General features: G+C 35.3%; 5 protein-coding genes and 1 long non-coding RNA gene across 7 annotated transcripts; 1 reads left to right on the plus strand and 5 right to left on the minus strand.

Moving 5' to 3' along the window:
* Positions 1-5,607: 5,607 nt before the first annotated feature.
* On the minus strand, positions 5,608-7,023 carry LOC121799042 (transcription factor ORG2-like). Its single transcript, XM_042198364.1, has 3 exons — positions 6,632-7,023; positions 5,969-6,304; positions 5,608-5,886 (listed from the first exon to the last, which is right to left on the minus strand). Exons 1-3 carry the CDS (start codon positions 6,893-6,895, stop codon positions 5,824-5,826), a joined length of 663 nt encoding a protein of 220 aa, XP_042054298.1. The 5' UTR covers positions 6,896-7,023; the 3' UTR covers positions 5,608-5,823.
* Positions 7,024-9,104: 2,081 nt separating this feature from the next.
* Positions 9,105-20,074, minus strand: LOC121799483 (kinesin-like protein KIN-7O). 2 transcript variants are annotated; one of them, XM_042198870.1, is made up of 31 exons: positions 19,838-20,073; positions 19,653-19,742; positions 19,338-19,456; positions 19,064-19,177; positions 18,883-18,964; positions 18,400-18,467; positions 18,246-18,320; positions 17,315-17,460; positions 17,140-17,242; positions 16,615-16,695; positions 16,426-16,494; positions 16,253-16,312; positions 16,013-16,174; positions 15,410-15,466; positions 14,685-14,921; positions 14,550-14,615; positions 14,289-14,474; positions 14,092-14,196; positions 12,853-12,930; positions 12,038-12,184; positions 11,696-11,809; positions 11,568-11,609; positions 11,288-11,491; positions 11,033-11,209; positions 10,739-10,942; positions 10,540-10,629; positions 10,315-10,455; positions 10,123-10,245; positions 9,854-9,988; positions 9,687-9,758; positions 9,105-9,553 (listed from the first exon to the last, which is right to left on the minus strand). In XM_042198870.1, the coding sequence occupies exons 1-31, from the start codon at positions 19,962-19,964 to the stop codon at positions 9,326-9,328; spliced, it is 3,702 nt and encodes a 1,233-aa protein (XP_042054804.1). In that variant the 5' UTR covers positions 19,965-20,073; the 3' UTR covers positions 9,105-9,325. The 2 variants fall into 2 exon arrangements, with proteins under 2 accessions (XP_042054804.1, XP_042054805.1); XM_042198871.1 differs by lacking the exon at positions 9,687-9,758 and having other exon boundaries at positions 19,838-20,074.
* An 8,566-nt stretch (positions 20,075-28,640) lies between these two features.
* Positions 28,641-30,114, minus strand: LOC121800975. The gene is made up of 3 exons (XM_042200457.1): positions 29,610-30,114; positions 29,315-29,496; positions 28,641-29,168 (listed from the first exon to the last, which is right to left on the minus strand). Exons 1-3 carry the CDS (start codon positions 30,112-30,114, stop codon positions 28,641-28,643), a joined length of 1,215 nt encoding a protein of 404 aa, XP_042056391.1.
* Positions 30,115-30,743: 629 nt separating this feature from the next.
* On the plus strand, positions 30,744-32,735 carry LOC121798801. Its single transcript, XR_006050095.1, has 3 exons — positions 30,744-31,028; positions 31,363-31,433; positions 32,352-32,735. It is a non-coding gene; the product is annotated as an uncharacterized LOC121798801 (long non-coding RNA).
* A 12,619-nt stretch (positions 32,736-45,354) lies between these two features.
* On the minus strand, positions 45,355-46,641 carry LOC121800976 (protein FAR1-RELATED SEQUENCE 5-like). The gene has a single exon (XM_042200458.1). It carries the CDS (start codon positions 46,639-46,641, stop codon positions 45,355-45,357), a length of 1,287 nt encoding a protein of 428 aa, XP_042056392.1.
* Positions 46,642-46,665: 24 nt separating this feature from the next.
* On the minus strand, positions 46,666-48,924 carry LOC121800978 (protein FAR1-RELATED SEQUENCE 5-like). The gene is made up of 3 exons (XM_042200459.1): positions 48,843-48,924; positions 47,316-48,048; positions 46,666-46,771 (listed from the first exon to the last, which is right to left on the minus strand). Exons 1-3 carry the CDS (start codon positions 48,922-48,924, stop codon positions 46,666-46,668), a joined length of 921 nt encoding a protein of 306 aa, XP_042056393.1.
* Positions 48,925-72,089: the final 23,165 nt, after the last annotated feature.

Raw genomic sequence — 72,089 nt, forward strand, 5'->3', positions numbered from 1 at the left:
CGGTTTGCAAGGGATTTCGTTAAGTAGAGATCCTCGAGCTTCGATAGGACATCAGCGGCCGTCTTTTCTTTTGCGACCTCACGTAGCACTTTATCACCGAGGCTAAGCACAATCGCACTATGTGCTTTAGCCTCAATCTCAGCCTTCTTGGCGGTCGCCTTTTCATCTAAGACTTCCTTTCCTTTCCCATCCCTTTCTTCGACCGTGAGTGCCGACGCCAGGCCTTGTTGAATCAACATCGCCCTCATCTTCATCCTCCAGAGGGCGAAGTCATTCTTGCCTGTAAATTTTTCTGCTTCGAATCTGGAAGCCATGCTTCTTCGCTGATCCGTTTCCTTGAAATCAATTCAACTCGATGACGATGAGAAATCTTCCCACAGACAGCGCCAATTTGTTAGGATGAAGGCGTGTGTATGTGCGTGAGCTTGAATTGAGCTAACAAGACGAATCGGAAGAAGAAATATTATTGAATCGAAAGGGAAATCAGCTAAAACGAAAGAGAATCGAAAACTGAAGCTAACTACCTCTAACTACTATTTAAAGCTAAGATCCAACGGCTAGTTAGATCGGACGGCTACGACTTAATCTCCTCATCTGCGATAAATCGGACGGCTCCTGAACGTCTAAGCTTGAGATCAGCTTCAGCGCATTCCTTCTTCATTTTAGCTTCCAAATCATGTATTGGATAATCAGTGTAGTTGAGTTATCACACTCACAAAAAATAAATAAAAAAAAACAATTAAAATTGTGGTGTTAATTAGAAGTAATTGAATCTCGAATCGATATCTACCAAAACATTTTTCCTAATTAATCCGCATAATTAATTAACATTTCTTGAAATTTGAAAACATATTTAATCAAAAGATTATTAACTTAAGTCTACTCGGCTATACGTACGGATCACAAGGCTGCTGCTGCTGCTGCGGCGGCGAGAAAGACGAGCACCGCCATGATTGCGACGGGGATGAGGAGGAGCATCAGCGCCACCATCCGCAGGCTGTACATCAACGACGGCGGTTTCCGCCTTGGATTCAGCTCGCCGTTCTTCAATTCTACTATAGTATAAACCATCCGTGCTACTCCCTTCTAGAAGTACCATACATAACTGCTGCATATTTATACGTATAATTATGCACAGATCAATGTGTTTGATCAGCTGCGTGATTGAATTTGACGCGACGCGGGGAATTACAATCTGAGACTTTAAAGGAGAGCGTAAGGCCTATTTTCGACTTTTCATATGAATTCTACCCTTGAAAGGAGTATATTATTAACTCACAATTCAAAATTTTCCTAACTATAAGTTATGTGGATATCTATTCTAAAAGAGGGTTTGAATAGATCTTTTAAGGATCCACGGGCAAACATGATATGTAGGAAAAGATTTTTATGTTTGATTAAATATACCAGCATTTGTTAGTATATTATTATTATTATTATTATTATTATTATAGGAGTAGAAAAATAACATTTTGATGGTTTAATCCATTAATTTATGGAAAGAAATAACTCATGTGGCTTTTTAAAATTAATATAAATCGCATGATTCAGATATATGTAAATTGTAATTATATTTTTAATTTCATTAAGTACTCTAAATTTTGACTTATTGATATCCTCATTGTAATGCAGCCCATATAATCGATTATTTCGTTATAAATTCCGATATTCCTAAAACACTTTTAAATATCCATTTTTTTAAAGATAATATATGCATCAATCAAATCCCTAATTTATTAGTATAGTACTATTAATTAGAAAACGACAATTAATAATATAATTAATATTTATACTATATGCTTAGACATAAAGGATAAAATGGTTTTTTTAATAAAAAAATATCAAATGTTCGTAACTCTATCGAGACAGATCTCAACATATATAGCAAATTCCCTATTACTTCATTAATATTTATGAATTAACTCTATCATAGTAATTCAAAATATAATTTTCCATTATGAGAAAAATTGAGGTATTTATAGATAGATTAATTTATTAGAATTAAATAAAAACAAAATAATGAATTAAGAAATCTATTTCAGCTGAAAATGTGACTCTTACTGTGGGACGAATGAAGTATATATCTCATCATTTTTGTTTTATAAACCTCCATCCCCAGAGAATATGCACTTTGGGGTAGGTACGAGTTTTAATATAAAATAAGTGAAATAAGAGAGAGGTAAAGAGTTTTAGTAAATAAAGTATTATTAGTAGAGAATGAGTCCCAACTCATTATAGAGAAAAGAATTTCTAAAATTTGAAAGTGCATATTTTTGTGGGACGGACTAAAAAGGAAATAGTCCATATTCTTGAGGGACGTAGGACAATGACAGAAGCAGAAATTAAAACTCATGGGGTCGAATATAATTAATAATTAATATAATATATTTATATGTGTAATATTTAATTTATTATTTAAAAAATATGACTCTTCACTCTTAATTTGAAATCTTTTATTTTTCAGCTACAATTGTATGATACGTCAGTTGAAAAAATAACAGAATCTAATTCCCATTTTAAAATAATAGACTATTATTTAATAGTGTATTTCCACGTTCTAAAAGAGAAAAATTAGAAAGTTTCTATTTTTAAGGGACGACCTAAAATGAAAATATTTTTATTTTTTAGGGACAGAGATAGTAAAACTTAATATTTACATTACTTTGATCAACCACTAATTGGAATCATAAAATTTTATTACTCCCTTCATCCCACATCTCACAGGAGTATGCACTCTTTCCTTTTTAGTTCGTTCCACAAGAGCACGTACTTTTTAATTTTGGAAAAAAAATTCTCTTTAATAGGGTAAGAGTGTGGGACTCATTCTCCATTAGTTACTTTTTCTTTTCATCTCTCTTATTTTACCACTAGTATATTAAAACTCGTGAATTTGTAGAGTTTAGAATGTTGAGATAGAGAGATATAGTAGTACCACCGTAGGATCCAAATCCTGCAATTTGAGGAAGACGAATTTGGGGGCTAGGGCCTAGGAGTATACTATTTAAATTATTTTTCTTTTTGTATAATGTGTTTGATAGGGAGTATGTACGTGTGTTGGGATGGAAGTATATTGTGTGTTGGGATGGAAGTATATTATGAGTCTATGACACTGTTTCATTTCTTTTTCTTTTAGCTTTTGGGCCTCTTTTAGTTTTAGTTTAATAAATGTGTGTTACGTTAATTAATTGTTGGGGTTTAAGTAATAAATGTTGAACAGTTTTCTTGGTGACGATTTAAATCAGAAAAATACGAGGACTATATATACTCCCCCCGTCTCGCTTTAGCAGTCCCAGTTACTTTTGAGAACTCATTTTATAAAAATGATAATAAATATTCCCTCCGTCCAGGCTAAGATGACACATTCCTTGGCCGGCACGGGATTTTAGGAATTATTGATTAATGTGTTTAATTGGAGAGAGAAAAGATGAGTGTAAGTATTAAAATAGAGAGAGAAATAGCGATGAATATTTTAATAGGAGTGGAAAAATGTGGTTGGGTGTATTAATTGGAGAGAGAAAGTTTTCAAAAAAGGAAATGTGTCATCTTAGTTGAGACAAACTAAAAAGGAAAACGTGTCATCTTAAGTTGGACGGATGGAGTAATTAAAGTGGAGAAATGATAAAGTAAAAGAGAGGATAATGTAGAAAAGACTCTTCTCTACATTATCCTCTCTCTTACTCTACCATTTATCCACTTTAACTATTTATTATTATTTTTACAAAACGAGTGCTCAAAAGTAACCGGAACTGCTAAAGCGGGACGGAGAGAGTATATGTTTTCTCTATGAAAGAACGAAGGATAATTTGAGCACACACGTAGGATGCATGCATTTCTTTTAAGTATTCATTTTGCAAAGTTTAATTTTAGCATATCATGCTATTTCAAAAATGGTGAACTTTTATACATCGTTTGTGGTTTGAGTAGAAAGTTGATTGAGAAGTTAAGCGAACGAGGTAGGCTTTCTTTTTAAATAAGGACTATATCCTAAATATATTTTGATGTGAAAAGGAGGTGAAAATGTTTGTCTTGCCATGCTTTTATGTTTTAAAAACCTACCTGAAGTGGCTTTGTCATGTATGTTTAATCGAATTTGAGTCTCAGTAGGGCCACAAATCCTGCTCGGACTAGTGTACACCCTATAGATCGTGCGCCATCTTTTTCGAGTTGGCCGGTCTAGTGAACTGGTTCGTGGCCACGTTCCTTATCATGTATTTCAGATATGGTGATGGTGGATGTGGATGGAAAATGGTTACGCAATCGAACTTTACGTGAAATATATTTTAGTGTACTTAGATTTCTTTTAAAATTAAAACACCCAAGGTCACTCGATTATGGCTTGACAAATTATATTTTGGCATGTGTACTCAGTCCTGCATATTGTTTTTAATGTGCAGATTGAGCGTGACAGTCAGACGTACAGCCATTGACACTTTAAAATTTTTATTTATTTATTTATTTATTTATTTATTTCGATCTAGAGACATAAAACTAGATCCTATTTAAAGGTGTAATAGAATGTAAATGCTATTTATTTATTTAAAATGTAATAGAATATAAATTCTATTTTTATATACTCCCCTTCGTCCCAAGGAAGGAGGTCCCTGTCTTGGGTGGCAAGGGATTTATGCAGTTTTATTTTATATGTAAAGTGGAAAGAGTAAAATAAAAGAGATAGAGAATAAAGTAGAGATAAAAGGTGTTTTTATTTTTAGCAATAAATTATTTGTATTAGAATAAATTAAAAAAGAAAGTATATCATTTTCAATGGAATCACATTTAAAAATATTAAAAATAAAAGGTGATAAATTTTTAGAAACGAATAAAAATGAAAATTGGTACCCACAAAATGGAGTATTTGAAATGATATGCCACGGATCTAATAATTGTTTATTTCAGTAGCGCGCGAAGTAATTAAGTTTTACACGAGCGTAACTCACATTGGCACAAGCACCCACGCTCCCTTCTAGAACGTTTTAGATTCCAACTCCATTTTTTATTTCGTTACTTTTATAAAAATACATTGTGCCATTGTGGAATAAAAAGTAGGTCAATATATTTATTTTTCTTTGACAATTTTTATTAATTGAATTTGACATTAATTATTTTCCACTCTTTTGACATCCATTGATTTTATCTTTGAGAGATATGGCCGAATAATTTGATATGAGTGTTCGTATGTTGCCTTTGTTCTCTATATATTTTATTCTAACCATAAATTTATATTCCATCCATTTCATATTAATTTTTGTCCTATAATAATAGATAAAAATAGATATGTTTATTTTTCATATAAACAAATTATTTCTAATGAAATGGACCTCATTCTCCACTATATAACAATATTTTAATAATTTAGGTTTTGTGTTTCTCTCCTATTTTACGCATTAACATCTATTTATATTTGTCGGATGAAGAAAAAAAATTGTTGTGATTAAGTAATAGGGAGCTTGTTGGAAAGGAGTGTGGGAGCCGTGTGAAGCCCGTATGGAATTATAGTAGTAGTAGTAGTAATCTTTTCTTATTGAAGATTAAATTATTAATATATTTAGTTAGTTGCAATGCCAGATCAGTCACAGCAAGAAATACATCCATAGTGATAGAATAATCTTGAAATCATTAAAAGCCTTAATTAGGTCAAATGACATTTGATGCTTCTTTTTTTTTACACAAAATCACCAATTCAAAATAGTGGGATTCCACAACACAACATCATGAAAGTTAGTACACTCTCCACCACTCCACCACCATGTTGTATTTCATTAATGTAATAACCCTACTTTACAAGAATGAAATAAAACATGAGATTAATTGATATTATCTTAGCTACATCAAAGGCCACACTTTCTCCTTCAACTCTTGAGCGTCTATCACTTGACCATTTTGCGCCTAATTACAAAAACCCAAAATCATAAGCAACAAAAAAAATTTATGAAAAAGGAAATGATTTTAAGCATGATAATAATTGCACCTGAAAATGAAGATTGTAGAAAAGCCTGCCTTGAAATGACTCAAAGCAAGAAGCATTGACCACCACACAACCTTGTTCCTCCAATCTCAAGATTGCTTCAGACAGTGAGCACATGTCTGATTTGGGCATCGATGTCTGAATCACGACTTCGGCGTCGGTGATTCGAGTTGCCGAAGCTGCCGCTGCTGAATTATGATTAGGGCTTCGTTTCTTGAATTCAAGAGATGAGCTTGAGATGAATCTCTCCTTCCTATCGCTCAGCCTCTCCACCTCTCTCTGCAGCTCAGGGATGTATTTCAGCACTCTCGAAATCGTCGCCGGAATGCTCAGCTTTTTCTGCATTTCAATTAATTAATTTATTATATTTAATTACGTGGTTAATAGCTTTTTAAATCATGAAGTTTGAAATTGAAATATTAAATCATGAGATTTCAATGTCAATTGTCTCATTAATTCATGTACAAACCAACAACTTCTGTTGATATTTTAACGAAGTTAAATAAGAAAATAAAGGATTATAAAAGAAAAATATTTATTTTAACGAAACTTGTCGTTTTGAATATCATTAAAGCATTAATGAGAGAGTTGAGAAAAATTGAAATTTCGTGATTTAATATTTCAAATTCAAACTTCATGGAATGGTGATGAAATAAATATGCTTACAGAGTGATCTTGATGAGGGAGGAGAGAGCGAAGGTTGGCATACAAAGTGTTCATCTTCTTGCGGCGATCACGCTCGCTTGCATTGTGGTTGAGTTTCTTCACCTTCTTGTCTCCATCTCCATCGCCATTTTTGAGTGAGGGAGATTGGAGATCATTTGAATTACCTCCTGAGGTCTCACTTCTCTCTCTGCAAAAATAGCTCAAATTTTCTTCATCATTCATAGCCCATCCATATGGGAAATATTGAGGAGAAATTGCCAACATTTTCAAGTGGAAGTTGAATTAGTATTCTCTTTGATATATTGTCTCTGTGATATGTTTTGTTACTATAGTTGATGAAGAATTGCTCTATTTATACATACTCGGATTCCACTAATAATCTAATTACCATTTCAACTCTACTACATCATCTTCATATTTTAATGTATGATTAAACTATTCATCCATATTATTATGGATTACTACTCATTAAAGCATTACACCCCCCAAAAAAGGAATCTTTTACCTAGAAAAATAAATGATCCATTTTCTTTTACTTAAAAAATAAATGATCCATAACGAATCAATGGATTCACACCTAAATTATAGATATATATCAACCGGATTGGCTAAGTGGATTTCAGGCCAGTCCATTTTGGGTGCGGGTTAATCGAGTTCATGTTAATATGGTTGTATTTTTATCTTGTTATAAGTATTCAATCATAATTCTAAAGGTCCGATTTTCGAGCTAGCCCAACGAGCTAATCGAACTGTTATCGATAAAATTAACATGTGATCAATTCAAAATATAATGATGAAAATTGGCCATATTATTTAATTATGATAGTTTTAAAATATTTAATTATGATAGTTTTGAGATATATGTTTAAACTCAAACATGATTAAATTAATTTAAGTTTTATATAAATAAAATAAAACATAAACATATTTTGAAAAAAATTAGAAATTTAAATATCTCTTATTGTAAATTTGATTTTTTTAATTAATTAATTTATTATATATATAAAAACTACGATACATGTATATTTAATACTATAAAATTTAATGATTTTTTTAGTTATTTGTATAGTAAAAATAATCAATGAGATGTCGAATTAGGTGTTAAAAGGCATAATAATAGTTAGTAGTTGTACATAGGTTCAATCTACCGAGCTAGCTCATCCGGTTCTGGGTCAATCCTACTCGAAGTGTAGATTAATCAGGAGCATGCTAATCCAATTGTAATTTTTAGAATTAGAAATTTCCAATCATAACCTTCTAAATTTAGCGGACTATTTGGATCGACCTACGAATTATATAGACTACACTACACTAAACATTTGTTGATCATATTACACCAATCACTTAATTTAAATACACATTGCATCCCACTAGACCACGTATTACATCCATTAGATATAATTTTTATAAACGATGTAAAATGATTTTTCCATTGATCTGATGTGATTGGTAGTATTACAGTATATTGCTAACTTGATCAAACACAAAGGATAAAAGTAAATGAAATATTAGTTGCTTTTCATTTATAAATATTACTCCCTCCTCTCATATATTTTATTACACTTAGACCGGGCACGAATTTTAAGAATTTATAATAAAAAGTGGATTTTAAAAATAGTGAAATATGAGTCCTACTTTTTACATAATAGTTTTATAATAAAATGTAAGTGAAAAAAAATTAATGGAATATGAGGTCTACTATAAAAAATTTTAAAAAAAAGTGAAATGTGACAAATTTATGGGACGAATGGAAATGGAAAAATGTGACATTGTATCGGGGACGAAGGGAGTATCTCATAACATAACAATAATAATAATAATAATATTATTATTATATTTATTTATGCATTATTATCATTTTCTTCACTTACAATATATTTATTAATCAATGCCGATATTTGTTGGATAAAAAGTTTGAAATTAAGTGAATAGATCCAACTTGTTTGGACTTAAAGTACAATTTATATTTAGATCCAACCCAATTTCTATTGTGAATAGGATTAGGATTAGAATTTATTGTTTTTGCATATATATTCATTTTGTCATTGTAAATTGTATCAAATGAAATTTTTAGTTTGATATCCCCCTCCAAATGTAGATAAGCATTCGAATTGAATAAAAATTTATGTGTTTATCTTTTTTATATTGATTGATCACCTGCTTATTTTGTTTCACCTCTAAATTGAGATTCTTTTTCTCGTTTTATATAACACTGTCACGTCACAGTAGACCTATTTTGAAGGGACAGAGAATGTCAAGGGCAAGGGAAACACACGCTGGCACGTGCCAAATAATTCTTATTAGAGTTGACACGAGATTTTGGAATGCAAACACGTGATAGTTGGAGACACGCACGTGATAGTTTGAGGTAGTGGCGAATTATAATTGTGGAACAGGGACATGAACTTGAGTATTAAATTAAGGGGCTGGGGGCATTAATAAATGCAATGAATAGCTGGTTCAACCAAGAACATTAAAAAAATAATAGGAATTGGATCTTATATTCCTAAATCGTTTATTGACATATATGAATAAAAAAACTTGGCTTACAGGTGAATATTACCTAATTTCACGTCTTTCAAAAATATTCCTCATTTCTAGCACTATATAGATTACAAAATGACACGACAAAGTTGGTTAAATTACTTCTCAGAATTTTCTTCATAGAATAAGAATCTTCAGTAATGAGTTTTATTACTGACCTTTGGTGAGTGCAAGCTGTTTCTTGACATACAAGAGTTCTTTACCATATTGAGATAATTGATTCTTCAGCTTTTTTGAAGCCTCTTCATATCTCTGGTTCATGAAGTCCATCTCACTTGTTAACTCCTGGTATCTGACACGAAGAGCATCCAGTTTCGCCTGAGTTCCTCGGAGTCTCATCCTCAGTTTAGCCCTCGCCAAGTCGTTGCCCACTCTATCCTGATGAAATCAAGCAGAAAACAAATCCGTGACAGTTTTAGATTTAAGCTAGCTTGGATTCTTACTAATTTGACTAGCATTGATGTTTTTTATGATCATATGTAAAGTATATGTAAGGTGTAAGGTGTCATACATTGTGCATCTGGTCTTCCATACTAGCAAGACTACTGCTCTGCTGCTCTAATTCATGTTTTAACTTTAATACCTGTACACACATTGTTCTATAGTTACTCTTATACAAATATAAGCCCAGTTACAAATTTCTCTAGTTATTGAGACTACTAATAACTATATACAAACCTGAGAATCATCAAAAGCAATAGGTTGCCTTGTTTCCAGTTCTTGGACTTGGGCCAGCAAAGATTGCCTTTCATCTCTGAGAACACTCAATTCCAGCTGTAAAATTTCCACCTTTTCATGTAACTCTTGGCTTTTCTGGAGATTAAAGGCCAGAGAAAGTAATCAGTACCCATATATGGAGACGACAGGATTAGCTCATTCTTCATAACGTAAAAAGCTTTCAGTACCCAATTACTCATATAGGAATTAAGCAGAGCATAATGACTTACCTCTGGAGATCCATTGCTCTGACTAACAGAAGCAATAGCTTGTTCTTCTTTTGTGCAGAGGTTCTCCCGTTTCACCTCGAGATCCTTGCAGTTTTGTCGACATATCTCCAGCTCATTCCTTACCTAATGATGACATATAGTCAAAGAGGGGAAACTTTCTCATATAATGCATCTCATGAACCAGATAACTACCTCTGCCAATTTCTCAGAAACTGAATCTATTTCTACCGTATATAGTTTTTCCTTTTCTTCAATGGATTCCATGGCAGCTCTCTCTTTGGACAGCCATATGGCTTTATCCTCCTCCATGGACAAGAGTGCTTCAGTGAGTTGCTGCAAGAAACAACAATAGTAGAATCTACCGTGAGCAATTAATGGCTAGAGGGGTTTGAAGATCATATCATTTTACTGTAATACCATTGACAACTCCTCCCTCTCTTCCGACAGAGATCCGATAGTAGTCTCCATTTCCCTTGCTTGAAATCTAGATTCTTCCAAACTTGTTCTCTGTAACATTATGATGGTAACTTTGAGCAAAATGCAAACTCTGCTATAACCCAAGAGCAGGGGCAACAACATTGTGGGGACATGCGGGTATTAAACCCAAAAAGCTTACAAGTTGTGAAACTTCTTCCTCTAGTTTTCCCAACTCTGAATTTGACAGCTGCAACTCATTGGACAACACCTCCAAATCAGAAGCCAAACTTTCAGCTCTGGAGGTGGTTATGTCCTTTTCCTCATTTGCAATAGCCAGTTGTTCATCTAAAGATGCAATTTGTGCCTCCATCTCAAAAGCAAGCACTTCCAGATTTTTGAATTGCTGAATAAAACAACACACAGAAACAGGACAAGGAACGATATAAATAAATTTATTTTTTGATAATTTGTTCCAACATATATTTGTAACCACCTCAAGGTCAGGCAAAGAACCCTTGGACCGTTTCTGATCAAAAACAGTTGAGCTTCTATCAATAGCTGAATCACGCCTTCTTCCAATATTAGATTCACGTTTGCTCATGTCACGTTCGAGCATAGCCTTCTGGCCTTGAAGTCTCTTCAGTTCTCTCTCTGCACATGACTTCTCGCCCTAGCATCAGCAAAGTATACACATGTGATGTCTAAACAAAAAAGCATAAAGAAAAGGAAAGAACAAATTGTATTAAACCTCAAGCTTTGTTTTCTCCTGTACAGCATTCTTCAGTTTGGACTCCACATCTTTTAACTTAGTTTTTGTTTTCTCCAATTCCTTTCTTAGACTTTCCTTTTCCTTTGCCATGGAACATGATGACAGAGATGAAATCTCCTTCTGAAGCAATTGAATTTGACAAAGAAGTTCCGAGTCCTCAGCTTCATGTTTTTCATGAAGTTCCTAAAGAAAAAGAAGACTGCGTAAAAATGTAGAATGAGAAATTAAGAGATATCTGAAATAAAATGAAGTAACTTACAATCCTACTAGCATGCTCTGAAGCCAGGTTGTGAAGGGCAAGCTAGATTTCAACAAGAAATACAAAAGAACCATCAGTGTTGGGATTTATCTCTCCACCACATATACACATGCTACATGCAGAAATACCTTCTCATCCTCAAGCTCCAGAATTTTGTTCCTCAAGCAGGACTCTACCTTCTCGTGGCTCCGAACTGTTGATTCAAGTTGAACTAAACTTTGGGAAACTGATGGTCTAAGATCCTGGCACACCAAAATATATTTTTTTGTAAGGCAACAGTAAAGTCTCGTAATACTAATTATGGCTTCATAAGATCATTTATAGTATTATTGTTCGTACATTGCAAAAATGCGTAATGTAATTGCAAGACAACATTAAATTCTTTTATATTCCTGTGGGGTGGGTGCACCCGTATCAGGTATATTTTAGTTAAATATAAAAGGGGGAAGTACACTAAAACAACTACTTACAGAAATCAGGTTTGGTATCTGAGTTGAAAGATTGAGAAGTTCATCTACAACTGAAGAAAGAGACTCTGTAAGATTTCTTGAATTCTCAAATTCCAGCTTTATTTCCTGTGCTTCTGTTAATAGGCTACTCAACCAATCAGATTCTTCCTGTAAGAAGTTAAGAAACGATAAGCTTTGCTACTCTACAGCTACTACTTACTAGGAAATGTGGAAAAAAAGAATGGGAATCATTTGATACGTAGGGTCTTGTTAGGTTGAGATTTTTTAGCTTAATTGAGAATTGAGATGCATTTTCAGCCACTCATCCACAATATTTTCGAAATATCAACTGCAAGTAGATTATGTCAACTCAGGGGTATTATCGTCAATAGCCTGCACATCAAATGTCAATAACCTGCACATCAAATGTCAACAACTTATAGTTGACATTATATGTGTATAGTTGACATGAATTGTATATGTAGTTGACATTATATGTGTGTAGTTGACATGAATTGTATATGTAGTTGACATTATATATGTGTAGGTGACATGAATTGTATATGTAGTTGACAAAAAAAATTCAAAAAAAATAATTAAAAAAAAAAATAAATAATTAAAAAGTAGTTATTGAATAAAATGTTCTATGAAATTACTATTCTGCCCTTTCATAATTAATTAATCTAAAAATATTTTCCATGTGGCAAATTCTGGACCACTCATTTAATAAAAATGAGTGGTTGATAATGCATCTCAATTCTTACTAAAAAATCTCAATTGATCACAACTCTCTCTCTATATGTGTATATATATATATATATCCACTAGAGTATTACCAGGCTAGACTCTGCTGAAGCAAGTTTGTCACGAGCTACAGTTGCTTCGTCGCGTGCAAGCATAAGTTCCTTCGTAGCCTGTATTACAGAGCATAATAACAAGAAGCTATGATTTTAACAGCACACAAGAGAGTTTCGAAAATAAAAGATGTCCGCAAGGAAAAACTCACGTCAACTATGTTGTAGAATAAGTACCCCACATCTGTTATGTATCTCAGTCAAACTTAGAGTCTTGTAATGTGTATAAGAGCTTTGTATACTGGTAATAATGACTACTTTTCTCTAATATTACTCTATCCTTTTCCACATGTGTTTATATTTTAATGTTCTACATGGTATTAGAGTGAATCCGAATCCGTTTCTAATTTAGACAGTAAAAAATAAAATTAAGGTTTCTGGTTCGGTCGCTGCTCTGCTCTATGTTGTTCTGTTGCTCTACTCTGCCCATTGTACGACTCCAATTGATCTGGTTAGGACTTCTCAATAGCCTGGAACCATCTCCGCCCTACCCTATTCTATTCTTCTGCTGCTGCTGCACTGTTCATAGCAGACTCTGCATGGTTTCTTACACAACTCGGAATTCCTGCTCGAATGTTTAATAGAGATCCTAAACCCACTTTTGAGACTTTGCCCCAACTGCTCCACCAACTTTGTTCGGTTCTTCCTGCCTCTGCCGCCAGTCTTGTTTTGATGCCACTGCTACCAACTACTCTACCGACTTTGCTCACTTTCCGCTACAACTTCTGATTAGGTTTTTGGTTTCTTCAAATCTTCTAAAATGTCAAATTTTGATTTCAAACCTAATCTAGAGGCCACTATCATAGTATCATATTGAATGTTTTTAACTAGTACTACTACTGCCACCTCCACTACAACTGCCACGCCACTACCACTACCACTACCACTACACTAAACTGTTTGGGAGGGGGACATTTCGCAGAACTTCGTATCAAGTTGGACATGATCCATATATATGCTCCAGCTTGAGGAGGAGTGTTATAGAATAAGTATCCCACATCAGTTACGTATTCTAGTTATGCTTAGTGTCTTGTAATATATAGGAGCTTTGTAAAGTATTAATAATGAATTACCTTTTTCTAATGTGTCTACGTTTTCCATTGTGCCTATACTTTAGTTTCTACAAACTATTTACAGCTACTCCTTGCATGTAGCGGAAATGATACCATTATAAATAAAATTGTTAAAAGTATTAACTTTAACTACCATGGCCAGACGTACCTTTTCATATTTCTCCTGCGCCGCTATAGTCTGCTCGGTTGCCAGGTCATATACATTATTAAAATTTTGCAGGCTTGAGGACTTTTCCATCTCTAATATAGTGATCTGCATATCAATTTTGATGATTCTACACATGAAAGGTGACTGGGAAGGCATTGGAAATATATTGAAAATAAGGGAAGTAGAAGGCAAGTAACCTTTTCCTGTAGCTTCTTTATCACTAGAATGGTATCCGAATCCTTCAAAGATTTATTACCATCTATATTAGATACAGAGCTGGTAATCTGAGCAGAGCAGTCCCTGCAATTCCCGCAAAGATTAGCCGAACCAACCTTAGCAAGCTTCGCCATCAAGCATTCTATCTGGATTGTACTCATTGTCCTCTGTCAAGTGCAAAAAGTAGTGTAAGAAACAGTAACACTGCCCATGTTATAAGCATAGAAGCAAGAGAAACTAACATGAGTTTCGAGTTCTAAGAACAATTTTTCATATTCTGTTTGCAGTTCAGCCAAGCCATTGCTCTCCTGCAACAAAATCAATTAATACCAGAGAAAATCATAAACGTAGGATATAAACAAATAACGAATATGAACCATAGGCAAACTTCTTTTTCTGGGTGGAACTTTTTTCCGACTGGTAACATGCAGCAGAGCTTGGGGTGCAGGAAGAAAGCAGTCTTCAGAAACAACCCTATTACATTCCTCATCTTGTAAACAGAAATCAGTAGTACTTGCTCCATCGACCAACTCGTCGAAAGGAAGAAGTGGTCCCGCAATCCGATCTTCTCTTCTTGACTTAACTTCAGAAGTTTTCTCTTTGACCAAGGACAACTACAGAACCATTCGAGAATGGTAACGCATACTTATGGATATATAAGTGTCACATTAAGAATGCTCAGGCAATAAGCACCAAAAGGAAAATGTGTGCGCTATGAAGTCAAGGCAGTCACTTACAAGAGAGAGAAAAATATACAGTATTGAAACTAAATCGTTAACAAGAGCAAGACTTTTGTCCATCGGAGTTTGTCATCTTCAGCATATGAAAATATATCAAATAAGCTAAAACTGTATCTCTGAACCACACGACAGCTAAAGTTATTTATACAAATTGGTTGTCCTAACATCAAAACATTTCCAGTGACAAAATACTACAAAACAAAACCATGCTCCCAGATAGTTCACTGGTATATAGGTTGACAAAAGGTATGCCTTTCTAATCCAGCCCAATTAAGAAGCATTATTTCCATTTCTATTCATAAGCAGAAAATTAGACAATGTGAAAGCTTGCCTTCCATAACATCATAACGATATAATTTTACCTTCTTTGGTTTCTCTTTACCAAGATTTCCAGGGCACCAGGTATCACGCCTTTTTACCTGTCACAAAGAACACATTTAAGTGCTGCACAGAGCTATCAAGAGATGAAATGCTTGCTAAGTGCACAATACATTGGAGTGGAAGCACAAAATTTCATGTAACCAGACAACTCAATAAGAAACAGTAATCTTGCATTTGTTTTGTGTATTCGATTCTCCAGTAAGTATACTGGAAACAAAGACATCAAATTGAAGCAGAAGTTCCCTGATTGAAATACAAAATCTTTTTAAGGCGTGAAGAACCAAGATATTGTACACCTTTTGATGTGTTCTATACAACTTTCCAGGAAGGCGGTTGGTTTTGTAGCGAACAGGCATATCTATGGTATTTCAGAAAGAAATTAACCATTGCTTGCTTTGATTTATCGGAGCATTTGGAAAAAGATATAGAAAGCTGATTAGTGTGCTATCAAACTAAGGAATAGAGATTAAATTATCAGCATTAAAAGATAATACATAATTGAAGTTTTTAGCAATAATTATAAGTAGTATTGCAGCACATCCTGTAAGCAACATAAAATGTAAAAATGGTAAAACACAAAATACCTTCTTGTAGAAATCACCAGCCTCTTCCCTATTAGCACAAAATACCATAGAACTTAAGTTTTCAATTTTCTTGGCTTGCTCTTGCAACCTCTTCTCTTGTTCAGCCTGAGCTCTCTTCTCTTCCTCCAGCTCTAAAGCCATTCTCTCTCTCTCCAATTCACTCTGCAGATAATACACGCTTTTAGATCATGCAAAACTGTATACATATGTTAATGTGAAAAGCTAACAATTAAAACAAACCTTTAGCAAAGTATTCCGCAGGTTCAGAATCTCCTCTTCAAGATGTTCTGAGTGTAAACCCTTACAAAATAAACATGAGTAAGCATGCTACCATGAAAGACAGTTATAATTTCAACCTACTGACAAGAACATATGCAGCACATTGGCATTCATACAAGTTACAAAGTAATCACCTGCAGTTTTGCTCTAAGTTCCTCTATCTCTTTTTTCTGACGTTTAAGCAATGCAGCATCAGTCAATATCTGCAATTACAATTAAATTAGGTCAAATGCAGGAATTCTCATCAGAGGAAAATAAAGGCTTTCACTATCAAGAATTGCAAGCAAGAGATTATTACTCATAAGATAACACATGAATATTACCTCATTTACATGGGCACAATTTGTCACATGCAGTGCTCTGCTAGCAAATTGAAGACTACTTTTAGTCTCATCAGCATGAATCTGCAATTACATAAGGAACAACGTCATTAAGTATGTATGTGCTCATAGCTAGGACTTGGTTGATGATTTAAAAAGTATCCAAATGGCTTTAAAATGTCTAATCTGTAGGACCAAGATAATAACAGGACAAAATTAAGCAACAACAGAAATAGTACACCAGCAACCATCAACGCTCCGAGCATTTTTTTCGTTGGGAAATAGTGCTTTTTGCGCTAACCAATTTTAAAGCAGAGGGGGAGAAAGAGGAAAAAGACAAACATAAATTCATCCAAAGAAGCTCATAAAATCACTACAGTGACTACACAACAGTAGTTTCAGTACAAGTCATGCTAGTGTTTTACTTTTGAGTTAATAAAATTACAATAGTCAATATCACCTGAGTCAATGCTAACAAAGGATTTAAACTCTCTGAAAAAGAGAAAAAACAATAATTCAAGCATTCACCTGTGCAAGTGTAATATTGCATATGATACCGGTATTCGAATTTCCACCCAATGCGGGTTGCAGAATACGTGTAAGTTTGCTGTCTCGATATGGGACATGTCCTCTGAAATATTTTAGACAACACATTACAGTTATGAAATCAAATAATCTGATGTCAGCTGAAATTCATGCATACCCTTGGCTCTCAGTGCCTTCACTCAATTTTTTAATTACAGTTCCTAAAATCATCAGGCTTTTATTGATGTGGGAGCCCTCCTTTAAGCGTACACCTTCTGCTCCAGTCTTTGCAGCACGTTCTGAACCAGCAAGATCCACCAAATTCTACCAAAGTTCATTCAAGAACCGAAAACTATATAAGGCAAGGACCACAGAAACTGATGGGTACTTCGTAGTTATGAAAATTGAAAAGAAAACAGAGCAGAAAAGGTAACAAGAAGCAAAAAATTGTTTGGAAGGGGAGCAAGGAAATAGATCCTTCTAAAAATTATTCAAACCGCAAAATCTCATGTAGAATACCCGATTAGAAAGTTGGGTCTGGTAGTGAGTGAATAGTATAACCAAAAGAACACATCAAAAGTAAAAAAATAACTACAAGAGGATTAAGTTCATTCAAAGTGCTTGCAAGCATTATGAAAACAAAGTGGGGCTTAAGTTTGTTAACGACCCACATCTTGTCAATGGGGATACCCATGCATCTTTTTTCAAGGGGAAGAATGCCCATACTTGATATTAGCACTTACTAGGCAGTTTAACCAGCAAGTTACTTCTAATAAATGACGTGTTTTTTCCCAATATAAGTATGAGAAATGAGAACTGAAAATCAGTTGGACCTCTAGATACCTAACAAATGATATAAACAAAGGAAACTCTACTTGTGATCTCAAAATTAATACAACTTATGACCATCATCAAAACGACCTTTCGTGGGACATGCTGTAAGTCTGTGATGCTCTGAGTGTCCTATGTTCTTCGATTCCAAAGAAATATCCTTTGGAATAGTCATACTTTTCCGAAGAAAGATCTCAATACAGGAAAACGATTGAACTGATTTTCAGATGGAAAGTTCATGGTAAGTGTATGATGAAAGGCATGAAAAGGATAGATACCAAGACAGAGACACGAACTGCATCACATGGGAGTTCTGCTCCGGAGTCATCGGTTGTCTGCCTGCTCTCAATAATCTAGCTCAAATAACTCGTGATTAGTTTCTAAGAAACTTAGCTTAAAACTTAGGCACAAAGACATACATAGTGTGCATACCATGCGGAATATTGTGTGCGACCTACTACTGTAGGTATTCATATTCGTCTCTCCAACATGACGATGAGCTGTAAATTTAAAAAAAATGGGTTGAGTTGCCACTACTGCTAATACATAGAAATTTGAATTAGGTTGAGGTGGCAGTTTTCCATTTTTGAACTTCTTTCCTTTCACATACTCAAGATAGCATAGTAATTACTGGTTAGACCTATGTCTGATTAAAAAGAGCTATATGAAGGATTGAATTTTAACAAACCTCTAATGTTGAATATATATATACATATTATCACTTTTAGCATGAATAAATTTCTAGGAAAGTTGGAAATTTCTATATCATTTCATATATAGGATAGAAAGATCATAAAGGGACTTAACCTGTTACCAATCAATGTTTTGTAATGTAATTCACACTTTTAGCAATATCTTTGTCATAAATTTTGAAAGTAAAATGTCTGGTAAATTCACAAAGAGCAAAAGGCTTACATTCTCCGAACTCCATAAGTTCAAGGATATGCTCGGCAGAAGCCACAATTTCTTCTCTTAAACCAGCAACAAAGATGCCTCGCTTCATTTTCAGAAGATGAATTGTTGCATACACACATAGCGCTCTTCTCAGTAATATGTTACTAACATCAAGATATGTAAAGCAAAATTTCATTTCTACCTCAATACTCTCATGAATCTGCAGTCTTCTATGTTCAGGGGCTAACAAGTCATTTATCTCCTCGTTGTAAATTTCCAAGTACGACATCCGCAAAAGAAACTCTCTATCCATTTCCTTGTAGGAAAAAGATGAAAACCAAGTATTAGGACTACACAACCTACAATAACAAAACAAATCTCAAAGAACAAAATGCACCAGAGGGAACAAAATGCATAACTATTCGCATAATTATGCAACAAAGAAGCCAAAAGGTGGGTAAAGCTAGAACAACTACCTGTTGTATAATGCAAAATAGATCGCGGATAGCTAAGGGGATTACTCCGGGCTCCGACTTTGATCCACGCATCGTATGCGTTTTTCCACTACTAGTTTGCCCATATGCAAAAACAGTCCCTAACCAAAAAAAATTATAAATCACAAAATTTCTCAAATTTGGGGCTGAAACATGTCCTATTGTTCGAGGGAACGAAACAGGTGATATATTGAGTGACATTAATTTCCTTTCATCAAAAATAGAGAGAGCAGAAACGGAAATGGAAGCAATATTGGCATAAAATGCGAAGTTGATGACTTCCTAGCGAATTCATACCATTGAAACCACGAACTGCCGCTGCTACAATATCTCTTGTCCTAGCATTGTAAACGTCTCGAGTTCTGCAATCTTCACCAAAAATTTGATCTGCACGTTGAATTGAAACCACAGAAGGTAAAAAATGGAAACATGAATAAGAAGCGAAAGTTCAAAAGCAAAAATTGAATTAAGTTAGAATTTACCAAAATCGAATTTGGTGGTGGGTTGGTTGGGTATGTAAATGGAATTCCCGGAAATGCGCCAAGGGCTGGCCTTGGCGTCTTCGGCAGAGAGGGGCCTAGCTCTCACTGAGACGTGTATCCTCTCCATCTCTCCTTCGACTTTGTGTGAAGGGAGAGAGAGAGCAACGCTGCTGGGAGTTGAAAAGGGTTCAGATGAATTTTCCCGCCTCCTTAAATTTGGGTGACCGATTCAATTATTCAAAAAACTAAATGTATTCGCTGTATTTATATTTAGGCCACGTTATAGAGTTGTTTAGGTATTAGCCCATCCATATCCAAGTCTCATCCCCTTCACTGTTCATGGGCCCTACTGCACTTTTTACTCAATCTCTCAATTAAGAGAGAACATTTGCATCCCTCCATCTCTTAACCATCTAATCCCTTAATTATTCATTCAATTTCATTTTTTATTTTTATTTCGAACAAATTCAATTAATAAAAACACACTTCATTAAATAAAAGAAAATTACAATTTAAAATCCTAAAAAAATTAAAAAAACACATAATTATAATCTTTAAAAAAAATAAAAAAAGACATAGTTTAAAATACTAGAATTTAAAAATTGCACACTTAAATTATAAAAACTACTCCGCCGGCGAATCATCGCCCGAAGGCGGTGACGGTGCACCCAAGCTAGATGGAGGCGGAATACTAAGTTGACTTGCCAGATACTCAATGTCGGCATGATGGGCTTGATATTGGGCAGGAGTCATACGGGAAGTGTCAGCCATCGTGGCGGTGAAGTACATGGACATTAGGGAGGACGACGACCCTTGGGAGCCCGCCTGGCTTGATTCGCCACCTTGTTCCCTTTCGGCCTACGTCGTGTACCGGAGGAGCCCCCTGCATCGGATGTCGGGAACTTAACCTCTTGTGAGGCGTTGTCTTCCTTGCCCTCACTAGACGAGTATTGACCACCCGTCGTGCGCTTCGAGCTCGAGCCCATGCTGGACTGGACACCGTCAGCCCACCTATCAAGCTCTTTGATCGACTGCCAAACATCGGCATATTTGAAATCTTTTTTGGTGTCGGCTTTAAAGACTCGCAAAGCCGCTCTCAGAATGCCGGCTCCACTGGTTCCACTTTGGTAATTTTCCGCTTCATTCTTGTAGATCCCACAAATTTTTTTGATATCTCTCTCGGCTCGCTCAAAATGACTGCAAAGCATCTTCAAGTTGCGGCGGCGGGCCCCCTTCTGCTTTTCCTTGTTGTATACGTCGGTGACCTTATCCCAAAAACACTTGCGGGTTTGTTGATTCCCGACGATGGGATCGTACGATGTGTTGATCCCTGCATTTGCCCATACCTCGGGGCGGAGGGACGATAGTATGCATCAACTGGAAAAGATGGTGTTTGGTACGCCGGTGTTGACGAGCCTTGGGTGCCCGGTGACGAACCGGAACCGGAAGCACCCAAAACATTGTACATGCCCCCCAGTCGACAAACGCGTTCAAGTCGAAGCCGCCCTCGCCGCTGGAGTTTCCGTCACCGGACATTTTTGCAGAAATTGGAGAGGAAAGAGAGATGATATGATAGTGATGAGAAGAAAAAATATGAGAGATGTGTGTTTGTGTGTAAAATGAAAGAGATAATGGGAGTATTTATAAAATAAAAAAGAAAAAAAAATTACCGTTACAAACGATAATATTACCGTTTAAAAATTTTAAAATTTTAATTTATATATATATATGGATGTATTCATATCCTTATTCTAATTATTGTTCATTCTTCCAACTAAATCTCAGCCCCACAATTTGAAGATCTAATGGCCGAAAATAGTGCCACATGTTATTAAAGAAAATATTAAATAAATTCAAAAAGACCATTTTTGGTATGCACAATAGATTTAGTTATGGTAATTTCTTTGATTTTCTCCTTCAAAGAATAGCAAAAATACGTTTAATTCATTCTGATTTTTTCTACACGATTACACGCCAATTTATCTTTCTTCTCTCCCTCAATTATTCTCGGTTTTTCTCTATTGAAGGCGGCTGGTGTTTAGGGTTTTCGTCACAAAACCAAATTGTTGGAGTATTCATTCACGACGCCTGAAGAGAAGAGGATTGATAGAGCGAGGAGAGTGGTGGAGAGATTCAATCACGACGCCGATTTCCAATTCCTCCACAATTGCATTTCCGATCTCTTCGCGCAGCGGTTGAGATCGGATATGGAGATGTTGAAATTGGGGAAATTGAATAATCTTTCTTCTTTCCCTCATCGTTTTTTCTCCATTGAAGACCTTCTCAAGAAATTGATGTCGTCTTTTTTCAATTAAAGACGTCTGTTTTTTTATTGATAAATTTTGGTAGAAAGTTATTGTATTAGTCGTGTAATTGACATCTATGGTTTTCTGTATTTGTTTGTGATTAGTTCGTTCTTGTATTTAGTTTTATTTTGCATCAATTGTCGTTTTATTTTCATGAAATCATCCGTTGTTTACAAATTTTTGTGTTTTCTTTTCGTAAGTTACAGCTTGTAAATTTTCGACAAATAATGTAATATATTAAGTGTATAATGTAGATTGTATTAATGTACGATTATATTTGTATAATGAATATGTCGTCTTTGAATAATGTAGATTACAACTGGTTTAATGTGTGACAGAAGTTAAATCCATTCCCCAAAGGATTTAGTAATCCATGGGGCTAGGGTATAGTACCGACTCACTAACAAAACCTTGACTACGGGAAGGGAGTTAGAGCCATTCACATACGGTTTATCAAATCCATAGGGCTAGGGCATATTACTAACCCATACATCAAAATTCATTTTTGAATTATGTACGTGTTTCAAGGAATAATGTTTAGGCTAAGTAGAACTAAATAATGTACGCCAAGTGGCCTTTAATGTACATGTGTAATACTAAATGATGTATCTGTGTAAGTATTTAATGTTTGGAGAGAGTTGAATCCATACTCTTTGGGTTCAGCAATCCATGGGGCTAGGTTGTAGTACCCACTCACAAACTAAACCATCACCAAGCGCAGAAAGTTTGAATCATTCCCCTTGGGTTTAGCAACCCATGGGGCTAAGTTATAGCACCACCACATGAATTAAATTTTATTTTTTAATGCGTTTAAGATTTGGTACAACAAATAATGTACCAATAGTATCTAATAATGTACACGGATCAGTGAATAATGTACAGATTAAAGAGAATAATGTTGAAAGGAACTTGAATTCATGCCCTTTGGGTTTAGCAATCCATGGGGCTAGGTTGTAGTACCCACTCACAAACAGAACCATCACAAAGGGCATAGAGTTTGAATCATTCCCCTTGGGTTTAGTAACCCATGGGGCTAGGTTATAGCACCACCACATGAATTAAATTTCATTTTTAATGCGTTTAAGATTTGGTACAGTAAATAATGTACCAATAGTATCTAGTAATGTGCACGGATCAGTGAATAATGTACATATTGAAGAGAATAATGTTGAAAGGAACTTGAATTCATGCCCTTTGAGTTTAACAATCCATGAGGCTAGGTTGTAGTACCCACTCACAAATGGAACCATCACAAAGGGCAGAGAGTTTGAATCATTCCCTTTGGCCTTGGGTTTAGCAACCCATGGGGCTAGGTTATAGCACCACCACATGTATTAAATTTCATATTTTAATGCGTTTAAGATTTGGCCCAGTAAATAATTTACCAATAGTATCTAATAATGTGCACGGATCAATGAATAATGTACAAATTGAAGAGAATAATGTTGAAAGGAAATTGAATTCATGCCCTTTGGGTTTAGCAATTGAAAGCTTGTTTTTATAGAATATGTGTGTACTTTTGTGCTAGGTCAAGCTTCTCAAATCCAGAGAATCCGCTAGATCACAAGGTCTAGGAACTCAAAGGATCTTGGGAGTCTCGGTCGTCGGACACACAAATTTCGCATTCAAAACCCTCAACCCGCTATACTATGAATTAGCACAGGGAAGCAGGGATCGATCCCACGAAGATGGATGCGTAAGAAGACATTCAAGAGACTCTGGAAAGGGGTTGGCTGCTGCCACGCAATTTTTGGGTTGAGAAGATAATTATAACTAGGCTGGGGAATAAAAACTAACACTAGACCTAGGAAACTGAAAATATCATGCGGACATGGGACATCATCTTAACTTCAATATCTCAAACAAACTTCCTCGACCTAGTAAACGACTTCCTAAACTAACCAAACAGAGATCAAACGAGCAGCGGGGACCATTTCCAGAAAAGGTAAAGTACGGATGAAAAGCTGCAAATAACTAATTCTGGAATTAACAAACAACGATCTGCATCTTATCACCTGATTCAAGCTCGAACATGGAGAAAACAGAGTAATGATCTAGATTCAAACAAAATATAATAATTCGGACGTCGAAAACTGGCGATTAATCGGAAACAGAACAGATCTACATATACTAGACGAAGCAAAACAAAAAACACAGAAATGAGTCATCAACTTCATGCACAATCAACCAACTCAGCTTCAGATCCACACGTCGGACGCTTAATCCACTCTGGATCCAAGCAATCCGAACCAAACTACAACCAAAAAACAACTCCATGAGCTCCGATTCATCAGATCCACTCTGATCAACGACAATCCAACCTCGATTCAACTCCGATTCACCAGATCAAGTGCGAAAAGCATCCATTCAAGTAAACAACCACAAACTCAGAATCAAACACAAACAAACCTCAACATCAGCATCATTCATGACAGAAAATAGAAATTCCATAGATAGCTAAACAAGATTTCAACAGCTAACGAAAGCCGAGCTTCGAACAGCGAAGACTCGGTGGAAAAAGCCGAACAGAGAACTAAATTGAATGCAGTAAATTGTTTCTTCGCCCTACGTAAGGACGGTGGTGCACAACATCAACCGAAAATGAACCCAAAACCACCCCAGATTTCCGATTACCCCAAGTGTGTGTAGAAGTGTATGAAAATGAGCTTAGAGCCAAAAAGGTTTTTCTTTCTTCCTCCCTCTCTCCCTTCCGTATGTTGAATGCTCTCTCTTTTATAGATATGGAAGCGATCTTCTAGAAGCCTTCTCTTAAAATCTCTGTTCTGCCCTCCGGCTAGCGATCTCCTCCGTCTGGCAATTTTTCCTTCATTATGCTCACTTTCTCGCCAAATCCTTCATCAGGCGATTATCTACCTTCATTCCTGGACCTGGCGATTTCTTCTACACACCTGGCTTAAAAGATGTGTTAGACCCCGTAAATTGTTGAATTTAACCCCATAACCGATGCATGAAATTAGCCTTATCAGCAATCCATGGAGCTAGGTTGTAGTACCCACTTACATTATTTCATGTGTTGTCTTCATTATAATATTAACACATGATATTGTTATGATTCTACTTTACTGATTACTAAAGGTTTACATTACTTTGAAGTATATTTATATTATCAAAATATTGGGACACCAACATATGTATGTTCAATAATAATGTATATATTTTACATCAAGTCATGTAATGTTGGGATCCTTCTCTGTCCACATCATTAGATCCTAAATGTACATTATTTGATAGATAAATGTTACACTATTTTGATGTGAATGTACATCACTACTATTTTACATCCCCAAAATCTAAGTTTAACAGATTCAAAAAATTTCATTGTTTTCTGTTTCCATCATAATAGAAAAAAAAAAAGAAATCTAATACAAGTGGACTCCTCACTGTCATCGAATTCCACTCTGGACCACTTTGTACCTATTCATAAACAGATACGTTGATTAGTCAAAATGTTACATTACTGGTTAATACGGATTTACATTACTACAAAATAACAAATAATAATAATGTAACACATCGGTGTGAAATAATGTAAATATTTGATCAAACAATGTCTAAAGGCCTAATGTATGCATATTTACTATAATCTTATGAACCCGATAATGTAAGTAACAAAGTGTATCAATATAACACCCTCTTATATAACAAACAATAATGTAGCACATCGGTATCAAAAAATGTAAAATTTTGAGTAAATAATGTACATAAAAAATGAAAAAATGCAACATATCATACTATAACACAAAATAATGTAGCATATCAGTATGAAGTAATGTAAATATTGGGTTAAATAATGTGCATATGACTTTTGAAAGAAGATACAGAGGACCATATTGAGTAGAAACTGTAACACAATAATGTAGCACACCCGTATCGAATAATGTAAAATTTTGAGTAAATAATGTACATAAAAAATGAAAAAATGTAACAGATCATACATTGATATTATAACACAAAATAATGTAGCACATCAGTACGAAGTAATGTAAATATTGGGTTAAATAATGTGCATATGCCTTTTGAAAGAAGATACAGAGGACCATGTACAACAGAAACTGTAACTCAAAAAACTTAAAAATTGGATCCCAATAACAACACATTCAAATTAAAATCAGAATAATGTAGTAACAAAACATTTCACAGAAACCACAACTATGCACAACAAATGACCACATTAACTGTGTCAAGATTCAAATTTGACAAAAGTTGGATCCCAATAACAACCCATTCAATTAAAATCAGAACTAAGTAAATTCATCAAAGAATTAATAAAACCTAAACACATCTCAAATCAACAAAAAAAATCCCCGCATTTTGGCTGAGGGTTGACGGACAGTTTCACAATAATGTAACTAGGCAACTAAAATCAGTTTTCCCAATGTTGAATCAACTACAAGTTGACCGAAAATTACCTTATTACTGACCAAGGAGTAAGCCACTGTCAGATGAGGTATGGTCGATCGTCAACACACGGTGAGATGAAGGAAATCAGTATACGAACTACTGAAAGTCATCGTCGGAAATTGAATTGGCGTTGATTGGAGTTTTTCCGACTTCTAAACGGTGGTTAGGGTTTTTTCGGAGGAGAAGCGAGGGTAAAGCGGAATGAGGGGAATGAGATCGATTTAGTATAATGTACCAAATCGACCTAGTAATGTAACACGGTCTATCACATCTCCTACAAATCTAATCCGTCCAAAATCTTAATCTAATGATTAATATCATGTTGGAACTTAACACTATAGAGATAATAGGAACCTAATGCTACCATATATATATGGGTGCATTACCCTCCTTTTAACACCTTAGTATAAAACATAGGACTAGTATACACCCTAGGATCCATTAATCTAATGGCTTAGATTAAATCCTAGATGTTACATTATGATACTAGTTTCGTACATCGCAGGGCAAATTTGGTACTCCCTCCGTTCCTCTATAGTTGAGTCGTTTTTCCATTTCGGGAAGTTCCTCCATAGTTGAGTCGTTTCTAAAAATGGAAAAAATCAGCATATTTAATGGTGATTTAGCTGGTTTAATTAACACCCCTTATCACAATTAATTAAGTTAATTACACAATTAAAAAAAACTCCCCAACCCTAATTCTCCCTATCACACGCTGCATTCCCCTATCTCTCTTGAACAAAAAACGCTCCCCCTTCTCTCTTCTTCATCTCTTTCATCTGGAAACCCTAGATCTAAAATCCGGCGCTCCCTCTGAAATTCGAACACCAAATCAAGGTTCTACCCTCCTATTCTCACTCACAACGTCGATTGTACTCTTCTCTCTCATCTTACGCGTCGTCGATTCAGGGTTGTTCGCCGACCCCAAACAATGCATCGGTCGCACATCGCCAAGGCAGACGATCGGAGACAGCCACGCAGCCCCCTCGCCGATGGAGACGGTTGGATTAACCCTCGCATCATTTGTATTCCCGCAGCGTCGCGTGGTAGAGGTCGTATTTCGGCCGGATCTCGGGGAAGAGGTCGTATTCCCGCAGCGTCGCATGTTAAAGGTCATATTTCGGCCGGATCTCGTCGTAGATCTCGAGATGATGAAGGGTTAATTCACCATCTATGGTGGAACATCTGCCGTTCCTCCATAGGCGAGCCCGCTGGCAGCGTTGGCGACTCTCCGCCGACTGGAGGCGTAATTGGCGGTGAAGGGGGCGCCACCCCGACCAGATACATTGCTGGCGGTGAAGGCGGCGCCTCCTCGAGTGGAGTCCTATACGGGGGTGAATGCGATGCCACCTCTATGTCGGATGAAGAATTTAAATGGAGATATTGCATCACTGAGGCTGGCAAGGCATTGTGGGAGAAATGCAAGGCTGGCGATGAAGGCGATGCCACCTCTATGTCGGATGAAGAGTTTGTAAGGAGATATTGCGTCACCGAGGCTGGAAAGGCGTTGTGGGAGACATGCATTAATTCCTGATATGGGTGAGATCTTTCTAATGCTTCATTTAACAGAATTGATTTCAAATAGTGATCTATGATCTGTGATTATTATATGATGGGCTGTTAGTGTATGTCATTGTTGATGTTGGTGATTGTGATTGAGGTTGCTGATGTTGGTGATTGTGATTCGGGTTGCTGATGATTATGAATTTGTTGGTGATGTTGTGACTTTGGTGGCTGATTGTGATTGGGGTGGCTGATGTAGTGAATTTGTTGGTGATATATGCATTCATGATATGTGCATTCATGATATGTTGGCTGATTGTGATTGGGGTTACTAAATACAAAATGCATCATTGTTGCAGCATTTACATCCTTTTACAAAACACAAAATGCATCATTGTTGCAGCATTTACATCCTTTTACAAAACACAAAATGCATCAATTGTTGCATAGTGACAGTCATTTCAAAACACAAAAAATGGCATGATATGTGCATTCACCTTCCTTCAATAAATGCATCATTCATGCACATTGACAGTCTATCCAAAAAAACACCATGTGCTTCTTCTATACCTTCATAATCCTAAGGCTTGGGATATTGACTCCAATCCATGATTGCTCCCCTGGTCTCTCAGATAAGCTACTGCTTCCATAACCAGTTCCACTGGAACTTCTAGATTCAGTGGAAGCTGATTTGTCCTCCTTAAATGTGTTTTCCCCATGTGGGGCAGCTTGTATCTGTTCTGACCATGGACTTTCATAATTTCCATGTAACAGCCTTGAAGACTTAGGAAAACATTATCCAAAGTCTCTGGTTGTAATTCATGGAATGATTTCTCAACTGCACTCACTAAGTCATCCACATTATTGCATGCAGTCTGAGTTTGTAGTGACTGTATTGCTCTGAACCAACCCAAGTCATTCACATTGGTGTCAGGTGATTTAGGTGGTTGTTGCACAATTGAGATTGAGAACCCACTTTGTTGTGCAGCTTCTCTGAAAGCTGGGTCATTGTCTTTGATGTGTGGTCTCGCGTTATCTTGTTGTATCTTGAGAACTTTAGTTGCCCCATCTGGCCACTTGGCTATGATGGCAGGTAATATCTGTTCTCAATAATGTGACATGCATAAAATCATCATTTGCACAACATTACACCATTTATTTACAGTGTGTCATGAGAATGTAGGCTCACTGGTATGTAATGGCTTATGTGCATAAATTAAATGCATTAAAGAGATGCAAACATTACCTTATTGATCAAGCATTCCCTCACCACATCTGTTGTGATACTCTCTATGGGTTTTGTCTCCATAGTGCCTGCCTGCCTGTTTTTACTTGACCTCTTGGCTGCAACTTGTTTGGTAAAGGGAAAAATTCCAATTTTTCCATCAAACAACACTTCACCATGAACACCAAACAGTGGTCTACAAACTGCACACATGAACATTATTTTGGATATGAACTTCTTATTTTTACATGTTCTATGAGGTTCTTGCTCTCCTGGAGCAAGATAGAATCTCTGAGTTCCTTTTGTCATGTAGAACCACTTTTCATCAATATGTATAGTGTTGTGCACATGAATCTGATTTTGTTGAGGATTCTGTCAAATTCTAATGATTCAACTGTGAATCTCAGCCGTAACAGCTTGTTTGCAGCTGTTAAGTTGGGTTTAATGGCTGATGTGTGTGGTATAATCAGGCCATCCTTAACCCACCTCCATACGGTTGTTTTTGAACAACCTAAACCCACTGCCACACTCAAGAGGTTGCACCTTTTGGAGAAATGCAAACTCTTTAACAGATCAACATCCAATTGCAGCCTTTTGGGGTAATGCCGCACTTTTTTGACACTTATCAGTTGAACTGATGTTCCTCGTTGTTGCTGTTTCTTTGCAGCATTCCACCACCTTGTACAGGTTTGCCGGGAGATTGTAAACTTCAGTTGTGCTTCCTTAAGTGTGCCACGAGGAGGTACACCGCCCACACACCTTCCGATGATGAATTGGACCACTTGGTTCTTGAATTCTGAGGAATACTCTTGGTGCCCCATTTATGAGCATTTAAAAGACTTCAACAGCCAAGGAAAACATTTACTCCATTTGTTGGTTGAGCTATTTAATGTTTGAAGTTGGTGGAAGAGTATTTATAGCAGTGAATATACTAAGTGGCGCCAGCTTTCCCCCCTTTGTAAATTGAATTTACTGATACAACTCCTTTTGAATTCTCTGCATTGTAAATTGAGTGCAATTAATGTGAAGTGCACCTACTATGTAAGTGGCGCCACATTCATTTTAATTCCCCCCCTTTGTAAATTTAACACATTGTTACAGTACCAATGGATGAATAAAAAAGAATTTGCTTTCTACTCTACTCTCTAGCATATGTGTTCACTGCTCTCTCTCTCTCGAAAATTCATCATCTAAATTTGGGCAGATTTGGTTAATTAACAAAAGAATAACCAATTTATAAATTTGAATTTGTTGTGCATTTAGTGTTTACTTTAAATAAAAAGTTCAAATGAATAATGAAATTCAAAGTCAAAAAGTCAAACTACTTTTTCTACTTTATTCTACTTAATCCACCAAAACATCATTTTTTTAGACTCCGTGCCCAAAAGTTCCGCCTCAACTGTAGAGGAACGGAGGGAGTATAACATATTGGACGGTTCAGTTTCTAATTAGCATTTGCGTCATTCATGGGATTTCAACTCCCAGTCATTTCATTCCCCTCCCACTCTCCCCCCATTACTTCCACCCTCTCTCCTCCCTCAGTAGGACTCGTCCCTAACCCTAGCCGCCGCCTCCTTCCGAATCTGCTTCTACCTGCCGTCGTCTCGACCAACCGCCTTTGTCACGGCGAATCGGTGACCATCTCGATGAGGGAATCCCGGTGTATACCCAACAAATTCAGTTTCGGTGACGAAAGCATTTCAATTAACATCTGATTTCAACTGCGGGGTGAAAGGTAAGGTCGAAACATTAAGTTTGCTTCAATTTCCGATAGATTCATATTTGAGGAACTGTTGTTTTAGTGTTTTAGTACATTATGTGGTATCAAATTTGATTCCTAAGTTTGTTTGTGTGGATTAGGGTTTTTTGTTGGTTGAGGACTTTTGCTCTAAAATTGAAGTTTTTGTCAATTGATTTTGCACTGAAATTCTCCTTCCAATTTTCTTCCTGCTTGTCGTTTTTTTGGTATGCAAGTATTGGTCATTCTTGATTTCCTCTCTCCCCATTTTTGGTGTATGCTGCTTTTTGTACATTGGCTTATTCAACAATGATTTTTTGATTTCATTCAGTTTCTGAAGAACTTCCTACAAAATGGTGAACAATTGAACCATGTCGAAGTGGCCTGCTAGTCAACCAACAAGTAATCTACTTTTTTGTTTCAAAGTATTGCTTAGACATTGTTAATCCCATTCTGTACATTATTGTATGTCATATGCTACATTATACCACAACATTTACGCATTATTTAAGAAAATCTCATTTATGTTACATCATCAATGAGGTTTAGTTCATGAATAGAGTACATTATTTTGTGTTAAAGGTTCATCATGCTAAACAAAATTTGATGCTTTCTTTGTAGTGGCAGAGTACATTGTTTGCAATTTGTGGGTTAAGCTTCATTTTGGCGAAGTTTTAGTACATTATTATTGTAGGACTCATTATCGTTTGTTCTGTTGTTGCATTATCGATACATTTATGGTACATTATGTACACAATTTTGTACATGATGTTGTTATGCTACATCATGTCTGCACATTAGTACATTATTTGATACTGCATTATTACCTTATAAATATACATTGTTTCAAACCAGATCAGTAACTTTACTCCTACTATCAGTGAATATTGTTTTTATAGGAAATGATGTATACACTTTAGTACATGAATAGCTTCTACTGATATTACTGTTGTTGTGATACATCATGTTTGGAAATTAGTATACATTACTCATGGTAGCTTATCTGTACATCATTGGTTACTACTTACATTATTCTTTGATAAATGTGCATTATTGTTTCTGTGCAGTATTTTGATTAAAAAGCTACATTTAAGGGTTGTATTTGTAAATTATTTCAGTAGGAAACAATGCTACATTATTTATGCATACTTGTACATGACTTTAAAACATCATTTAGATAGATTAGTACATCAATTGATGTTAATTTTATGCATCACGTTCTGTTACATCATGTAGCTAGATCTGTACATCATGTTCTATTACATTATTTAGCCATAGATGTACATTAACTGATATTGCATTGTATGTGTTTCTGAGTAGGTTCAACGAGTGCAAGAATCGTTTCGAGGATGACTTTGATGATGATATGCCCATTGCATTAACGCAACAACAAGCTTTAAAGATGTTCAAAGATGTGCTATATTATCATTGTGTTGTAGATTATAATGTGCGAAAATTGTATTTTAATGTCGACTATAATTTGTTTGATGAGGGGCATAAGTTATATCCATTCCCCAATGGTTTAATAGCCCATGGGGCTAGGGTGTAACACCAACCCAGTAGCACAACGTTCACTAAGGGCAAGGAGTTAGAGTCGTTCTTGTAGGATTCAATTATTTTTTGTTTTGTGTAGTAGTTTCTGTTGTATTCTTACACTTATTTGGTTACATTATTCAGGTTAATAGTTACATTATTTGCTACTAATGTACTGTACATTAAAACCATAAGTATGTACATTATCAAAATGACTGAAAACAAATTGACGGAAAAAATATACATTAAACTACTACATTCGTACATTATTTCATGTATAAAATCCAAAACTCAAATTAGAAAGCGAAATTTTATGCATGTGGTGGTACTATACCCTAGCCCCATGGATTGTTAAACCCTAGGGAAATGATTCAAAGTCCCTATCCTTTGTGATGGTTTCATTTTGTGAGTCGGTACTACAACCTAGCCCCATGGATTATTAAACCCAAGGGGTATGGATTCAAATCCCACCAAACATTAAATCCTTACATAGATACATTATTTAGTATGATGCATGTACATTAAATCCAATTTTCCTACATTATTTACTGTACAAAATCCTAAATACACATAAAAACGAAATTCAATGCATGTGGTGGTACTATACCCTAGCCCATGGATTGCTAAACCCCCTAGGGGAATGATTCAAACTCCCATCCCTTGGTGATGATTTCATTTTGTGTGTGGGTACTACAACCTAGCCCCATGGATCGCTAAACTCAAATGGTGTGGATTCAACGTGTTGCAAGACATTAAACTACTTCTTACGTACATTATTATACTGTTTTCATACATTATTATAACGTTTACGTACATCATAAACAAACAATAAAAACAGAAAGTATAGGCTAGTGTTGGTAATATGTCCTACCCCGATGGATTGTTAAACCCTATGGAATGGCTCTAACTCCCTTCCCGTGGTGAAAGTTTTGTTATTGAGTAGGTACTATACCCTAGCCACATGGATTGCTTAACCCTTTGGGGAATGAATTTAACTTTTGTCACACATTAAACCAATTATAATCTACATTAATCACAAGTGGGCATATACATTAAACAACCATATTCGTACATTAATTTTAGTATGGATTAATATATTCTGTAATATACAATGGGGTATAAACAATGGAATTATAGTTACAATTAATGGATGTATAAATGAGCAATAAAAAAATTAGAAAAAAATCAAATGAAAGTGTAATATTCAATGCATATAATGATACGTACTACAGTTTCTTCTTGATTATGGTACACAATAAAGTTATTTGTACTAATTAAGGAAAATGAATCATTTAAATATTTTATGTGTATGGTGGTATGCAGTTATTTAGGGATGCATAATTTCCAAACTTGCAAGGAGAGAATCATGGAATGCAATTAACCATCTAAATTGAATCTTCCAAATCTGCCCTTTTTTATTTTTAATTAATTTTCAGCAATCACACGTGGCAATAAAACCGGCCATTAGATCACACCTAATCAATGGATGAAATTAGTTTCCCCTTTTAACAGTTTTTAACACATTAATATGAATACATCCCTATATATATGGATGTAATCATATTCTTTTTGTAAATATGGTTCATTCTTCCTTTTTAATCCTAGCCCCGCGATTTGAAAATCCGATGGCCAAAAATCAAGCTGATTTTGATTATTAAAGTTATTAAATTAATAGGAAAATGTCATTTTTGGTATAGGATTAAGATTCAGTTATGGTAGTTTCCATGATTTCCTCCCTCAATCATCAGCCAAAATACGTTGGAAGATTACATCCCTATTACACGCCAATGTTAATCACTCTCTACCAGAATTATCATCGTCTTCTACATTGAATACGTCTGTAATTTTTATTTTCTCGTCCCATAACAATTTGTTGAGAGATTATATCTCTGAATTATCATTGCAAAACCTCTTTTCCATTGAAGACATTTGCAGTGTATGATTGTCGTCACGAATCCTCTTTTCCATTCAACACGTCTGTTGTTTCACTCATTCTCGTTTCATTCATGTCAACAATGGAAGAAGGTTATGCATTCAGTTACTTAATTGATTATTAACCAATTTTGGTAGAAAGTTATTGTATTAGTCGTGTAATTGACATCTATGGTTTCCTGTATTTGTTTGTGATTAGTTCATCCTTGTATTCAGATTTATTTTTCATCGATTGTCATTTTATTTTCATGAAATCATCTAACATTTACAGTTTTTCGTGTTTTCTTTTCCTAAGTTACATTTTGTTAATTTTTGAAATTTACAGTTTTAATGTGTCTTTTAGATTTGGTACAGTAAATAATGTATCAATAGTATCTAATAATGTACATTCCTATTAGTGAATAATGTACAGATTGAAGAGACTAATGTTGAAAGGAACTTGAATTCATGCCCTTTGGGTTCAGCAATCCATGGGGCTAAGTTGTAGTACTTACTCACAAGCGGAACCATCAATAATGTAGTATATACAACCTTTGACATGCATAATGTACAAAATCAAGCAATTAATGTATACTAATCTGTTAATAATGTAACTAAATAAAGTATTAATGTACACATAAAAAAACAACAAGCATACAATTACAACAAATGGTGAACGACCAAATAATCAATTAAACCCTCCTAAAATAAAGGAGGTTCCCTTTCTTTGATCTACTGGGTCCTTCACCCACTTCAGCTTGCACTTTAGGGGGCTCCTCTTTTTGTTCTACCATTCTCTGCCGGAAATGCTGCGCAATTGCTATCGGAACAACATCATCCAACATCTCTTCGTAGTTTACCCTTGGTAGTTTTGATGCTGTGTAAAAGACGGTTTCAAAAATTTTAGAGTGCTATATAACATAATATTGTACACGCAACATCAATTAATGAATATGTCATCACATATAATGTAGTACATTAGTAGCAAATAATGTAACAATTAACCTGAATAATGTAACCTAATATGTGTAAGATTACAATAGAGACTACTATACCATAGCCCATGGATTGCTAAACGATTTGTCCAAAATAAGACACAGTAAGTAATGTATCACATTAATCGACTATAATGAACACTTCTTGCTAAATAATGTACAAAAATAAGCAAATAATGCACAGATCAATAAAACATCCACTTAATTCTAAGATTTCTTTGATATCAATTGATATAGCATATCACAAACACATAATGGACAACACTGCTTATAGTAATGTACAACTATTCCATTTATACAAACGACAAATTTAATAGATTGCTTAATAATGTACAACAACAAACAAATAATGCACAAATTCAGGGGAACTAATAGATGTAGCTTAAACCAAAAACTTATACACCACTAGCTACTATAATGTACAAGTTCTTGATGAATACAAATGGCAAATGTAAGAGATTGGTCAATAATGTACATCAAGAAAATAATGTACAAATTCAAGGGAACCAATCGATTCAGATTAAAACAACATCATCATATACTCCACAATTACAATAATGAACAATTTCTCGATGAATACAAATGGCAAATGCAAGAAATTGGTCAATAATGTACCACAACAAATAAATAATGCACAAATTCAGGGGAACCAATAGTTTCAGATTAGAACAAATCATCGTATACACCACAGACTACAATAATGACCAACTTCTCGATGAATACAAATGGCAAATGCAATAGATTGCTCACCTGCAGTCTGGGTAGGTTGGCTTTTAAAGGGTCTGCCTCTTTTCGTCATTGATGTTCTGTTAGACAAACCAACAATCAAAACATAATAAGATTTAATTTACAAAATCGACAATGGACAAAACCCTAATCAAAACACAATTGTATTCTGGTAATTAACTACAAAATTCAACAATGGACAAAACCTCAACAAAAATGAGCCTGATTTCAGGATTTACAGATATATGAACTGAACGTTTGTGAAAAATCGTGAAAAATCAACCAAATGATGGTGAAATTCATCGATTCAAAGTGTCTATTCACGAAAAATTAGAACTTTTAAAGCCTACCTTTTTGTCGAATGGAAAAAGACCGTCGCACGTGAAGGGATTGAGGCTTCAACTCCGAAACGGCGGCGGAACGTGGATTTGATGGTGGAAATCGAAGCTAGGGTTTAGGAATGGTTGGGAATGAGGGGAGACGATTGAGGATTTTGGGTTGAAGAGGGATGCGGTTGGGGAGAGAGAGAGAGAGAGAGTGTGAGTATTTGGAAGGTCACTCAAAATCTCGCTTAATTACATGTGTGATTAATTGTATTTTTACATTTATAACCCTATAATGTACAGACTACAACTAATAATGTAAAACGGTTCCCTATATTAAAGCCTCATCATAACCGTCCAACATCTTAATCCAATGGTTGATATTAAGTTGGAACTTAACACTAAGGGGGCAATAGGGTCTTAATACTCCCCTATATATATATATGGATGCATTCATTTCCTTTTTGTATCTTTTGTTCTATTGTTCTTTTTAATCTCAGCCCCACGATTTCGTCATCCGACGGTTAGATTGATGCCACGTGTCATTTAATAATGCAAATTTTCAGTTGAATAATGCACACCGACTAATAATGCACCATTTTAGTGTAATAATGCAGATGTTCATTCTAATAATGTACACCGACCAATAATGCAAATTTTTCGTCAAATAATGCAGATTATCACAACCATCCAATTCAATGATCCAAGGGTTGTGATCTGATTGAAGCTTGGACTGAAAAGCTGCGAAGGACCTTAACACACCCTGATATATATATATATATATATATATATATATATATATATATATATATATATATATAGTAGTAATCTAGGGCAAGTGTCCATTAATTACATAACTAGAGAACAAATCACAGCCACAAGATCAAGAAAATCAAGGGCTAGTATTAATACATGTAATTTTTGAATTTAAGGAGAAATTAGTTTCCTCAATCACAAATTTACTCCACAATAACAAGGAGGGGGTATAATGGTCATTGCAGCCAAAATTACGTCATTCCAAATTCAATTCATTCCAGAAAAAACCGCATTCTTCACCTAATTTCCTCTTCTCTCTTTCACAAAATTAAATCGCGATTCAACATCCAGTCGCCTTCGCCGTAGCCGTCGTCGTCGCTATCCAGTCGTCAACATCCAGTCCTTCGCCGAACACGATGACTACAAATCAAAGAGATTTTTCGAAAAGTAAATTTCCTACTGATTAAAATTTATTTTTAGTTTTGATTTTAGAACTGATTTAGATTTGAATTTTTTTGTAGCTTTTGAACGTACGAAGAAAAATGCAACCGGAAGTTCTGGTTCTATACACCAAGGTTCCGACCGTTAGTCATTCCTACTATTTCTTAATTTTAATATACAATATTTTCATGTATTGTGATTTATACAACCGTAGTTTCTGTGGTTAGAGTGATTTATACAACCTTAGTTTCTGTGGTTAGCGTGATTTACACAACCGTAGTTTCTGTGGTTAGAATGATATATAAAACCATAGTTTATGCGGTTAGAGTGATGTAAAATCATGCCACCGAATAAAGAACCAGTGAAGTAAAAGCTATATTCCGGAATATAATGCTTTCCACTATTGAAAATCATACTAATAGTGATGTATTTTGTTAACAACAGTGAAGTAAAATCATACTAATAGTGATGTGTTTTTTTTAACAACAGTGAAGTAAAATCATGTTAATAGTGATGTATTTTGTTAAAAACAGTGAAGTAAATCATGCTAATACTGATGTGTTTTGTTAACAACAGTGAAGTAAAATCATGCTAATAGTGATGTGTTTTGTTAACAACAGTGAAGTTACATCATGCTAATAGTGATGTGTTTTGTTAACAACAGTGAAGTAAAATCATGCTAATAGTGATGTGTTTTGTTAACAACGGTGAAGTAACATCATGCTAATAGTGATGTGTTTTGTTAACAACAGTGAAATAACATCATGCTAATAGTGATGTGTTTTATTAACCAGTGAAGTAAAATCATTCTAATAGTGATGTGTTTTATTAACAACGGTAAAGTAAACCATGCTAATAGTGATGTGTTTTGTTAACAATAGTGAAGTAACATCATGCTAATAGTGATGTATTTTGTTAACAACAGTGAAGTAAAATCATACTAATAGTGATGTGTTCCAGGATAGAGTGAGGTTTCTTTGATTCTTTGCTATAGCGATGTATTTTGTTAACAACTGTGAAGTAAAATCATGCTAAAAGTGATGTGTTCCAGGTTAGAGTGAGGTTTCTTTGATTCTTTGCTATAGTGATTTTTTTCTCATATTCATGAAGCTGCTGCAGCCGAAAAGAGTTCAAAGATTCATGAGGATAGACCTCAACAACAACTTACTGCAACTTCTAGTGAAATAAGGTTGAAGAATCGAGAAGATGTACCTCGAAAACAAGTTACAACAACTTCTCTTGAAATACGGTCTAAAAATAAATATGATAGGCAACAAAAACAGAAGCCACATAGTGAGTTATTTAGTTATTTAGTATCTTACTGAAATATATTATGTATAGGGCAGAGTCATTCATGTATAATTTTGAACTATATTAAGTGTGTATTAATGAATTTGACCAATTTTTTTGTATTATGTCTTCCAGCCTCAAAGCGTGGGAGGTCACAAACCAACGATGAACAAAAACAGCTTGCTAGAAAGAAACATGCTAAAGGAAAGATGTGTAAAGATATTAGTTGTAAAATCAGAAGACCTAAATTAATTGTAAATATAGGGGTGAAAGTTCTTGTTGATGCCATTGAGAAAATGAACTCAAAACAAATAGCTGCTCTGGAACATATGGGGTTTGGGCAGCTTCTACATTTGAAGATCCGAAGTATTCCTGCTGAAATGGCATTTTCACTCCTCGAAAATTTTAATCAAGACAACTGCTCCAGAATAAAATTTGTTGATGATCAACCATTACACATCACTTAGGAGGATGTGTATGCTACCTTGGGACTGCCAAGAGGAGAGTTGAGGATAAATAGGGAAAAGAAGCATGACATAAATGATGTTATGATGACCATTGTAAAGGCTTAAAAGAAGGACCAATTTACAACAAACCCAACTGATTTGTAAGAGCAACTTGATAGTGATCTATAAGGTGGTGAATGGTTTAAGAAAATATTTCTTATTCTGTTGGACAATGTTCTGATCTCACCAGCTGCAAATGGAAAATGTCTTGGACGTATTTTGGACGATATTGGCAACATTTCCAATGTGAGGCAGTACAATTGGTGCATCTACGTTTTGGATATGCTAATCACAGCACATGATAGCTGAAAAGTCAAGAACAAATCCACCCCATTCACTGGACCCATCACTTTCCTATTGGTGAGTTTTCTATTTTAACCACTCCTTTATAGTGATGTATTTTGTTAACAACAATAAAGTAAAATCATGCTAATAGTGATGAGTTTTGTTAACAACAGTGAAGTAAAGTCATGCTAATAGTGATGTGTTTTGTTAACAACAGTGATGTAAAGTCATGCTAATAGTGATGTGTTTTATTAACAACAGTGAAGTAAAATCATTCTAATAGTGATGTGTTTTGTTAACAACAGTGAAGTAAAATTATTCTAATAGTGATGTGTTTTGTTAACAACATTGAAGTAAAATCATGCTAATAGTGATGTGTTTTGTTAACAATAGTGAAGTAACATCATGCTAATAGTGATGTGTTTTGTTAACAACAGTGAAGTAACATCATGCTAATAGTGATGTGTTTTGTTAACAATAGTGAAGTAAAATCATGCTAATAGTAATTTAAGGTTAGAGTGAAGTGCTTGTGATGCATTTTATTATTGATCTGTTTTTGCAGGCTTGCTATGTAGATAGGGTTGTCTACCGAACAAGGTTGGTGGTTAGAAGATTCCCTACTGTCCGGAACTGGAAAACATCCCTTCTTAAGGAGATAGGACAGATGGAATTCAATAATGGAGGTATCATTGGCAGAGGAAGCGTAAAAAGTATTATCGGCCCAGTCTCCATTGAAGCTTTATATGTCAACAAGGATTCAGTCTCTGTCACTGCCTCTGTCCCTTCCACTACCACTGGAAATACTATGCTAATAGCCAAAGCTCCTTCCACTGGAGATACTGTCCAAGTAGATGAAGCTCCTTCAATTGATGAAGCCCCCCCTTCAGCTGAAGCAGCTCCTTCGTTTGATGAAATCAAAAATTCAATAGGGGAGGCTGCAACTGTTATTACAAAAATGATGAGGTATATGAAGGATGCTCTGAAAAGTACCAATGACACCAATTGCTTCAAAGTTTCAGCCATAAATGCACTAAAGATGGTTGGTGTGGAGGTTGATCAAGGAGACCAAGCTGTGTCAAAGCCAATTGACAACATGACACAAGCTATGGAAGAGGATAAAGAAGATGATCCAGAATGGATTGAGCCCATGGAAAAAATGATGGAAGCCCATGATGAAAAGTGCAAATTAGTGACTGAAGGCACATCAATTTTGTCTGATATTAACTTGGGAAAGAAACCAGTAAGTTGAAGATTTGGAACATAAACCATGAATATTGTAAACAAATTGATTGTGGTATGTTGTATTTTAATACTTGACATTTGATTCAGAGTGAACTAAAAAAAGTTTGTATGATGTTGTGTACTAATTCATAATATTTTTTTACTTTTTTAGTTTTTATTCTTATGGTATATTACACTTCACTATTTGCAGGAGACAAATGAATTTTGTTAAGATGTAACTAAAGCATCATCACAAAACACACAGTTGAAGGTATAAAAACATGCTTAGGGTGATGTGTTCCATGGTTAAGTGAGGTTTCTGTGATATATGGGTATAGTGATGTATTTTGTTAACATCAATGAAGTAAAAGCATGCTAATAGTGATGTGTTCCGGGTTAGAGTGAGGTGTCTTTGATTTTTTGCTATAGTGATGTATTTTGTTAACATCGGTGAAGTAAAAGCATGCTAATAGTGATGTGTTTTATTAACACCAGTGAAGTAAAAACATGGTTATAGTGATGTGTTCCATGTTAGAGTGATGACAGGCAATGACAACCCTCAGGCCATTTCTCTTTAATTTTTTTACTATAGTGATGTATTTTATTAACACCAGTGAAGTAAAAACATGCTAATAGTGATGTGTTTTCATTTCTTATTATGAAAATAGGACGACATTGTGGATGCCCAAATTGCATCTGCAATAGAAGCGTGCATGGCGCTAGGTGCTGATGATGACTACGTTCAATAAGAATTGAAAGTATCTAGCCAAAATCCTTCAACCGGATTAATAGTTTACAATCCGGACCTTGTAAGTGTAGGACAATGATATATCTCATCCATTCACCAACACTTTTAACACACATCAAGTGAACTATATGTCTTGTACATTAAAGTATATACACAATACAGTTAATAGTTATTCCATTTCCGATTTGCATGAGACAAATGAATTTTGTGAACATGTAGCTAAAGCATCATCACAAAACACACAGTTGAAGGTATAAAAACATGCTTAGGGTGATGTGTTCCATGGTTAAGTGAGGTTTCTATGATATATGGGTATAGTGATGTATTTTGTTGACAACAGTGAAGTAAAAGCATGCTAATAGTGATGTGTTCCAGGTTAGAGTGAGGTGTGTTTGATTTTTTGCTATAGTGATGTATTTTGTTAACGTCAGTGAAGTAAAAGCATGCTAATAATGATGTGTTTTATTAACACTAGTGAAGTAAAAACATGGTTATAGTGATGTGTTCCATGTTAGAGTGATGACAGGCAATGACAACACTCATGCCATTTCTCTTTGATTTTTTGCTATAGTGATGTATTTTGTTAACAACAGTGAAGTAAAATCATGCTAATAGTGATGTATTTTGTTAACAACAGTGAAGTAAAATCATGCTAATAGTGATGTATTTTTGTTAACAACGGTGAAGTAAAATCATGCTAATAGTGATGTGTTTTGCTAACAACAGTGAAGTAAAATCATTCTAATAGTGATGTGTTTTTTTAACAACAATGAAGTAAAATCATGCTAATAGTGATGTGTTTTGTTAACAACAATGAAGTAAAACCATGCTAATAGTGATGTGTTTTGTTAACAACAATGAAATAAAATCATGCTAATAGTGATGTGTTTTCATTTCTTATTATGAAAATAGGACGACATTGTGGATGCCCAAATTGCATCTGCAATAGAAGCGTGCATGGCGCTAGGTGCTGATGATGACTACGTTCAATCAGAATTGAAAGTATCTGACCAAAATCCTTCAACTGAATTAATAGTTTACAATCCGGACCTTGTAAGTGTACGATAATGATATATCTCATCCATTCACCAACACTTTTAACACACATCAAGTGAACTATATGTCTTATATAGTGAAGTATATACACAATACAGTGAAGTTTTCATCTCATTCTTGCCCTGACAGGCAACTGTTGGGATTGAACAAATGGAGGTACGTTCAAAAGCCGAGAAGAGAATATCAGATGCATTGAAATCTCCATTCCATGAAACAGTGGTTCAGGCAAAAACAAAGTTTACCTTGAAAGAGTCACAAGTCTTTTTGTGGATTATGATAACATATGAATTAAATGAGTAAGATTTATATTATAGTTCTGATTTAGAAGGAAAAATATACAAAAGATGTGCTAACACACACATGTTTGAACAGGGACACCATACTGTATGATGATGATGTCATAATGGTAACAAAAAGAGAATTATGTTCACTATTGCCACATACGCTAATAGAAGTGGGTGTGATCAATGCGTCGGCTTCTTATTTGAATAACATGGAAGAATACATGGCTCTATCTTCATCGAGGCGCCTCTTTTTCACAACATACCCATCCGTAAGAATAGTATAAATTTTGAAAAATTAATTGCATGGTGTATGTAAATTATAAAGCATGTTTACTTCACTATTAATCATATTCATTTCACAATATGATATTTAAACTTCACTATAAGTATATGTTCACTATAAAGTGAACTAAACACAGTTCATTAGTGCTATAAAACAGGACACAAAGTGAATCATTTCTATCCAGATTTGACATCATGACCGTAATTGATAGATTCTGTGACAATTTAGAAAATGGATTTAACAAATTCCGTATTTCAAGTGGGCCGACGTAGATTTGGTAAATACTGAACACAATGGATTCTTTATTATATTCACTAATTGTTTTTATTATGAAATTATTATTAATATCTATGTAGGTGTTCATTCCAATTTGTGCTGCGGAATATTACTATACCATATGCTTCAGATTTAGCACTAAAAGTATAGTGGTGATTGACAATTCAAAGAATGGTGACGATGAGGACATCACAGTCAAATATGGTAGCATACCTGAAACTGTGGTAAGCATACATGATATATAGTGAAGTATTTTTGTGATTACAGTGAAGTAGAATACTCTTTATAGTGAACTACATCTGATATTCATGATGATATATTGCAGAGAGTGTATTTTTGTCATTATTTGACAAAAAAGGGGTATCACATCCAATGCAAATCAATAAAGGATGTGAACATAAAAAGGCTCAAAATGACTTGGAGAACAACATCAAATGTAGAAGATTGTAGAGTTTTTTTGATGCGACATTTGGAATGTTATCATGGTGAGCGGGAACAAGATTGGAAGTGTGGATTAACTACAAGAAGCAAGGGAACACTCCAAAGACTAAGAGCAAAGTATTGCAGCGCATTAATATTGTCGGAAACAAACCATGAGTCATTGAAGAACTTGGCAACAGTATCAAAGCATTTTGAAGAATATGGGAAAAACATGAACATAAATGTGGAAAAAATGATTGTAAACTTCAAGAGTTCATGAACTATTGTAAAAAACTTCATTTAAATTCAATAGCAAGTTCTTATTTTACATTAATATCTTGTTTACTATTTAATTCACTGTTGTGTTATATCTATTTACTTCACTGAATAAGGAACCAGTGTTGACCTTGCCACTGAATAAAGAACCAGTGAAGTAAAAGCTATATTCCGGAATATAATGCTTTTCGCTGTTGAAAATCATGCTAATAGTGATGTATTTTGTTAACAACAGTGAAGTAAAATCATTCTAATAGTGATGTGTTTTGTTAACAACAGTGAAGTAAAATCATGATAATAGTGATGTGTTTTTTTAATACCAGTGAAATAAAATCATGCTAATAGTGATGTGTTTTATTAACACCAGTGAAGTAAAATCATGGTAATAGTGATGTATTTTGTTAACACCAGTGAAGTAAAATAATGCTAATAGTGATGTGTTTTGTTAACAACAGTGAAGTAAAATCATGCTAATAGTGATGTGTTTTATTAACAACAGTGAAGTAAAATCACGCTAATAGTGATGTGTTTTGTTAACAACAGTGAAGTAAAATCATGCTAATAGTGATGTGTTTTGTTAACAACAGTGAAGTAAAATAATTCTAATAGTGATGTGTTTTGTTAACAACAGTGAAGTAAAATCATGGTAATAGTGATGTGTTTTTTTAACAACAGTGACGTAAAATCATGTTAATAGTGATGTGTTTTGTTAACAACAGTGAAGTAAAATAATGCTAATAGTGATGTATTTTGTTAACAACATTGAAGTAAAATCATGCTAATAGTGATGTGTTTTTTTAACAACAGTGAAGTAAAATCATGCTAATAGTGATGTGTTTTTTTAACAACAGTGAAGTAAAATCATGCTAATAGTGATGTGTTTTGTTAACAAAAACCAAGTTTGCATTGAGATAAAATTCACTCAAAAGTGTAATAAAATGAATCATTAGTGCTCTAAAAAGGCTACAAAGTGAACTATTTCTGTCCAAATCCTCACTGCCTCTGATTTGCCTTCTCATTAACCTTTTTGCAGTTCCTAGAATCATGGTGTCCAATCTCATGACAATTTCCACACTTTCTGCCTGGTTTCATTGCTAACTTCATTGCTGACTCCTTCTTCGATTTCTTCCTACTTCCACTTCCCTTTGTACTAACAACATCAGGAGGATGAACTTCAATAAAGTTTGGAACTTGTGAGCCATAGAAGTTCTCAATCAATGCTCTCTTCTCTGTGGAAGACGGAACTACACCTTTTCCGAGAAGCTGCTTCTTACCTTCTTCAATAATTGCAACAAATGCATTGATTTGATCAATGTTCCCTTCAATACTTTGTGTTGTTTCAATGAATAATGCATACAAGTTTTTAAATGCAATCTTTTTATTGTCCACAACAAGGTGTATTTCTTGATCATCACAAAAACCTCCATGTATTGACTTCACAAACTGTGACTTCAACCATCTTCCTCCACGCAACTTCTCGGGTATCAACTTAACAAAATTATATTTCAACACACAAAATATATGACTGCACAATAGACCAAGTCTCTCAAACTTTTTGCATCCACACAAATAGGTGTCATCGCCAATAGAGTAAGTCACTGTCCATGAGTTTGAATCCTTGTCCTTTATGTTATATACTTCAATCTCTCTATTGGTAGACACTCCTAGAGTTGCACAAGACAAAGAGAAACATGCATATACTATCTCTTCTTGAATTGCATTATAAGCACTACCAGTTGATGCATGTTTCTCGATTTCCAATTCTGTTCGCAAAATAGGCACTTTTGTTGAATCATAGTATTCAAGCTTTGCACTATTACTTCTTTGAGTCTCCAGAGCATGGTTATAGTTCATATAAAATTGCATAAGGTTAGCCCGAGACTTTGAGTACCTTTTAAAGAAGCTATTGTGTGATTCAGACAAAGAAGTTGTCTTTATCAACGAACTCATCGGAAAATCACGGAAAAAGGCTGGAACCCAAAACTTTCTGGATGCAAACATTGATGAAAACCAGTCATTGTTGGCCAGTCCATATCTTTCCATTATAGCATGCCAAGTTTCCTCAAATGCATCAGGTTCTATCAACTCCGACCATACACATGCATTCAGTTCCTTCTTTAGTTGTTCACTACCAAGCATGTTCTTTGGCAATTTGTCAGCAGCTTTATTCATAACTTGCCACATACACCACTGGTGTCTTGTATTGACAAGGACCTCCTCAACAACAACTTTCATTCCTAAGTCTTGGTCGGTTACAATGAGTTTGGGAGCCACACCCATACACTTTACAAATTGGTTAAATAACTATGAAAAGAAGTTTGCATTTTCCTTAGACAAAAGGCCAGCAGCAAATGTCACAGGGCAACCATGATTATCCTTGCCCGTAAAAGGAGCAAATATCATACAGTACCTACATATTAAAATCACTATAAGGCATGCAGAATATACTTCACTATATGAACAATATACTTCCCTAAAATGAAAAACAATTCACTATAAGCATGCAGAAATATACAACACTGTAATGCACAATTTACATCATTGTAATGAACAATTTGCATCACTGTAATGCACAATATACTTTACTATATGCTCAATATACTCCATGTCAAGGCATGCTCACTACACTTCACTGTATGCATATTGTAGTTCATTAATTGCTCAATATACTTCTCTAAAATGAAAAACAATTCACTATAAGCATGCAGAAATATACATCAACGTAATGCACAATATACTTCACTATATGCTCAATATACTCCATGTCAAGGCATGCTCACTACACTTCACTGTAAGCATATTGTAGTTCACTAATTTCTCAATATACTTCCCTAAAATGAAAACAATTCACTATAAGCATGTTTAAATATACATCACTGTAATGCACAATTTACATAACTGTAATGAACAATTTACTTCACTGAAGTGAAAAATAGTAATTAGTGTGCACATACCTATTTCTTAAGTATGTCGTATCAAAAGAAACAATATCACCATACAAATGATAGTTTCTCTTGGCAGTAGGATCACACCAAAACAATCGTGTCATCCTATCCTTTGAGTTGACCTCATACTCATATGTAAATGCACTACAAAGTTCCTTCTTTCTTCGCATCTCATTTAATAGCATTTGTGCATCAGCTCCTTCCACGTATGCTCTAAGGTCACGTTTATAGTTGCGCACTTCTAAAACAGTACACCCTACATAATCTAATCCACCAAGCACTTCCTTAAGTAAGCTAAAACTTAAAGTTGGACCAATGTTTGTATTAGCACAATCGAGGATGAATATCTGATGGACTAAATCCAAATTGCGGTTCAACTTCATAAAACGCTTATGGCGTTCCTCAACCATCTCGTGATTATGTTCTTCAACGAAACTTTGTATAACATAACCAACACCCATAAAATACTTCCAAGACACTTTAGCATTACAATAGCACATAATAGAAGAACGCTTACGTTTCACCTCAGATTGTCCACTCTTTCTTTGCTTTGTACCTTCTCGGCTACACACCACGTAAATCCAAGTAATGACATCACTTTCCATTTTCGATCCCTTTTTACAGGTGTCAAATCCAACATATCGAGCATAATTGTTGTAGAAGTCCAATGCACTATCAAGGGTCATGAAACTTTGTCCAATTTTTTGTTTCAATTCATCGGTGCATTTTGATACGTAAACCACTGTAAGAAGAATATACATCACAGTGAGAAAATAATAGTTCACTACCCTATGATGAAAAAAATACATCACTCTTTGCATGTTGTTACTTCACTTATGTTAACAAAATACATCACTATAGCAAAATATGAAAGAAACATCACTCTAACGTTGGAACACATCACTCTAAGTATGCATTTACTTCACTGATGTTAACAAAATACATCACTATAGTAAAAAAATCAAAGAAACCTAACTCTAACATTGGAACACATCACTATTAGCATGATTTTACTTCACTGTTGTCAATTAAGTACATCACTATAGCAAAATATCAAAGAAACATCACTAATATTGGAACACATCACTCTAAGCATGCATTTACTTCACTGATGTTAACAAAATATATCACTATAGCAAAAAATTAAACAAACATCACTCTAGTCATGTATTTACTTCACTGTTGTTAACAACATACATCACTATAGCAAAAAATCAAAGAAACATCACTTAACCGTGGAAAACATCACTCTAAGCATGATTTTACTTCACTGTTGTTAACAAAATACATCACTATATCAAAAAATCAAAGACACCTCACTTAAACCTTGGAACACAGTGCACTATTCAATTCACAAAACACACACACTTCAATTAAAGCCTATATACATCACTTTAACATACAAATACATCATTCTAGCGTATTTGAACGTCATAGTACTCTAATCATGATGAGAACAAACACACAAACTTCAACTTCTTCACTCTAATCATGATCGACCGTAATTGTTATAGAAGTGCAACGAATAATGATTACCTTTCGAAGTCTCAGCTTCCTCTCCCGAAGATGATGAGTCGGAATCGAAATAATCTTCGTCCGACCTCATAATTGAATCCATTGATTTGAATCACGATGAACGGATTGAATCACGATAACGGATTGAATTGAATCGCGTTGAATTGAATTGAATTGAATCGCCTCTTATAATTTGAATGAAGTGGTCAGATTTGGAAGGAAATCGAAGGAGATTTGGAAGGAGAATGTATCCGCGTAATTTCTCCTTTAAATTTCATAATGTAATTTTCAAAAATACACTTGGCCTATTTTATATTATTAAAATAAATAATATTTGTTCCATTTATTTGTGTGGTTGAGATTTGTTCTCTAGTTATACACTTAAAATTAGTTATATATTGATCACTAACCTACATATATATATATATATATATATATATATATATATATATATATATATATATATATAGGGAGATGATCAAAATAAAAATGCATTTAAATCCAGAAATGCAGCCCAAATCTTGGCCCTAGGATTATATTATAATATAATATTTGGGTTTAATGTCATGCTAAGATCATTTTAGGTCATGCTTTGTTAGCATGACCTAAAAGTTAACTAACTATGACCTTAAAGTGCCCTACGTATGATATTGTTCTACGTTTCTGTATTTAAATCTAGTTTTGCATAGATCAAGGGTCCGTTTGTTACCCATGTTAGGCATAGATATGCATCCCTATCTACCCTAATTTCTTTGTTTGGTTTCCATGTTAGCAATCTACCTGACCCGATTCTTCCATCCCAGTACCCGACTCACGCGAAGATATGGGCACCCAAAACAGAGATATCTCTGTCTCTATTGAAACATGCGATAGGGAGGAAGAAACGCGGAGAAGATTTCACATTTAACCCAGTTGACTTGAATACCCCTTTACTCCATCTCCATTTACTCCATCTCCATCGACTTCCTCCACAATCAACCACCAATTGCTCTTAGGCGACGCGTTCTGTGAGAATAGTTGGGCGAACATCGTGGTTGTCGTTGTTGCTTGTGTTGTTTACAATTTCATAATGGGCTTAACCAATTCGAATTTCTGACCGCGTTTGCGTTGATTGGTAGGTTGCAAGCTAATGACCGGGGTAATTCGAACGCCGACGAGCCATGGCCGACAACGACGTTGTTCAACAGGTATGTTCCTCATATCTCGGCGGCTGAAGTGAAATGTGGTTGCTTTTGAGCCGAAATGGCCTTCTCGATTTGTTGCTAAATGGCAGCCTATAGGTTGTAATATGTGTTCGAGATCGGTTGTATGAATTTTGCTGAATAAATTGACTTACTTTGCAGAGTTTGTGTCTGATGATATTGAAGTCAATTTATGTTTTCTCTGTAAATCGACATTGGAGTTCATTATAGATACCTTGGCCATTTGTGGTTTTGTAAACAAACTATGAAATACATTTGCTCATGAGCACCCATGGCCTTCACAATTTGTGCCTCACTGTCCAATTGTTTGCTGTTCTTTGTGATATGGGGGTGATTGTATGAATTTTGTTGCATAAAATTTCATTGATTTGAGGCTTTGACAAATATGTTTATGCAATTGATTTATGCATCAATGTTAAGTTTTTTTTATGACGTTGTAATGTGATGATTCAACTGTGATTGTATATCATTTGTTATGATGTTATGGTGTTTGTAGCAATTTGAGGAAGCTTGGCTGAGATTTGTTCATGTAGGTGGATAGAAAGGAGCCAACCGAGCTACTGATCTTGCTTGAGGAAATACTAAGAAACCATCGGATAAACATGCTTCTTGTCAGCATGTTTATCACATTGCTCGGCTCCAACGGACAGAAAAGGAAACAGGGGGAAGAGTTACACCAGAAGTAATGATTGAGTCCATTCCGGCTCATGTAAAGCAGCTGGATAGGCTCGTCCGGGTTTCTGATCGTTCATGTATAGACAATTTGCGGATGGATAGAAACACGTTAGGTAGATTATGTCGCATTCTTTGTGGCCGGACTGGATTAATAGACCAAAAATTTGTCACCGTTGAGGAACAAGTTTCTATGTTTTTGTCCATTCTAGCTCACCACAAAAAGACACGGGTTGTGGGGCACGATTTCATGCGTTCTTCTGAAACAGTGTCTAAGTACACACATATGGTGCTCCGTGGGGTGCTTACTTTGCATGAGATTTTGTTAGTGAAACCTGAACCGGTTGGTGATGATTACACGGACTCAAGATGGAAGTGGTTTAAGTTATGTGTAATCTCTTGGCCACCATATTTTACTTTCTACCAAACTCTGGGCTGACCCCGCAACCAAAAAATGTTTGTAGGGTTGTCTAGGAGCTTTAGATGGGATGGCGTCACTTCAAGCATGGATGGCGCCGCTTCAAGGACGCCAATGCGTTGTTCCCGGGTGTTTGTTGCCACTTTAAGCTCGTCGATGCTCAAGATATCCAGTTCTATGTATGGTTTGATCGTCCGTAAGAAGCTTGTGTGTTTTCATTGTGCTGCGACCATGATATTAGTTTGTAGTGGTTTGTTGTGTTTGTTTATGTTTGTGAACAATGTGGTGTGCGAACTTTCCATTGTGTATTAATGCAACCACTTAGGTATTGCATGTACTTGTTTCTACTTTTATGTTAACATTAGAAAGTTCAGTGCATTGTGAGATTCATTTCTAAGTCTCGGTTGTTTGCGGCCAAGCACTGGTCGCTGGGAACACAAGTAGGCAACCAAACGTATTCTATACGACTACCAAATATGAAATTCATGACAGCAGATGTCCATAGGGGCAGTAGAAGCACAATTGCTTGAGTGATAAGAGCAATAACACAAAATACAACCATTTTCCATGCATTCCCATGTTAAACGACAAAAAGAGAAGTGTCATACTACAAACTCATATGACAAACGAACTTCATAGCTACATGGATTAAGGTTTAAACCATGATAGATAACAAAATAACCAAAAAGACACAGACTCAACCCTTTTCAAATCATTCCATCTGTCTCTAGAAGGTCGAGCACAAATGCCGGTCGACCCAAGTCATCTAAACCCCTAAACAGATCCATAAGCTCGGGCTCCTTGACAAACTTTTTCGCGGCATAAAATTGTTGCTTGATGGTCAGTCCGGGCATCCCTTTCAGCTGATTGAAGACTTCGGTTCTCTTCGTGCTTAGATCAAACTCATAACCAATTCGGCTAGAGATGTCCTTCAACCGTTCATTAGTGTCTTCGTGGATGCGATTCATCAAAGCAAGGATACTATCCATCTTGTCCTCAGTCTTCCTCTTCTTCGGTGCTTTGTTTTGCACCCTCGGATGCGCACGCACATGCGCCGGTGCAGAAGTGCACTCATCTACCATCTCTGGCAGAACACCGCTCGGGAAAACTTCATCAGGGAAGAGTTCCTCTAAAGTAATTGGAGAATCCATCGCTGAACTTTCACCCACCGCAAGCTTTGATCCATAAATCTTTTGCACCGCCTCCCCAGTGTCCATGCCCTTAAGCCCCTCCGCACGGTCCTTGCCGAAAATCTCCTTCCAGTCACTCAACATAGGCCACGACTAATACCTCATATACTTGGCATTGCTATCTTTCTGCCACACACAGTAAAACAAATACACAAACTACAGAGTTTACAACCAAATGAAACTTGCATATGGTAAGAGTGCTTATGATAGTCTTGTTGCAGGTGCATGACTCTATAAAATTATAACAGAATATGCATAAGGCCTAAACTTGTGTGTATGTTTGGTCTCAAAATTAGTAAAATGTGCATGAGCTACAATGAACTAAAAGCACCAATAGCATAACAGCAATTAATCAAATTGGTAATAATAACATCATATAGGCATTTATCCACGAAGCATCTAAAATATGTTATCAGTTGCACCCAAAACTCAGGGAATGAAACACATATACCCAAACAACTAATTCAAACTTGCCAATTGTGAACAATATTACCTGCACGACTTGTGCCCATTGTTCATCGTCGATATCTATCTTGTACTCACCATCCGCATTGAAACCAACTCCACTGCGGTCAAGGATCTGCATTAGCGAATAGTAATTCTTCTTCCAAGAAGTGATTTTCGACTTGATGTGAGGATGAACAACAATATCCGTTTTTGGAAATTCACGTTTCAGTACCTCCAGTGCACGAGTTAGATACCCCGAACGGAAACCATTATCCGACTTCCACCCAGTGGCAGCCAACTCCTTCATAGCTGCCATAAGGATGGCCTCTTCGCATTCTGTCCAACAACGTCTAGCGCCGGCTGCTACTACTTCTTTGTTCGATACCATATCAGAGCAACCTGCACAGGAAAGGTAGTTATCTATCATGGCTATAGCTACTACGAAGATTAAGGGCGCTTAGATGAAGGCATTACCCTCTGGTAATGGACTGCCGTCGGTGTCATTACCGCTGATATGTTGAGAAGCCATTACAGCAAATGATAGTGATGCTTCGAGCGTCGTAAGTCTGGCAGCACAAAAACTTATTAAACCAAAAATAACTCGTACAACTTTATATGGCTGCAGATTCACTAAAATGAGCTCAAACAAAACACTAAAGACAATGTTGGCCACAAACCCTAAACATATGCTTGAAATAAACCTATTGCCCAAATTGAAAGCATGAATGAGCTTCGACGCCAACACCCAATTCAAAGACCCAAAAAAAGTTACAAACAGGCATACGTATTCATCTGAATTGAAAAGGAATTCTATAAATTTCAATTAACATGACCAGAAATGAAACCATTGGACAACAAAATCATACACAATTTCCACATTGCTCAGCGACTACAAGTAGGTGGCTGGAAATCTCATCGACGAAACACATACCTGGGATTAACGCGGGGATTGAACTTCAGAGGAGCCGATTACCAGGAAGACGCCCGTAGACACCACTATAGTTGGGAGAGTATGAAATTGGTGGTTGGGCAGTAGGGTTGATTACCACGAAAAATTGGACTTCAGCGCCAAAAGGGGGAATGAGGGCAATTTGGGCATTTTGAAAAACCAACGAGGATAAAATCGGGAATGCATATGTGTATCTATAGTTTCGAAATCGCGTACCAAACAGAGGGTTTACGGAGGTGGGGATATGTGTCTGTACAAACAAACAAATGGCAAAGATTACTAACTCCAACACTAAACCTGCTATTGGAGGTTACAACATCTTAACCTATGTTGGGCCAACATGGATAACAAACAGGCCCCAAATATATATATATATATATATATATATATATATATATATATATATATATCCTTTTTGTATCTTTTGTTCTTAGTTCTTTTTAATCTCAGCCCCACGATTTTGTCATCCGACGATTAGATTGGTGCCACGTGTCATTTAATAATGCAGATTTTCAATTAAATAATGCACACCGACTAATAATGCACCATTATAGTGTAATAATGCATATTTTCAGTTGAATAATGCACACCGACTAATAATGCACCATTATAGTGTAATAATGCAGATCATCTGGACCGTTGATGAATGAGATCTAACGGCCCATATTAAGAAGAATAAAGGATCTAAGGGATGAATAGAAGAATAACGCTCCCCTATATATATATATATATATATATATATATATATATATATATAGAGAGAGAGTTGTATTCAAATCCTTTTCCCATAATTTATCCTTTCTCCTTCTAAATATCATGCGTTGATTTATGGTAATCCTATGGCCTAACTTATTTGCTGAAATCATTAAATTTAATCCATATTAAATACGTAAAGGGGAATAGAGAGAATCAACAATATGGTTGTTAAGGAAATATCCATGATTTACTCCCTCAAAAATCTTTGCGGTTTTTTTCCAATCTCACGCTCCATAATTCTCTCTCTCCCTACTCCTTCTCTTCACGCTTTACTCCCTCAAAAATCTTTATCGGCGTTGTTGTGGTCGACGCATGCTCAGTATTATAAACATCTACTGTTGGTGTTGTGGCAGTCATCGTTCTCTCGATAATGGAATAAGGTAATTTTTCTCTTTCCGTTCTTGTTTACGTATCGGAGATGTTAAATTCAATCAACATCAGTTACAGTATTCGTTCGTTGTAGAGCAGACAATTCGTGTTTTGTGTCGTCGTGTCTCACTATGTTTATTTTGAAACATGATTCCCATGTTTTGATAAGGTGGGGTTTAGGTTTTCTTAGTTCCCCTAGGGTTGTCCCAATTATGGGGGCTAGGATTGTAGTATATTGTGTGAAACACAAACTCTACGAAGGACCGCGAGTATGTTGAAGGCCTTAGTTTTCGTCGTGGCTAGGTTAGTAGTTTAAATCGCTTCGAATAATGCACCAAATATGAATATGTAATGGATGTTATTGCCTATATAATGCATGATATATAAACGGCAATGATTAGATTTAATGAGCCGGTCGTCGTAGCTCACTATGTTTATATGGAAACATGATTTCCAGGTTTTGATATGGTGGGGTTTAGGTTTTCTTCATTCCCCTAGGGTTGCCCAATTCTGGGGCTAGGGTTGTAGTATATTGGGTGAAACACAATCTGTACGACGCATGATGTACGTATTATATTATGTAATGGTTGTTTTAGGATCTATAATGCATGATGTACATAATGTACATATTATACTAAATAATGGTTGTTTTAGGTTCAGTAATGGTCGAGACATGAGTTGTAATGTATATGTTTGCTGAGCTGTTTTTATTTTCGTTTTTGTACAGTGGTGGTTGTACCTGATTGTTCTCCTGAGTTGAAGCATGCCGTCGGTCAGAAATTCTAATCCCTAGAGATGGACGATGTTACAACCTCGTATTATTTTGTATGCAATAGGGAAGGCAAGAAGAAGTCGAACGAGGATGACCAATTGAATGCACGAGTTTCACTCATTCATTTAGGGTTCAGATATCATCTCGGCTAGGAAGTAGTTTTTACCGATACACATAATGTACATATATTATTCTGTAATGACTTTTTTCAGTAATTGACGATTTATGATCTGTAATGTAAATGTTTGCTGAGTACATTTCATGTATTCCCCAAGGGTTTAGCAATCCTTGGGGATAGGTTGTAGTTTGTATTAAGTTACAAAACCGCCGCCAAAGTCCACGTGTTTCATTCATTCATCTAGGGTTTATATATCTTCTCGGGTAGGGAAGTAGTTTTTAGTGATACCCATAATGTACATATATTACTCTATAATGGTTTTTTTAGTTTCTGTAATGGACCATTTATGATATATAATGTAAATGTTGGATGAGATGTTTTTTGGTGATTTTATCCAGTGGTGATTGTACCCATGTACACAAGCAGTCAATTAATGCATAATACTTGGTAAATAATGTATAATACTTGATAAATAGTGTACAAAAGCAATGAAATAATGCACAAAGAAATATGACTTTCACCCATTCTCCTATGTACACAGCGGTCAAATAATGCATAATGTGTGATACATAGTGTATACTACTAGTTTGATAATGTACAGATTCGTCTTCATCCATGTGCTTTCTCAGTATTTATCTGCAATTTTTTTCACTTCATTGTTCCTGAATCTCAGCTGCTTCGCTGCTATCCAACATACAACATCAGAACATTATTTAAAAGGGAAGCTATCAATATTGTGTCACATTTTCATTAAATAATGCATCATTCACCCATTGACACAAGGAGTCAATTAATGCATAATACTTGGTAAATAATGTATAATACTTGATAAATAGTGTACATAAGCAATGGAATAATGCACAAAGAAATATGACTTTCACCCATTCACCTATGTACACAGCAGTCAAATAGTGCATAATATTCGACACATAATGTATACTACTAGTTTAATAATGTACAGATTCAATCAAATAATGCACTAAGGAATATTATACAAGCAGATTCAGGAGTTCTGGTTTTCACCCATTCACTCATGTACACAACAGTCACATAATGCCTTATACTTGATAAATAATGTACAATACTTGATACCTAGTGTACAGAAGCAATCAAATAATGCACAAAGGAATATGACTTTCACCATTCACCTATGTACACAAGGAGTCCCATAATGCCTAATAAATGGTAAATAAGGTAAACTACTAGCTAAATAATGTACATATTCAATCAAATAATGCACATAGGTATATTGCATTCAACATTTCACCCACATCACTCATCAAACATTCAAATAATGCCAAATACTTGACAAATAATGTAAACTACTACATAAATAATGAAAGAAACAGGATATATAATGCATAGAAATAGTAACATAATGTTCAGATTCAATCAAGTAATGAACATACAAATTCTGTATTCATCTTTCACCAATGCACTATCAGCAGTCACATGATGCATAAAACAGAATATATAATGCATAGATATAGCTACGTAATATACAGATTCAACCAAGTAATGAACATACAAATACTGCATTCACTCTTTGACCAATGTACAACTGCAGTCACATGATGCATAAAACAAATTATATAATGCATATATACAGCTACGTAATGTACAGATCCAATCAATTAATAAACATACAAATACTACATTCACCCATTGAATATACAGTTGAAATCACCCGGTAATTCGACATGCTACTCAAATAGAATGCTCACCTTCAAATTGCGATTGTTGTGAAGTTGAAGGACGTCCTGTTTTCGTCATTATTAATCTGGGAAACGAACAGAAAAATCAGACCCCTACTAGATTTCATCCATAAAATGGGTCAACAAACATTTGTAACCCACAAAATAATTACAAAACCAATTAGCGAGCCAACCCTAACCACAAAGAAGTAAGATTTTGAAAGATCATTTTTTGGGAGAAACAGACGTGGATGAATGTTGGACAGGGAAACAGACGACGAACGACGTTCGGTGGAGATTGTCCGTGGCGGCTAGGGTTTTGAAAGTGGCTGGAAGTGGAGGAGACGAATTGCGTTGATGTATTGAGGGGAGAGAGATTTGGCGTGAGAAATGAGCAGAGAAGATGGAAGGTTGTGGCTAAATCACGCTTAAATTTTGGACCTGCCGTTTTTGGGCGGTTTTAACAATGTACATTTACCAATTTGCCCACATAATGCACGAAATGGCCCTAATAATGCACAGACGGAATCATAAGTAGGCTTCTAATCCAGATCGTCCAACCATAAAATCTAACGGTTCCAATTAAAAAGGAACTTAAATCTAAGGGGAGGAAAGGAGATTAACACTACCATATATATATATATATATATATATATATATATATGGGTGTGTTAAGGTTCTTCGCAGCTTTTCAGTCCAATGTTCTTTTTAATCACAGCCCTTGGATCCTTGAATTGGATGGTTGTGATGATCTGCATTATTTGATGAAAAATTTGCATTATTAGTCGGTGTGCATTATTCAACTGAAAATCTGCATTATTACACTATAATGGTGCATTATTAGTCGGTGTGCATTATTCAACTGAAATTCTGCCTTATTATTCATTTCCTTTTTGTATCTTTTGTTCTATTGTTCTTTTTAATCTCAGCCCCACGATTTTGTCATCCGACGGTTAGATTGATGCCACGTGTCATTTAATAAGGCAGAATTTCATTTGAATAATGCACCATTATAGTGTAATAATGCAGATTTTCAGTTGAATAATGCACACCGACTAATAATGCAAATTTTTCATCAAATAATGCAGATAATCACAACCATCCAATTCAAGGATCCAAGGGTTGTTATTAAAAAGAACATTGGATTGACCCAAGCCTCGCGTTCGGATTTCGCTTACGCAATTGGAATAAAAATTTCTCCGTTTTTCATCTCAATTTATAATAACCTTTTATCTTTTAAATTCAATAAAAAATAAGTTCTTTATTAAACCTATAATAAATTATTAACCAAATTATTAATATATATATATATATATATATATTTGTGTTAAAATGACAACACCTCTTAAAATGACATCATACCATCATTCCTAGCCAATCATTTGTACACGTTGACGAATAATCAGCTGCCATGTGGCAATCATAAAAAACGCTCAAGGGAAAATTTTCTCGGGCTGCAATATCCAATACGGTAGACTGCAATTTTTGCTCGACTGCAATATCCCATACACTATACATCAATCTATAGATTGCAGTGTAGCGTTTATAATATTGTAGGATACGTGATGTCACAGTGTCACTTTAAATTGTCATTTTAACGCACCTATATATATATATATATATATATATATATATATATATATATATATATAGGGTTGCGTTAAAGATAGAACCATTCTTAAGTGTAGAACCTAGAACTCTACATATTTTATTCATTGAATGAGGAAAAATGACGGTCAAGATTAAAAATCATACATATTAGACTATGTTTTCACGACATTCCGGACTCAACATGTGAAAAAACTCACATGTTGATAGAAGAATGAATGAAACGAAGAAGAGTCCATGTATGCTTTATATTTTCACTTATCTGCATTCACCCATTAATAATAGTTTTGGTTGTAATGAGAAGTTGTTGTGCAAATCAACACCATTGGATTAAAAGATCTAACGACCTCCGTTTGGCATTTGTTCTACGTTTAAGAATGGTTCTACGTTTAAGAATGGTTCTATCTTGATCACAATCCTATATATATATATATATATATATATATATATATATATATAGGGTCATGTTAAAGTCCTTTTCTATGCTTAGATTTAAGTTCCAATTTGATTTTGATCGTTGGATATGCTAGATGAACGAAGCGGATTTAAGTAGTATATAAGCATTCCGTAGTTCATTATTTCGTTAATTTGATTCATTATGGGGGTGAAACAGTAAATTTATGTTATCAAATCTGAAGAAAACGAGGAGCCGCGATTTTAGCGTGATACACCCACTACTTTCCATCTACCGCCTCATTCATCATAAACCGTATTTACTCCCGCTTCTCTCTCCAAAATCGTCTTCACAAATCGTCTCTCAACGCAGTCTCTCTACACATTCCTCACTAAAAAGCCGCCACAATTTCTTCTCCACTCAATCTCCCAACGCAATCGCTCAACGCAATTCTCGCTTTAAAAACCCTAGCCGTTGATCGTCGCCAGGTTCCCGGTCCAAAGTCGGCGTAGAGGTAGGTTTGAATAAGTTTAATTTCTGGGTTCCATCAACTCGATTTTCGCCATTTTCGCCGATTGTCGCCGCTTTATCCTCGTTTTTCGCAGCCTACCAAAACACCAACTCGGGGATTCACAACTTTTAACCCACAAAAACGGGATCTTTTCAAAATCTTATTCGACACGATTGCCATTTAAATAATTATTTCGTATTCATTGTGGTTAGGGGTGGCTCTTTAATTGATATGGTAATTATTGGGTGGGTTACAAGTGTTTTGTGACCCAATTTGTATACGAAATCTGCTAGGGTTCAGATTTTTTGGTACTTTTCCCAGATTAATATTGACGAAAAGAGGACGTCCTTCAACCTCTCAGCAATCTCAATCTGAAGGTGGGCATTCTATCTCATTTGCATGTCGATTTAATGGAATAGTTGCCTGATTCTGTACATGAATTACTTGGTGAATGTAGTATTTGTATGTTCATTATATGATTGAATTTTTTCATTGTGTTACTTTTTCTATGCATTATGTATCCTGTTTTATGCATCATGTAACTGCAGTTGTACTGTGGTCAAATAGTGAATGTATTATTTGTATGTTCATTACATGATTAAATCTTTACATTATGTAACTCATTCAATGCATTATATATCCTTATTTAATGCAGCATGTTACTGCTTTTGTATATGGTCAAAGAGTGAATGGAAAATTTGTTATGTTCATTACTTGATTTAATATGTGCATTATTTGGCTATTTGAATGCATTATGTACCATGTTTTATTCATCATGAGACTGCTGTTGGACATGGGTCAAAGAGTGAATGTACTAATTGTATGATCATTACTTGATGTAATCTGTGCATTATTTTGATATTTTAATGCATTATGTACCGTGTTTCATGCATCATGTGACTGCTGGTTGACATGGGTCAAAGAGTGAATGCAATAATTGTATGTTCATTTTTTGACCGGATCTGTACATTATTTGGTGATTTTAATGAATTATATACCATGTTCCATGCATCATGTGGTTGCTGGTTGACATGGTGCATTATTTAATGAAAATGTGACACAATATTGATAGCTTCCCATTTAAATAATGTTATGATGTTGTATGTAGGACAGCAGCGAAGTAGCTGAGATTCAGGAACAATGAAGTGAAAAAAATCGCAGATAAATACTGTGAAGGCAGATGGATGAAGACGAATCTGTACATTATTAAACTAGTAGTATACATTATGTATCAAATATTATGCATTATTTGACCGCTGTGTACATAGGTGAATAGGTGAAAGTCATATTTCCTTGTGCATTATTTCATTACTTCTGTACACTATTTATCAAGTATTATACATTATTTACCAAGTATTATGCATTAGTTGACTGCTTGTGTACATGAGTACAATCACCACTGTACAAAATCACCAAAAAAACATCTCATCCAACATTTACGTTATATATCATAAATGGTCCATTACAAAAATTAAAATAACCATTATAGAGTAATATATGTACATTATGTGTGTCACTAAAAACTACTTCCCTACCCGATATAATATCATGTTCTATGCATTATGTATCCTTTTGTTATGCATCATGTAACTGCAGTTGTACTTTGGTCAAATAGTGAATGTATTATTTTTATGTTCATTACATGATTAAATCTTTACATTATGTAACTCATTCAATGCATTATATATCCTTATTTAATGCAACATGTTACTGCTTTTGTATATGGTCAAAGAGTGAATGGAATATGTGTTATGTTCATTATTTGATTTAATATGTGCATTATTTGGTGATTTTAATGAATTATATACCATGTTCCATGCATCATGTGGCTGCTGGTTGACATGGTGCATTATTTAATGAAAATGTGACACAATATTGATAGCTTCCCATTTAAATAATGTTATGATGTTGTATGTAGGACAGCTCATGTCTCGACCATTACTGAACCTAAAATAACCATTATTTAGTATAATATGTACATTATGTAAATCAGTCAAAACTACTCCCTAGCCGCGATGATATCTAAACCCTCGTTTTATAACTGAAACTCGTGGACTTTGGTAATGATTTTGTCAATTAGTACATACTACACCCTAGCCCCAAGGATTGCTAAACCCTTTGGGAAAACAAGAAACGTGCGCCGAACAAGCAAACACGACAAAACTTAAATTAAAGTGGTCATGAAAAATGTACATTATAGATCACAAATGATGCATTACAGAACCTAAAACAACCATTATATTACAAAATATGTACATTATGTGTATCCGTTACAAAATACTACCTAGCCGCTATGCTTTCTAAACCCTAGATGAATGACTGCAGCTCGTGTACTTTGACGATGTTTTTAAGGCTTAGAACATACTACACCCTAGCCCCAAGGACTACTAAACCCTTTCGGAAAATAAGAAACGTGCGCCGAACAATCAAACACGGACAAACTTTAATTAAATTTGTCAGTAAAAGTGTACATTATAGATCACAAATCGTGCATTACAGAACCTAAAATGACCATTATATACTATAATATGTACATTATGTGTATCAGTTAAAAACTACTACCTAGCGGATATGATTTATAAACCCTAAATGAATGACTGAATCTCGTGTACTTTGGCGACGGTTTGCTTAACTTAGTATATACTACACCCTACCCCCAAGGAATCTTAAACCCTCGGGGAAAAGACGAAACGTGCGTCTATCTATCATACACGACCAATTGTAAATAAAACTGGTCAGAAGAAATTTACATTACATATAACAAATCATGCATTATATATCCTAAAAAAACCATTATATAATATAATACGTACATTACGTGTGTCATACTCGCGGTCCTACGTACAAGTTGTGTTTCACCCAATATACTACTACCCTAGCCACCGGAATTGGGCAACCCTAGGGGAATGAAGAAAACCTAAACCCCACCTTATCAAAACCTGGAATCATGTTTCCATATAAATATATTGAGACATGACTACCGGCTCATTAAACCTAATCATTGTCGTATACATATCATGCATTATATAGGCAATATCATCCATTGCATATTCACATTTGGTGCATTATTTGAAGCCGTTTAAACTACTAACCTAGCCACGGCGAAAACTAAGACCTAAAGGAATGCATCATACTCGCGGTCCTACGTAGAGTTTGTGTTTCACACAATATACTACAACCCTAGCCCCCAGAATTGTTAAACACCTTGGGAATAAATGAAACGTGGGAAAAATAATCATAGACTTCAAAACGTGGGAAAACCTTTTTGCAATGAACGAAACCTACAACCAAACGGTTTTCAAGTTCTCTAATCCATTTAATCTCAGCATAAATTCTACTTAGATTACATTCTTCCATTGTTGAAGAAAACGAAAACAATAATATGCCGAAAACGATGCGGGTGTGCTCCAAGAAAATAGAATTTGAACGCGAAATAAAAACCAATGCAAATTTCGCCAAAAAATTTAGAACACCAATTGTCTTCAATGGAGAATGATGGGAGAATAACCGGTGACTGAGAAGAAATGATTCTGGAATCGATGAATAAAACCGCTGCAATCTTTAGATGGAGATAATCAAGCACTTTCCATAACCGACGTTAATATGTATACCATAAAAGCCCTTTTCTATTTTTTCAATGAATAAAAAAGAAATAATCAGGCTCTATTTTCGGCCTTAGGATCTTGAAAATGGAATGACCGAGATTGAGAAGGAGATTGGATTAATTAGGGGAAAAGGATTTGAATACAATCCTATATATATATATATATATATATATATATATATATATATATAGGTGATTTTGATCCAAACAAGAATCCATTTAAATAAAGAAATGCATACCAAATTTTAACCTTAGGATTAGACGGTTTTTTCATCTTAGGATTAGATCTAATGGCTATTTTAATTTGATTTCTCATCCATTTTAAATTAAAAAAACGTTGAAGGCTAATTTTGGTACATCATTATTCCTCTTGTTATGGTAATTCCTACAATCATGCAATATTCTTATTTCAATTAAGATTTCTTTTTCCCACTCCATATCTTCGTGAAAAATTATTAACCATGATTCATTTTCTTCACCAGAATCAATTTTATCGAATAAATTAGTCGATTTTATCATCTTCATATTTAAATCACGGTTAACTCTAACCCTGACTTCACTTTTGCGAATTTTTCATCATCATCGTACGACTATTTCTACAACCGTCTACAAGTTTTTATTTCATCCTCAATATGAATTAATCGTGTATATATTATGTACCAGATTGTCATGCGACTTCTTCTCCTTCATCACTCCATTGATGATTTGTCTATTTACCTGTAATCTTAGTTATTGATTTTTCTCAGAATTTATTAGTGATTTTGCATATTTATTTCTTTCGTGACCTTCTTAAATGGAAATAGGATCACTCCCAGTACCCGCATGGTAACAATGATGAAAGTGTAGATAATACGATTTATGGAGGTCAATTTTATTGATTGGTTTTCAATTAAATGTTATCAATTAGTTATTCAATAAATATTCTATTTCATGTTAATGTTATGACTCAATCATATCGTTGTTATGTTCTTCGTTGTGTGTCATCCATCATCATTGTTTAAATCTTCAACTATATTTTTTGCATATATTTGTAGCATAGAATTGTGATCAATTTCGAAACCAATCTTAAAGACTGAACTGTTGAACCTGTCATTGTTAGCTTGTTATAGGTCATTGTAAGACATTTTTAGTTTGTTTTAGGTCATATGATAAAATCCGGATTTGAAAAATGCGGATGTCATTTTTAGATCATTTTAGGTCATGTTTACTATCATGACCTAAAACCGACTAAGAATGACCTCCATATTGTCTAAAAATGACATATGGGTGTGGTTCTGTGGTTATGTTGTGATAGCATATTTTATGACTCGTATATACCTTTTTTATGTTCTATTTTGACTCCTTTTTACCGCTGCTATGTTGTGATAGATGATATTATGTCATTATTATGCTATATAATTTATAAAAGAATGACTTGTATTTCAGTTTTTCAAGCCCCATACATTTTCATATAACAATGACCCTTATAGATACAATTAATTTGTCACATTAATAACTAAAGCAAACTCACAATATCAAGATGCAATGAAGTTTTACTGAGGAATCAAACCATGTTCTCTTAAATTACATATAATAAAATGTCAAACATTAAATCCAATGACATATCTAAACTACAAAAAACAAGGTGATGAATGGAAAATTCTAAAGTCCCTCATTTCAATTGGTGAATAAAATAACCAATGTAACCGGCCATGAATATCTGCAGTGTCCGATGCTAGACCCTTTTCTGACAACGCCTTTTCCGTTGGCCCTAAAATCACAAAGTGGCCATCAAATCAATTTAGAGCATGGCAATACCTTGAATGAGTCATTTACTTACCGAACGTCAAAATACATCATAATAATATCTAGATAATAATATGTAAAGTAATTCCAAAACATTTCATTTCTAATTACTACATTTCACATTTTCTGCTGTATACTTGCTCCCAACATTAGTAGTTTCAGTTGCTGCACACTTTGTTGATCTCTCCTTTTCTAGTGGCCCTGATAGCACAAATAAGATACACATAACAACATATAAAGTACAATGAATACATACTTCCAGCATAATTCGTAATAAAAGCATAGTAATATCTGAACAATTATATTAGAAAATAAATATGTCATATTTACATGCCTATTACGTCATTTAATATCAAAATTCAGGTAATTTCTGTATAAACTCGATTACAACAAATCATTCAGAAAGCCCACAGAAATAGGTCATGGTTTTACTGACCATAGGAAATCAACATATTTACTGTACAGAAACGTGATTGTTCACAAAAAATCATTCAGAAAGCCCACAGTCACATAAAATTAAAAGTAATTTCATCAGATGTTCCTCAACCCTTCTTCTAAACCTGTTTATGTTCGAATTTTGAATTTCCAACTTATTCCAAAATAAGAATGACCGACAATGTCAAAAAAATTGTTTTCCGACAGCCCCATAACCATATTCGTTGTATAATTGTTTGTATTCGCAATCGATTAAATGTGACGATTTCTAGAGAGAATTCTTCCTAAAAAAATACAGTTGACCACATAATACCTTTTGGAGGATCCTTTTTGGGTTCGCTTTTCTTCTTTCCAAGGTACGCGTTCATAAACTCCTCAAAAACATGAGAAACGAACTTCAGTTCACGCAGATTATAGCAAATCACAAAAATGCACAACAAGAATGTAATAGCCGAGACTTAGATTCTCGAGATTTTTGAATTAAATACAAAAAGTTTGATAAAGAATGAAGGAGTATTTTATTTCTTAAATAAGAGTATAAATGTACAATTTCAGAATTTCAAAACCAAGAAATTTCAATTACTAGAAAGAAATATACACCAACTTTTATCGAATTTTTCGTACATGTTGGGAAGCAAGTTAAGTCATACTACACTATTACATGGCTGAAGCCATAGCGACCATGACAATTTTCATCGATAGGCCGCCTCTGCCCAGATTCCAGAGAGCCCGAAGGGGCGAAGTCACGAAGTAGAACAGCTTGGCAGCTAGCCGTGGGACGCTGTCCAATCCTAACAAAATGGGCTGGAACCAGCTGAGGAAAAGAAGCAGCACTCCTTAGTTGGAGAAGACCGAAACCTCACCAAAGGGGGTAGATGTGAATGCAACCAAAATCTGCACAAGTCTGCAGGGATCTGCCTATACCTAAGGCTGCACCGAGGCAGCCCAGCCAAACCACCGCAGCAGCCACCTGCACTCCAGCTGATACCTGCGAAAGGGGTACACAATTCAGTGAGTGTGCAGTTACAATTGGGAACAAAAACATCCTGCAAACAGAGAGAAAAGGGGCTGCAATGCAAATAAATGCACGAGTACACCCCTGCAAACTTCTGCAAAGCACAGCCACCCCCATATGCCACCAAAAATCAGTTAGAAAAGAGGCCAAAGGACCCAGAGTATACAACCTGCAAGCTGCAGGGAGGCCAGCCAACATAGGGCAGCCTTAAGGCTCCTTTTTCCAGCCACACAACAAACTTAGCAGTTTTCGGTTACAAGCTATGCATAAATATGCCTTTTACCCTCAGTTCCCTCCTCCATCACATAACAAAATACTCACTGAACCGAGCAGCAAGTGGAGGAGTGAGGGAGATCAAGGCTAGCAGTGGAGAAACAGCAAAGCATTGGGAGGAGAAGGTAACCTCACTCAGTCCCAACTCGTTTTGTTTACCATGTCATCATATAGGAAATCGAAGCATGCTAGAATGACCTTTTAGGACAGCATGATACCATAGAAAGAGGCAGTAAGAATTTCCACACGCCCCTGCCCGTCTAGTTCATGAACAACATAGGGAGTAAAGGCTTAATACATGAACACCATACTAGAACCATCAGATATCACCTTGGTTCAAAATCATCAAGGAAAGAATGGGTAATCGGTCAACCACAAACAATTCCTCAAAATCAGAACCCAAATGCTATTAAAACCTCAATAGAATGAAATTTAGAACTAGAATGAAGAGATAAACGGAGACTTAGCTTCGGGTAGAAGGAAGCGGCAGATGGAGTCATCGGCAGGGGTTAAACCAGCTCCTCCCGGCACTAACGGGGGAAGAACCTGCCGGAAAAGCCGTGTCGTCGATAGGAGACCAGCGACGAACACGGACCACACCGTCCTAGCCGGGTCGCCACGAGCCGCGGTGAGATGAGGAGCAGAAGGCGTCGATGCCGTCTGACGGAACTCGATGGAGAGCGGAGCTCGGCGGTGGCGAACGGTGGTGGTGAGTCAGCAAAGCCTCCGAGGAAGGGAGGCATTAGACCGCCGATTTTGTGAGGAAAGGAACCTAGGGTTTCCTGAATTGGGAGAAAAATTTAGAAGATGGAATGGGAGAGAGAAGCCGACGGTGGAGAGAAAGAAAATTGGGCCCTTCCAATTTGTAAAGCATTTGGGCCCAAATAAGTGAACTGTTGGGGTTGGGCTAGTAAATTAAGCTGGGCCACTTTTCTTTAAAATGCAGATTTGGGCCACCGCCCATAACAGAATTTAATCCGGGATTTAAAGAAAATTCCCTAAGCCACGGAAGAAAGGAAATATTAAGTCGTGTGAAATAGTATTCGATAAATAATTAAAGCGGACCTTATTAGTCACAGAAAGTTTTTTTAAATACTTAAGATAATGCGGGAAATGTTAATACCCGAACAGTTCGGCCAGTTCCGGATAAATTAAATCGCCGATTTAATTAAAGAATTTAGATCTCTAAGATTTAGAAAGAAAGAGATAAAATAAAAGAGCACACGCTTAGGCATGCATTCATGCAAAATAAGCAATTATTTAAAGCATAATTTAAGTATATTAAATTTTGTAAAGGAACGTCGTCGCTCGACGCGTAAGCTCAGGACAGGAAAGCACCCGTTTTGCAAAAGTTTAAACAATTGAGGTGGGCTCTTCTTTCTTTTAAAGCGTGTTTTATGTGAAAACATGATTTATTTTGAATGAGTTGTCATGCCATGTTTTGTTTTATGATTGCCTATCTGTTGGCTATGCCAAGCAAGTTAAATCGAATTCGGGTCCCAGTAGGTCAGTAAATCCTACTCGGACTAGTGTACACATGTGGACCGTAAGCTAGCGCCAGGTTGGCCGGTCCAGGGGTCGTGAGCTAGTGCCAGGTTGGCCGGCCCAGTGATCGTGGAATGTGGCCACATTCCCGATTCACGCAGTTTGATATGGCATATCATCAGAAGTTTAAAAGACTGCAGTCTATTTCAGAAAGAAATAACAGATTTTAGTGACCAGGACTTGTTTTCAGAAAAACCCCGCGTTCACTCAGCTTGGCTGACAACTAAAAGAAAACAGTTTTCGGCATAAGCCCACTGAGTATATTAAGTACTCAGCCCTGCATATTATTTTCCTTAATGTGCAGGTTGATCGATCGAGGCAGAGGAGGTGTTGGGACAGAAGACTAAATCAGTAGAAGGATAGCTGGTGTAGTATGTCTTCATACATATTACATCTGTCTTGGTACTCTTCCGTTGCGTAAACTTAGACTTGTTTTTGTAAAGACAATGTCCCAGAATTCACTCTGATTCAGTACTATGTTATCATTAGCACATTCAGACAATGTTTCCTTGAATTAAGTTATATTCATGATAAGTCGAGACAGTTCAGTATGTTTAGTCGCGAAATAGCTACACTTTCTTTGACTAGGGAGTTGTGGTCGTGACAAAGAAAAACCCTTAACCTTTCCATTTTTGCTCTCGGTTTCAGACCCCCCGAGTTTCCACCATTGTTGTAGACGTCGTGAAATAGAAATCAGTGGAGAGTAATTGTTGAAAGAATAGGGTTTCAGAGCAGGGGTTCAATCGTTCTCTTCAATTTCACTCCCACAAGTATTAAGTTTTGATGATATATCTTTGTTGAATCCCATAAAATTCGCATAATAAATAAATTTAATCACTCCCATTAAATCTGCCCACTAAAAACGGAAACAACGGTTCCACTTATTTGCAATCCCGCAAATACCCTCATATGACCTAATCCGAACTTGTTATGACACAAAAGAAACAACTTTTATGACAAATCGTAGCCCTTAAATAATAAATCGAACGGTTTATAATTGAGCTGTATTTTGGTACTTAGGAGCCTCTTTTGATAGATTAAAACCCTATATATATATATATATATATATATATATATATATATATATATATATATATAGGGTATTGATCAAAGTATAACTAATATTAAGTGTATAACTAGAGAACAAATCTCAGCCACACATTTTGTTAGTCTAATTTAATCTTATAAGTTAAACAAATTTTCAGATTTTTGTTAAAAATAATAGCTCAAGGGCATTTTCGGAATTGAGGGGTATGTTGAAGAACATCCCCCAGAAAACGAGCTCAGCTTCATCCTCTCTCTTTTCCTCCATTTTGACGAAACCAGCCAACGCCATCTCCGCCTTGGTCTCCACCATTCGAGTGCTGGAATCAGTGCACACGTTCTCCAAATCAGCGTCGCACCAGCGCAGCTTGCCAGAGAGCAAGGGGTAGTCATGCAGGACTCTTCCGAGAGACTCTTTAATCTGCCCGGCAACCAGCCATCCAGAGTCCTCGGAGGAGCCCTTGTTGTAGCAGATGAGCAGGTGGAAGCGCCGCTGCAGCACCGCCGCCGATCCCGCATTCTGTGAAACCGTGATTCTGCGCGATTGTCGTGGATCTGTTGGCTTTGTTGGAACCACTGTTTGAATTGCTTCCACGCGCACTTTGCCCACCGGAGTTGCCATTATTTATTTTTTTGTTTTCAAGATGTTGTGGATGAATTTCAGTGGCAATAGCTTTAGTGTTGAATAATTATAAATTTGACAATACACATTAGTGTAACCAAATAAGGAGTTACTGCTTAGATGGTGATTGGAGGACATTTTATTCTTGGTTAAAATAAACAAGAGTATTAAATAAGTGTTTGCTTGACTGTGTTACTAAGTCTCATTTCATTCTTTGTCAAAGCAACTCCCAATTCATTCGATGATTTTATTTACTTCACTCTTGTTAACAAAACACATCACTCTTATTCTGATTTTACTTCACTCTTGTTAACAAAACACATCACTCTTATTCTGATTTTACTTCACTCTTGTTTACAAAACACATCACTCTTATTCTGATTTTACTTCACTCTTGTTTACAAAACACATCACTCTTATTCTGATTTTAATTCACTCTTGTTTACAAAACACATCACTCTTATGTGATTTTACTTCACTCTTTTTTAACAAAACACATCACTCTTTTTCTGATTTTACTTCACTCTTGTTAACAAAACACATCACTCTTATTCTGATTTTACTTCACTCTTGTTTACAAAACACATCACTCTTAATGTGATTTTACTTCACTCTTTTTTAACAAAACACATCACTCTTATTCTGATTTTACTTTACTCTTGTTAACAAAACACATCACTCTTATTCTGATTTTACTTCACTCTTGTTAACAAAACACATCACTCTTATTCTGATTTTACTTCACTCTTGTTTACAAAACACATCACTCTTATTCTAATTTTACTTCACTCTTGTTTACAAAACACATCACTCTTAATGTGATTTTACTTCACTCTTGTTAACAAAACACATCACTCTTGTTAACAAAACACATCACTCTTATTCTGATTTTACTTCACTCTTGTTTACAAAACACATCACTCTTATTCTGATTTTACTTCACTCTTGTTTACAAAACGCATCACTCTTAATTTGATTTTACTTCACTCTTTTTTAACAAAACACATCACTCTTTTTCTGATTTTACTTCACTCTTGTTAACAAAACACATCACTCTTATTTTGATTTTACTTCACTCTTGTTAACAAAACACATCACTCTTATTCTGATTTTACTTAACTCTTGTTTACAAAACACATTACTCTTATTCTAATTTTACTTCACTCTTGTTTACAAAACACATCACTCTTAATGTGATTTTACTTCACTCTTGTTAACAAAACACATCACTCTTTTTCTGATTTTACTTCACTCTTGTTAACAAAAAACATCACTCTTATTCTGATTTTACTTCACTCTTGTTTACAAAACACATCACTCTTATTCTAATTTTACTTCACTCTTGTTAACAAAACACATCACTCTTATTCTAATTTTACTTCACTCTTGTTTACAAAACACATCACTCTTATTCTGATTTTACTTCACTCTTGTTAACAAAACACATCACTCTTATTTTGATTTTACTTCACTCTTGTTAACAAAACACATCACTCTTATTTTGATTTTACTTCACTCTTGTTTACAAAACACATCACTCTTATTCTAATTTTACTTCACTCTTGTTTACAAAACATATCACTCTTAATGTGATTTTACTTCACTCTTGTTAACAAAACACATCACTCTTTTTCTGATTTTACTTCTCTCTTGTTAACAAAACACATCACTCTTATTCTGATTTTACTTCACTCTTGTTTACAAAACACATCACTCTTATTCTGATTTTACTTCACTCTTGTTTACAAAACACATCACTCTTATTCTGATTTTACTTCACTCTTGTTTACAAAACACATCACTCTTATTCTGATTTTACTTCACTCATGTTTACAAAACACATCA

Source organism: Salvia splendens, chromosome 4 (assembly GCF_004379255.2).
Source record: "Salvia splendens isolate huo1 chromosome 4, SspV2, whole genome shotgun sequence".
In the NCBI taxonomy this organism is placed as follows: domain Eukaryota; kingdom Viridiplantae; phylum Streptophyta; class Magnoliopsida; order Lamiales; family Lamiaceae; genus Salvia; species Salvia splendens.

Bases quoted from the DNA above. Each gene is read 5' to 3' on its own strand.
- LOC121800978 (XM_042200459.1), bottom strand. From the start codon at position 48,924: ATGGATTCAATTATGAGGTCGGACGAAGATTATTTCGATTCCGACTCA. The intron at 48,049-48,842 runs GTAATCATTATT...TTCTTCTTACAG, and splicing joins GGAAGCTGAGACTTCGAAAG to TGGTTTACGTATCAAAATGC. The intron at 46,772-47,315 runs GTATGTGCACAC...TTTAATATGTAG, and splicing joins ACGACATACTTAAGAAATAG to GTACTGTATGATATTTGCTC.
- LOC121799483 (XM_042198870.1), bottom strand. From the start codon at position 19,964: ATGGAGAGGATACACGTCTCAGTGAGAGCTAGGCCCCTCTCTGCCGAA. The intron at 19,743-19,837 runs GTAAATTCTAAC...TTCAACGTGCAG, and splicing joins CACCACCAAATTCGATTTTG to ATCAAATTTTTGGTGAAGAT. The intron at 10,246-10,314 runs GTAGTTATCTGG...TGTCATCATTAG, and splicing joins TTTCTGAGAAATTGGCAGAG to GTAAGGAATGAGCTGGAGAT.
- LOC121800976 (XM_042200458.1), bottom strand. From the start codon at position 46,641: ATGGGTGTGGCTCCCAAACTCATTGTAACCGACCAAGACTTAGGAATG.
- LOC121800975 (XM_042200457.1), bottom strand. From the start codon at position 30,114: ATGGGGCACCAAGAGTATTCCTCAGAATTCAAGAACCAAGTGGTCCAA. The intron at 29,497-29,609 runs GTTCTACATGAC...TCATGTGTGCAG, and splicing joins ATACATATTGATGAAAAGTG to TTTGTAGACCACTGTTTGGT. The intron at 29,169-29,314 runs GTAATGTTTGCA...TATTGAGAACAG, and splicing joins GGGAATGCTTGATCAATAAG to ATATTACCTGCCATCATAGC.
- LOC121799042 (XM_042198364.1), bottom strand. From the start codon at position 6,895: ATGTTGGCAATTTCTCCTCAATATTTCCCATATGGATGGGCTATGAAT. The intron at 6,305-6,631 runs GTAAGCATATTT...ATTGAAATGCAG, and splicing joins TCCCTCATCAAGATCACTCT to AAAAAGCTGAGCATTCCGGC. The intron at 5,887-5,968 runs GTGCAATTATTA...TTTTGTAATTAG, and splicing joins TCTACAATCTTCATTTTCAG to GCGCAAAATGGTCAAGTGAT.